Genomic DNA, 72089 nt, shown 5'->3' with positions numbered 1-72089 from the left:
ATTTATAAAATATTGTTATAATTAACCTATAAGCAATTAATAACAATCTAAAATCTTCAGGTAAAAACTCATAATGGGTTATGGATATATTATAAAATGTAAATCACACTTTTATGCACATGTCATTGTAAAATCAATACATTCATCGTTCTGCTTAGAATCTAAAATTATTTCAAGCAATACATGAATGAATAATAAATCATACATTTAAAGCTGGTTAATAGTTATGTTGAATTTATATGCTACGAACCTTAAAAATCTCTTCTGAACCCCTCACCTTCAATAATCTCAATGTTGGAATTAGTATAGGGGACTAGTAAATAGGGACCCAAAATAGGAGATCTATACTCTAGGATAGATCTAAATAAAGCGCAATAAAAAAACTTAAGTGAATCCAAATCCTTCAAATCAGATGAATGGCGTTTTACAAAGCCTTAAACACGAAGTGATTTTTTACTATACATTCTATATGTTCCTGACATATATGAATTAAATTCATTATTGTTTGTACAATAAGTAAAATTAATATGTTCACGAGACCTATAGAAGTACATCGAGTAGCATTTATTAATGTTTAAACTCATTCCCCAAGCCTGGCACCAATTATATAAGGTAAAATTTCCTCTTGAACATTTAAACAGTAACCAATTGAAGAAATGCAAGAATAAATTTTAGATCAGCAAAAAATAAGAAGTGGCATTTGCTTAAAACTATTGATACTCCGTTTATGAATAAAATAAATAGGATAGGTGATAAATGGCCACCTTGAGGAGTACCCGATGAAACCGGTATTAAACTATATAAGAATCCAAGTACTGGGGTAAATTGAGACCTATTTGTCAAGTATGAATTAAGCCAGGACAATAGAGGATCACCAAAACCTAATTGATATAAAGCAATAGAGGGTAATTTATGATCCACGCGATCAAAGTCCTTCCCAAAGTCCGTATATATTACATCAACATGGTTGTTATTTTTAAAAGACTCTAGTATAAAGTGTAGTGTAAGGTTGCATGAATGGGTTGATCTACCAGGCCTGAAACCGCGTTGGCTATTATCCAAAATGTTATTAATTTGATTAATTATGTGCTTAAGAACTAGTTTCTCCAGCAATTTACCAATCTGTACAAGGCCTGAGATTGGTCGATAATATTTTAAATCTGGATTATTACCTTTTTAAAAACCAGGGTGATTGAGCTGATTTTTCATACGAATGGGAATACAGCTTCCTCGAGTGATTTGTTGAATAACAAGAAGACAGGATGGGCAATAGAATCTGATAAACTGGAGAGAAAATATTCAGAAATACCATAGGATCCGGGAGAATTGGTTTTATATAAAGATCGTAAACTATCTGATACTTCATCAAGTGAAATAAAGCAGTGTAAGGAGAGAATATTGTCAAATTTTCTAATGGAAGAGGCAAGGGTCTAATGGAGGAATAACCAAGGGTCTATATACTGAGGAAAAACATGAAGAGAATAGGTCAGCAATATAGGTCCCTACCATTATTTGCAGTTTTATCGTTTGGGAAAATAGAATTAGGTATATCACAAAAGCTGGTATGAAGGCCCCTGCAAACCCTCTTAATTTTTCATCAAAACGACCTTAGCGATTGACAACAATTAAAGTACTTCTAGTGGTTCAATTTAAAAAATGTTTTAATTGGTCAACAGTAGACTAATTTTCATCGGTCGGAGCATATTTTTTATATTTTAGATATTTTTGAATATATAAAAATTTAAAAATTTATAAAATATAAAATATTTATTCTCGTCAAGAATTTGCTAAAATTGAAAAAGTACTCCGACCGATGCAAAGTAAACTTGTTTACCAACTTCTTTACATTTTTTAAATCGAATCACCAGAAGTACCTCAATTTTTGTCAGTGCGACGACTATTTCACGTCCATAAATTGGTTTTCAATATTTTGATCTACACTTTGAATGATTTATGCATGTGCCTGCGTGCGACCATAAACCAGATAAGAAATAACTATGTATTGTAAATTGATGCGGGTCGTGGGTGATAGTAGGGGAGTATACACACACTAATTATCATTTCCTACACACACAAAGACAATCATTAACGCAGGAACAAAATAATTGCCTAAACACAACTCCTTAAAAATGACACATTTGCAGGGACCTTAATAAAAACCCATTTCCAGAAGTTTACTTTCTTTTTATTTCGTCTTCAGAATGGCGTATAAATTCCAAATATATGGATTTAGATTATGACTTATATCGTGCTCTCAATTTAGAGAAGTTTTCGTAATTAGATTTGGTTCTATTTCTCATGTAAATGGAATGAGCTTTAATTTTTTGGCAGGCTAGGTTTTGAGATCCTTATTAAACCAGCAAGGACATTTTTAGTTATTATTAACTATTTTTTGGGGTACAAAACTAGATAGAGCTTTTAATAATGCGTCTTGGAAAAAGTTAGCAGCTTCTTCAACATCAAGATTATTGATAGAATTAAGCCAATTGAAATAAACTATATATAAATATATATACTATAACAAATATCATTGTTAAGATTGGGTGCGAAGGTTAACCAGCTTACAATTTATTAAGAGTACGAGATGATATGGGTCAATATAAGGATCGATTACTGCATTACAAAATAGATAGTACTATGTAACTAATAAACGTTTTGGTATCGTGTTTTTATTTGAAATTTACAAGAAAGTGCAGCATTTGTTGACTGTTGTAGACGAGTCTCGGGGTTCGACCAAGTCGTGCCCGGGCGAGCATCGGCCAAGTCCTCGGGGCCCCCTCGCGGGACCCAGGGGATAAACGGCCATCGTAGCAAATACTTGTACGCCCCAGACCTATCGCGGTAGAATCCGCTCCGATCGCGGCAGGCTGGGCAGTCCCGGTGAAAATCCGGCGCGTGGGAAGCACGCTGCGAGCGGTGCGACCCACGCCGCGCCTAGCCCCGACAGCCGACCTCTCAGGTATTCAAAGACCTAGGCGGCGAGTTGACGGGACGCGGCGCGGCCGGGTCGCCCACGGACGACCAGCCCGGTCAAACGAGCGGGGTAAGCCCGCGACGAGCGCCTCGGGTACGGCGTCCGACGAACGCATTAGCGGGGCCGGCGACGGCGGCGTGGAGTGGTGGACCTCGCCCGACGAAGACGGTCCCACGCTGTCTCAGCGTACAACAGGTAGCAAATAAGGCGGCTGATGCGGGCTAAGTCGGAGATGCGGCCGAGGAATTGGCCGTACTCCGATTACAATAGCACCGGCAACCGGCCGCCGAAAAGCGAACTCGGAGGCGGTCCGCTACATCCATCCGATAGAATCCGCAAGCTCGCCGAACGACTGTAGGCCGAGCACGGGAAGACTGTTACCCCGAGGAGAAAATATCGCGTGGTTGGCGTCGATTGCCCGAGCTAGCGTTGAGCGCAATTGGTCCCCCGAGGATCCGCGAACTTTGTTCGTTGCCAAACCACTATTTGCCGTCGTAAGACTGAGACCGTAAGGAAGCCCGCCCTAAACCACATTTGCGGCGGGCGGGCAGAAGGCATCTTAGCATCGAGCGGAGGAAGCGGCGCGGCGCCGGCGGGCCTGACCGTCAGCGAAACCTTACCGGCTAAAGAAACTGCTGGGACGGTGGAGCGGGCTGCCGGGGCAGACGGCGCACCCGCGGAACCCTGAACGATGTGCATATCGTGCGCTACCCGGAACTCTGTGGGCGGCGGAGTGCGGGCTGGGTCTCGGGGCGCGGACCGGGGTCCGGCTCGGGGCACCGGAGACTCCCGCCGCGATAGCACCAACGGCGCGAGCCGTTGCGAAAAACCGATACAGCTATCGCGGAGGGACGGGCCCCGGGGTCGGCCGAGTCCGGGCTTCGTGCCACGCGTCGGGGGCTGCCGGCTCGGCCGCACGCGGACGATGGAGGCGCACGAGAAGATCCATCGGAGGACCTACCCGACCGCAAGCACGGGGAGCGCCGGCGGCGCTCCTACGGCGGACCGGTCGGGGAGACCCGAAGATGCGCTGGGTGCCGTCCACGCCCGCGCCAAGACGGACAACGTTTATAACTTGCCGGTCAATCTGGCGCGGATCGAGGCCGGTGACACAGGATCTTAACGGAGCAAGCCTACAGGCTCCAAGTCCCAGGGACTATAACTGTGGTATTTTCCGGGGCAGGCCGCACAGGGGCATGTGCCCGACAAATGAGTCGGGGTTGCCCATGACCTCCGGAAAATTCCACACCGCTCTCACCTTCTAAAGCGGCGTGACCCAGCTAGACTTAGAAGCGAATACTAGGTTAGCGAAAGGCCTCGGAGTAAGAACGGAAGGCGGGTGGGCGCCCACGTGATTAGCTCGTCCCCGGTGGTATGGAACCTTGGACGGGCGAAAGAGGGCCGCGGCATCGAGACCGCGTCCGACGAGCTCCGCGTGATAGCGGGGCTGGGTGGAGACGCGGGACCGAACAGGTCCCCCGTCTTCCCTCGGGTGATCCCCCGTTCCAATCGACGCCAGCGGAGGGCGCATCTCCGAACCGACTCGCCCGGTGATATGGCGAGAACTCGGAGCCCTGGTCGCGCGCCGTTTAATGCAGACTACTAATCTTATGACACACGATGGTACAGAATAAAGACACCCCGTCGGGCCGTGGGAATTCGGATTGCGGGGTCCCGCCACCAACGTGTATAAGACTTAGTTCTTTAGAGGCGGAGCCGAGCAGCCCGTCGACAGATAACCCCCTCTCTGGCCGAGACGCTGGTGTCACTCCGGTCGATGCCACCGTGTCAGACCCACCGCCACGCAAAAAGAAAGGCTGGTGGAAGAGAGGGCGGAAAAGACCAGGACGAGTCCGACCTCAAAAAGAAAGGGTCGGCCCTGGTACAGGTCACTTGGTGCTCGAACAAAATAATATAACAGGCAGCCCCGAGGATCGGCTAGCTCGAACCGAGAATGGCGAAACGCAAGGAACGGCTATGTCAGTTGACTGCATAATTAACACGGACACTAGCAGGCTTGCGGCCCAAGGGAAAGACGAGACGCTAATTAAAATAGCTCAGATAAATGCGGCGAGATCGAAAATCGTAATGCACGAGATTGAGCAACTATTGGTAAGCAAGTCTATTGATATCTGTTTAATGCAAGAGCCCGCAACCGATGGAAAGGGGGTCTACCTGCTGGACAGGCACCCCTTTAAGGTGAAAGCTAGCGGCAGCGAACCTAAGTCCGCGGTCGTTCTAGTGAACCAAGCCATAAGCGTCTTGGGCCAAAGACAGTTAAGTACCTCGCATAATGCTGTGGCCACGATCGCTAGGGACGATGTCCAGCTCACGCTGATATCTTCTTATTTCCAGTTCTCGGTCCCCACCCGCGAGTGCGTCGACGCCCTGAACTCCATCATGGACGGACTAAGTGGCGATGTGCTGGTGGGTGTGGACGTGAACTCGAGGTCCACAGTATGGTATGACGACAGGCCGGACACTCGAGGTGACATCGTGGTCGACTTCATAAGTCAGAGGAACTTGAAAGTCCACAATCAGCCGGGCGTACCGACGTTCAGAAACCGCGGGTCGGCGTACCTGGACGTAACTCTGTCGTCTAACAACGTCAGAAATGTGGACTGGTCCGCCACTCACGACCTGACGTCAAGCGACCACGCGTTGATCTGCTTTAATATCATTGCACAGAATAGCGCCCGAGGGCCTCCTAGAGAGAACGCACAAGGCTTTAGCTGCAGTCGGACGGACTGGAAAAAGTTCGGTAAGACCTTAGCCGACAGGAGAGACGCTAGGATAAGGGAACTCGAGTGCCCGGACGTCGAGAGTAGTACGATAGCGCTCTCAGACATACTGAGGGAAGCGTGTGAAACACACATGGCAAAAAGACAGGAGACCAAGCGTAGACCTCCTCCATGGTGGAACGGAACGTTGGGCCGAGAATTGAGCACCCTCGGCCGTTGGAAGGTGAAACTCAGAAATGCCAGCAACGCATTCGAACGACGGGCTGCGCGCACCAAGTTCAAGAGGCTGAAAAAGGCCCACAAGAGAAATTGCTTCAGGGCCAGACGCAAAGCCTGGCACGACTTCGTAACGGAGACGGGGAACGAGAAACCTTGGGGCCCCGTCTTCAAGTGGCTTAAGACAGGTGGTACCAGACCCTCTGAGAACCTTCCAACAGCCGTCCGCAAAAGCGATGGCACGTTCACCACGTCTCTAAGGGAAACCGGGGAGAGGCTGATGGATACCCTGGTTCCCTGTGACAGCTACGATAACGAAGGTCCTGAGCAGATAGCGGCCAGGACGGAGACGGGAGTGAGGGTCGGCTCCTTCAGTAAATGGTCTGAAAACCCCGGGAACATCGAACCCTGCGACGTTGAGGAGGTCAAAAGGGCCATATGGCGGATGGCACCTAAGAAGGCCCCGGGCATGGACGGTATAACGGCCGAAATCCTGAGGCAAGCCTGGCCGGTGCTCGGGCAAAATATAACTGCGATATTTAACAACTGCCTCAGGGCGAAAAGATTCCCGAGCACATGGAAGGCGGCCAGGCTCGTGGTGATCAAGAAATCACCCGATAAAGACCCAGCGGAGGCTAAATCTTACCGTCCTATAAGCCTCCTACTCGTACTCTCCAAAGCACTCGAACATGTGATAGTAGACAGGATAAGACGCGAAACCAACGCGCGCATGTCGAAAAGACAGTTCGGGTTCACGAAAAACCTCTCAACGGTCGATGCTATCCAACTCGTCCTCGACTGGTCAAAGGCGAGAACGGAGAAGTACGTCCACGCGATCTTCCTGGACATCTCGCGCGCGTTTGACTGCCTCTGGTGGCCGCAATTAATAAAGGACATGGAGGCTGCCGGCTGCAGCGACGGCCTCGTAGAGCTCACGAAAAGTTACCTCGACGGTCGCCAATCAGAAATGAAAATCGGCGACCAAGTCATACGGAAAACCCTTACCAAGGGATGCCCGCAGGGAAGCGAATACGGCCCTGACCTCTGGAAATACGCTGTAAATCCACTCCTGTCAGAGGTGCTGCCCATAGGTACAGAACTTGTCGCGTATGCAGATGATCTAGCACTGCTGATCTCGGGCAAAAATAGGGCCGAACTGACCACGAGGGCAAACGCACTTCTCGAGAGAGCGTCGCTGTGGGCGAAGCAGCGCAAACTTACGTTCTCAGCGGCCAAGTCGCAAACATTGTGGTTGAAGGGATCGCTTTCCAAACCACTGGTCCTCCTTCTCGGGGCCGACAGAATAAAGCCAACTAAGTCAGCGAAATACCTCGGTGTTACGTTTGACGAAGGCGCAAAGTTCAGCGACCACCTGGCGGAAAAAGCGAAAAGCACGAAAGCCCTGTTCGGTCGCCTGCACGGAGTCGCTAAGACCACCTGGGGATTGAAATCCGGAGCACCGCTCCTGATTTACAAAACAGTCTTCATACCGAAAATGAGTTACGCGGCCTCGGTGTGTCGCTGGCACACCATCGGGGCAGAGCAAACTCCGCCCAGAGACTACCGCTGCGGGCGATAACAGGGGCTTACAACACGACGTCAACGGTGGCGCTGCAGGTACTAGCGGGAGTTCCCCCCCTGGACCTGGAAATGGCCAAAACCGAGAAGGACAGGATCCTGGTGAGAAACGGCGCTATGACGGCCGTAGAGGCTGGCCACAACCTGTTAAATTATACGAGTGAAACTATTGACCTCTGGCAGCAACGATGGGTCGCTATAGACAAAGGAAGGTGGACTTACGCCTGGTTCCCAAGCATCCGTCATCGGTTGGAGCGCACCTGGCGCGTCGCGGACTATTACACGTTGCAATTGATGACGGGTCACGGGGACTTTAACGCAAAACTCCACATGTTCAACCTGAGAGGCGATGCAGCTTGTAGTTGCGGGTCCCCGAACCAGACCGCCGAGCATCTGCTGTTTGAATGCCCTCTTGCTGACCAGGAAAGAAATAAACTCGAGCTCACGGTGCGAGCGGCCGGTGTGGACTGGCCGTGTGAGCCCGAGTTCATGACCAGATCTGAGGTCTTGTTCCAGGCAGTGAAACAGTTTGCACACGCAACACTGAGCCGCTCTGAGGAAGGACGTGCCCGTTAGACGCGACTCGGCGTTAAAGTAAGATTCCGACGCGGGGCTTCTGGCACTACAGTAGCCAGAGGCCAGAGGGAAGAGGGATACCTCTCTAATCCACACGGGGAACACCCGTCCGAGTGACATATCAGCGCAGCGAAAAGCGACGTGAAAAAATGTTGCGACACACCGGTGGAGGATACTAAGTGGGGGATATGACGGAAGGGCTGGACCAAAGCAACCGCGGGCAGGCACCTCGAACTCACCTGCCCGCGGACCACCAGCCACATGCCGGCATATCCCCCGCCCAACTCCGACCGAGAGTTCACGGGCCCGGCCAACTCGTGGACGAACACGTGCAGGATGAAAGTCCGGCTGGACACTCATCCACCGACAAGCATCAAACCCGAGCATTCGGTACGGACACGGCACCCGGCAAAAGAAAACCGTACCACTCATAAAAGGTCGCGCTGCGGCAGCGTAAACAACTGTCCCGACACCGATGCTAGTGGGAAAAGAGTCGTTGTGAGTACTCTGGATAACGGATCCTCAAATCTCATTTCGCGGGTCGTTGGGAGAGCCCAACTTAGAACCCGACTTAGCTAACGCCCGAACGGTATCAGTGCCCAACGAGCTTTGTGGCGAGCGTCCGGCCGACGCGCGCGGGTACCTCGCGTGCTCGCGCTCGCCGGCCGCGCGACCGCGACTTATGTGGATGGCCTCGCGAAGACTGTGGGAGTAGCGCTTTAGTAGAAGGGGAGCTATTTGACTGGGTCGAATCCAGCGCTCGCCGACGCGGTTATACGAAACCCACCGATCTATCTCGAACGAGAGCAGCCGGCGGGGGACCATCAGCCTGGCGCCAGGGCGCCCTGACGTAACCCGTCGGAGGGATGTTTCCGCGTCACCCAAAGGCGTGAAGGAGCCGCCCTCGCGACATATGGCTAAAGGTGTAAAAACCCCCGAGGGAATGGTCTTATAACTCCCCGTCACACAGTGGTTAGTAATGTTGTAGACGAGTGTTTAATATTTTGGAAAAAAGCTCATTTACCTACTTATGAACCATCTAATATTAGGAAAAAACTCTTGATAGATGTAAAATAAGTGATAGAGACGCTGTTAATTTGTTAACTGCGTGTGTAGAAGCCTTGTCATTAGATCTCAGTGTTGTTTATGTTATAAATCGAACATCGATTAAAAATTCCCATGAAAAAATATCGGAAAATATTAATTCTAAATTCACGAAAAAAATTTAAATTATGTCGTGATCCACTAGGAGGGTTCCCAGGAATTGTGAAAGTGGCAAGATTTGAAATGAGGGGTGACGCGGTACGCAGCGGCCATCAGTACAAAGTACAGGTACCGCAGGGACCAGTCTACACTTTTCGTCAACCGCCACTACGGGCTACAGCGTGACAACGCCAACTCCCCCACCGCACCACAAAGGCACAAGGTGGGACGGGAAGGCGAGTCGCGTAGAACGAGTACCGGCCGTCGTGAACTCGCCATTGTAAAACCACCAGTTTTGACATCCATCCACGCGCCGTGCGTACCTACCACGACCACCGCAATATATATATATCTTTTGTGGTAGATATACTTCCGTTCGTTGTTTTTTTTTTTATATATATATATACGTGTGTGTATCTCGTACGACGATAAAATAAACGCAAACTACCATCGCATTACTTGTGTTTGTTAAAGTAACGAGTGTGCCATCTAATACACACAACCAGCGACCGGCTCACCGCGGATCACCCGATACCACCGTCGTAGCCGCGTCAGGGGGTTGGTATGAGAAGAGAGTTTTGAGTGGAAACGTTTGTAAAAGGTTACTGCTTCTTCATGGACTGTTTTAATTTTTAGATCGGTATGTAAAGTTAGATTTGAAATATAAGAAGGAGAATTTGTAATTTTACGAAGGATGTTATTTTGGAAGGTTTGAATTTTATTAGTGTTTGATTTTCTGACATTGCCCCAGAGTTGAAGACCATAGGTCCACATAGGCTTAAATAAGGATTTATAAATTAAGATTTTAGTATTTAACGGAGTGTGTTTGTTTTTGGTAATTAGAAATTTGAGGATGTGGAGTCGTGCATTTAAGGCAAGCCTTTTAACCCTAGAATGGTAATATACGTAAATTTTACGCATACGTCATATTTATAAGGTGGTAACACTGTGTATACTGATTATATCGTTTCGTGAATCTAGATATGCTTTTATCAGTTAGTTGTGCATATTTGTTAATATAGTCGGCGACACGAAAACTGGCGGGTGGCCGCCGTCGTACCCCGAACCTCACCCAGCCAGAAGACAATGGTTCTCATTTTAGTGCAACCACCTGTTGCGCCCAACAGCGCTATAACGTGAACAATACGAATACTACCCAGGCATTACTTACCAACATTTTGGTCCCTTTTTTTCGAGTTTGCATTCTACACATTCGACTGTTCGTATTATTTTGTATAGAGTAATAAGAGGGGGAAGGTAAGTATGGTTATGTACATTTTATGCCGCTGTATTCTTTATTGTGTATACTGTGTTTCCAGCGTGTACACGTTTTTTGTAAAACGTTCGTTAAAATCGTTTAAAAACCTAGTTGTTTTTTATTAATTTGTAATTTGTTTTTTTGTTATTTGCGTACATTAACATGTCTTTTAAAGACAGCGACGTGCATAGCCAAAGTAAAAAAATTATATATAGTGTTTATTCGTTTTTAAAAAAGTTATCGGAAAAAGAAGATTTAGACGGTAATTTTTTTAAAAAAACTCAAGACGTGACTGCTGAGGCTTGCGGGATTTCAAAGCGGACAATTCAGCGCATTTGTTTAGAAGCTCGAAAAACTGAAGAAATTGAAGAAGCGCCTGGTCCTTCCTTCGTGTCACCGAGAAAATCTTACAAGCGAGCAAAATATGTATCAGAAGTGGATGATTTCGATGGTGATATAGTAAGGAGAACTGTACACGAATTTTATGACAAGGGTGAGTACCCCACAGCACAACTTATACTTAATTCTGTCAAGAAGAAAAACGATTATCCAGGAAGTCTTAGATCAATGCAAAGACTTCTGAAAAATCTAAAATTTTCATATAAAAAATGCAGTGATGGCCGTAAGTTTTTAATGGAGCGCAATGATATAGTTTCTCTTAGGTGCACATTCTTACGAAAAATGTACACATTGCGAGTGAACAATGATACTCGACCTATTGTATACCTGGACGAAACATGGGTCAATCAAAACCACTCGCGGACCATTGCATGGCAAAATGAAACAAACTCAATAGGTCTTAAAATACCGACAGGTAAAGGAGGGCGACTTATTGTTGTTCACGCAGGATGTTCTAAATACGGGTTCATACAAAATTCGAAATTGGTTTTCCGTAGTAATACCGGTAATTCCACAGATTACCACAACCAAATTAACTCGGATGTATTCAAATCTTGGTTCATCACAATGTTAAATAACCTTGAAGAACCGTCTATCATTGTGATGGATAATGCATCATACCATTCGACACTAGTTGATAATTTTCCTAAGTGTAATGCTAGAAAATCAGATGTTCAGGATTGGCTGACCAAAAAAAAATATTACATTTTCTCCATTAGAGACGCTAGCGGAACTTAAACAAAGGGTCAAATTACTAATTCCGATCGAAAAAAAATATGAATTAGACGAATTGGCATTGAAAATGGGTCATGAGGTGATTCGACTACCACCATATCACTGCCAATACAATCCCATAGAACTGATATGGGCTCAAGTAAAAAATAAGGTAGCGACAAAAAATAATACATTTAAAATGGTTGACATAGAAAAGCTAACACATGAAGCGTTAGATTCAATTACGCAAAATGATTGGGAAAAATGTGTGAAACATGCCGAATCAATACAAGACAAGGACTACGATAAAGAAATTTTAAGAGACAGTTTGTTAGAACCTATTATATTGACTATATTACCAGACGACAGCGATTGGGACTCTAGCGATAATGACGAAGAGTGTATTGAATAGCCTTGTATAATAAATTGTATTTAATTATTAACAATTGATCTGTACGTGTATTTTAGTTTTTTTGTAAATTGTATATGTATATATATGTAATTTTACTAATAATTTAAGTAAAGTATGTGTTTATTTTTGTATATTAAGTTGAACATTATAAGAAAAATTAAGAAAAATAAAAATGCGTAATATTATTATTTTCAACAAATAATAAAAAAAATTTATATGAATACGAAATATTTGAAAAAGCGCGGCAAAAAGTTTAATGACCACTATTGCGAAAAACCCGCTAGGATCGTTGCGATCACCCGCCAGTTTTCGTGTCGCCGACTATAGTTGTATTGTTATTTTGTACCTCCACAACTGTGTATGATAACGTCTACTAAAAACCAGTACGTAAGTTTTACGCATCATTAGTAATACATGTAAATAATACTACGTAAAATATACGCATGTTTACCTATATGCACTAAAGAGTATACGTATATTTTACGCATAGTTACCAATACAGTATTGTTTTAAATTCAATAACTCGTAAACAATTTATTATTATTACAATGGCTGATAGTTCAACGATTCTTCGTATTTTGAGAGAACTATCTGAAGATGAGAGTGGTGAAGAAAGTGGTATGGAAGTTGAAGATGTTGTAGATGATAGTGATGAGGATCCAGACTATGTTCCTAATAAACATAATTTTCAAACAGAAGAAGAGATAAGTGAAGTAATTAGAGAGATAGAAACCCGTCCAATACCTCCATTAAAATCTAGAAAGAGAAAAATTAACTCTACATCTAAAACAGATAGTAATAATGGAGAAAATGAGAGAGAAACTGATCAAAATAAACATATAATAACCATTTCAAATACCTCGGAAATTGTGGGTAAAAATGGATTTGTGTGGAAAACTGAGTGCAATTATTCTAGCGGAAAAGTTCCACAAAAAAATATTGTTCATATCCGACCTGGGCCTTCATATTTAGCAAAATCTGCATATACTCCTAAAGAGTGTTTCAAACTTTTTTTCACAGACGAATTAATTAATTTAGTACTTATTTATACTAACCAAGAAATACAACGCCAAAGGGAAAACTATAAAAATAAAAATAGTGCAAATCTTAGTGATTTAACATTGTCTGAACTCAATGCTCTGTTTGGTCTTTTGATTTTAGCTGCAGCATTAAAAAATAATCATTTGACTACGAATTTACTTTTTGACAGTTCGTTTTGTGGCAATAGATATCGTGCAACCATGTCGGAGAAAAGATTTTGTTTTCTAATTAATTGCCTTAGATTCGATGATCGAACAACTCGTTTGCATCGTAAAAATGAGACAAAATTAGCACCGATTTCAGTTGTATGGGATATTTTAATGATCAACTGTAAAAATAATTACAAGCCTAGTAGTTACGTCACAATTGATGAACAGTTGGTTGGATTTAGAGGACGATGTCCTTTCAGAATGTATATCCCTTCAAAACCCACAAGATACGGAATTAAAATTGTTATGATGTGCGACAATGCAACAAAGTATGTCATTGATTCGATTCCGTACATGGGTAAAGGAACTGTACCAAACGGACAAGTTGCAGCTGACTTCTATGTTAAAAATTTAGTTAAATCTATTAAAGGTTCTAATCGTAACCTTACAATGGACAATTGGTTTTGCAATGTACCACATATTCAATCACTTTTACATGACGATAAACCTACGGTTATAGGAACAATTAAAAAAAACAAAAGAGAACTTCCAACTCAGTTCACTGATATTAAATTTCAAAATAGAACTTCCGATACATCGTTTTTTCTATTTCATGAAGATTTTACGGTTGTTTCTTACAAACCAAATCAAAGTAAACTTGTGACATTAATTTCATCGGCACATCATGATTCATCGATTGATCCAATTACAAAAAAACCCGAGATAGTGTTGAACTATAATGCTACCAAAGGTGGGGTGGATTCATTTGACCAGATGACTAACAATATGAACTGCAGCCGCAAAACCAAACGTTGGCCTTTATGTTTTTTTTTATAATATGTTAAATATAGCTAATGTCAATGCGTATGTTATTTACATTCATAACTTTTACAATAAAAATAAAAACGATGAAAAGCCAATGTCTAGGTTACAATTTATGCTATCTTTACACAAAGAACTAACTAATGAATGGCAACGACATAGATTTAGTTTTCCAAAAATCAGTAGAGAACTTAGAACTAACATCCAAGACGCGTTAGAAGAAAAGCAAGTACCAATCAACGACAAACCCCAACACGGTCCTCGAAAGTATTGCGATTATTGTTCTTATAAAAAAAGAAGACTCACAACCACATACTGCATTGAATGCCAGAGACCAATTTGTGGAGAGCATCAAAAAAAAAAGTGTCTAGACTGTTAATAAAAAGATCTTTTTTATAGTTATTACGTTAACGGGAAGTTTTTATTTTTATTATTTTGTCATTATGAATTTGTATATATGTACTATTATGTTAAGTTCTACAAATAAGTACAAAACAAAGTTTTTTTTTTTTTTATTTGTTTTATTTTGTTTGAAAAATATGTTTATATTTGTTAATGTGATGTTAAATGAATACATTGAATAAAAAAAGTATGTACAAGATTTAGCAAGTGTTAAATTCTTAAAATATGGTAATTATATATAACTGAAAACAAATATGCGTAAATTTTACGCATCATTACCTATAGTAACATGTAAATAATCGTTACTATACTAGGGTTAATTTTAATATGTTGTGACCGATTTATATTTAGCCGATTGAAATGAAGGGATTTGAATATTGTCTAGAGATACCATAGGACAAGGAGGAAGACGAAGAGTGAAAGTAGTATGAAGTGATTTGGATTGGTTACCTTTGATACGCCATTTTTTATACCAATCAGCCATGAGGTCGAGGTGGTGTTGAAGATTAAGGGAAGAGATTGTTGATATCTTGTTCCAATCGCCCAATATTGCATGGTAAATTAACACGTTTTTTAAACTTTTTATCAATTAATTATTGAACTAATTAATAAAAATATCAAAAATCGGGCTTCTTACGTTTCTAGAAAAAATTCACCTCTACAATTTTTGTAATAGGTATTTATACTGTAAAACGCTTCAATGTATTCCTGGAATTACGAAACCATGTTTTTATGCCATATTTTGTCTACTAGTGTGCCCACTTAAGTGACATACTATTTTTAAAAAACATTAGAAGCATATAAATCTTATAATAAAAGGATAGTAGACGTAGCATCAAAAAAAATTATAAACCATTTGTGGTATTTAAATTTAGAGTGTATAACATTATCAATATTTGACGATCGTGTTAACAACCATACAAAACGCAAAATGGCTGAGAAAATTATATTGAAATAGATAAAGACACATCTCAGATTGCAATTAAAAAGTTCTGTGGTCACCTGTGGTATTTGTCAGCAGCATTATGTGGATTTGCTTTTTTTGATGAGGCTATTTCGATCGATACGAAAAAAGTATATCGGAAATGTTATCAACTACACAACGTATAATAATATCTCCGAAAAATGCTAACGAGCTATTAGAAAAAGAAATCGAGGATTTTGTATGTGTAAAAACTAATAATCTATTTAAGCGACACAGATTTTTTAAAACTAGATCCTGTTGTCAACGATGTCGCAGAAAGAGGTGTAAAATTAATAGAGGAATATAATGACAAAATAACTAAGGACGAATCCCAAAAACAGTATTTACTGCAAGTTGTTAGCGACTACCGCAAAAAATTCCATGACCACAAAAAAGAAACGCTTATTCCATCATTATAAATTGAGTTGTATAATTATATTTTAAAACGTATTTCATATAATTAATTATAGTCCAAAATAATTATTTATTACCTATAATTAAATTAAATTAAATTCAATTCAACTTGGTTAAGTGAGTTTTTTCTATAATGAATTAGGTTTAATTAATTATGTTGTATTCAGATGTGATCGTAATAGTGATACTAGCAATTGTTATAGAGGTGGTGGTGCTCTCATTGCCATTCGTAACGATGTTGTTTGTGAGTTATTACCTACCACAGCCTATAATGTTGAGCATTTATTTGTTAAATTCCATGTACAAAATGTCACCTTTGTTGTCTGTTCCGTCTATATCCCTCCTCATAGCCCAGTTCTCGTCTATGAGTCATTTATGTCAGCTGTCCAAGCTACTATCTCTCTCAATCCAGGTTGTGTATTCATAATCTGTGGTGACTTCAACCTTCCAGATACCTCATGGTCAAACGACGATTATGGTCTAATCTATTGTTCATCGTCAGGCCCAAGAGTGCAATGTGTTCCCGAAATATTTGCTTTCAATAATTTTTTCCAGCTCAATGGGGTTTTGAATCATTTTGGGGGAATTCTTGATCTGGTGTTTTCCAACAACTGCAGTGTTTTGGTAGAAAATTCTGAAGTTGTAACTGTTCCTTGTGATCCTTATCACCCTGCGCTTGTAATCAAATTTCCCTTCGGCCGGGACCATCCACTTCTTGACAACTCCCATAAATACTTTAATTTCCGTCGTGCATGCTATCCGGACATATGTTCTTTCCTTTGGTCCTTCAACTGGCTTGAAACTATTGTGTCTCTCGATGTGGATCAAGCAACCAATGCATTGTATGATGCTCTGCATTTCTGTTTTGAATTTTATTCCCTAGGTCTTATAGTCCTTCTAAATTTCCACTGTGGTTTTCTAAAGACCTCAAATCTATAGTTATTTCTAAAAAACGGGTGCACGATAAGTATAAAGTTTCCCGTTGTCCCAGAGATTATAACGAGTTTTCTAATCTCCGGGCACGCTATAAATATGAATACAAAAATTGCTATAAATCGTTCATAGCTCAAACTGAGTGTAAGCTAAAAACCAATCCTCGGTCTTTTTGGGACTTTGTCCGGAAAAATAAATCCAGTGATGGGATTCCATATACAGTTCATTTTGACAATAAGATTGGTTCTGGCCCTGAATCAGTTTCTAGCCTCTTCTCTTCTTATTTTAGCACCGTTTATGCCACTCCCTCTTTCAGCCAAACTCCTGTTATTTCCTTTTCTCATTTTAACCTTCCAAGTAACTGTTCCTTTACCACTAATGATGTCGAACAGTGTTTGTCTATGCTAAAAACTTCTAAGTCGGCTGGTCCTGATGGTCTGCCTGGGACGTTTCTATATAACATAAGATCCGCTCTCTGCTTACCTTTATGGTTGATATTTCGTCGCTCCCTTGACACGGGAACCTTCCCATCTATGTTCAAGATTAGCTCAGTCACGCCTGTATTTAACCCATAAGCGCCCAGCGTGAACATACGGCAACGTCTATGGACTCTATTTATAACTTTTTTTACGTGTATTCTATCGTTATCGGAATCGTAACAATTATCGATGTAATAACATGTCTAGTTTGCGATTAAACAATTACAATTAGTTTATCGTGCGTTGTTTTCATGGGAACACACTTTTGCTTTCACGAATATTAGAATCGATGAAAAAATGGATATTCGCTTCGAGTAAGTAGATTTTAGTATACTTAGATTTTTTTTTAGTTACGGTTTATTGATTATATACTAATAAGACATTCTAAGAACAATTTCTTAATAGTTTGAAAATATTTTAATTATATTGGAAATAGTTATGGTCATCTAAGTCTTGGTGTTGCCATATGGCAACGCTAGGCGTTTCAATACATAAATCGTTATTATTATTTTTTTCATTTTCATAGGCCTGGTCTTTCACTTTCTGAAGCATTAGATATTTTATTAAACAATGATGAGATAGAAGGTGATATTTTCATCGAGCCACCTAATCCTAGTGTCGATACTGATGAAGATTCAGGTGATGAAGACGGGAGTGGGTAAGATATAATGTGCTATAATTAGACGTTTTCATATTTTATTTACAAAATCCCGTATTTTTTATAGTTTAGTTGATAATCTATCATCTCGACAATTGACAGCAAACGCTGAAATTCGACTAGGAAATAAAGAAAGAGTAGGCGATTTTTGTAACGAACTAGTTCAACCTATAGACATTTCTTCTACTTCAATTTCGACTCATAGATCACCGTCTGTTGAAACATTGGTGTTAACACTTGAAAAACACCGAAAATGGTTAGAGGCTAGGAAAAAATCCAAACAAATATCTCGTTGGGAAAAGGGAGCAGATTTTGACATCGAAAGACCCGCTTCATTTCCCGAACCAGATTACTCTAGGTATAAAAGTATGTCCGCTATCGAAATTTTTGAAAAATTTATTGATACCGAAATTGTTGAACATTTAGTTGTAGAAACTAGACGGTATGCGTTATTTTTAAACTGCCCAGATCCAAACATAACAGAAGAAGAAATTCGTGTTTTTATTGCCATATTATATGTTAGTGGATATAATAATTTGCCTACGAAACGACATTATTGGGATTCAAAAAGTGACATGAAAAATGTTGCTGTATCTGAATCAATGCGACAAATTGATTTTTACAGATTTGTAGATTATTGCATCTTGCTAATAACATTGATATCAATCAAAACGATAAAGCGTGGAAAATACGCCCAGTTATAGAGATGCTAAAAAAAAAATGTATTGAAAATTTTATTCCTGAACAACATCTTGCCTACGATGAGAGTATGGTCAAATATTTTGGGAGACATAGTTGCAAACAGTTCATTCGTGGGAAACCGATTAGATTTGGATACAAGGTATGGTGTCTGAACACAAAAGATGGGTATTTAGTTAATTTTGAACTTTATCAAGGCAAAAGCCCTAAAGCTAACACTGTGTATGAACAATTATTTGGTAAAGCTGCAAGTCTATTATTAGTTCTTATAGATGAAATTTCGGCTGAAAAGAGGCAATTAAATTATTCTTTATACATGGATAATTTATTTTCTGGTAAAAATCTCCATTCTTTTTTAAAATATTGTGTATATTCAGCAATAGGAACTATCCGTGAAAATAGAATTCCTAAAGACTGTCCTTTACAAAATAAAAAATTATTTACGAAAAAAGAACGCGGATACTTTGAAACAGCAATGGATAAAAATGATGGTCTTTTGTATGTTCGGTGGATGGACAACGCTGTGGTTACAATGATATCGACTTCATGTGGTACAAAAGAAATGTCATGTTAAAAGATTTTCTCAACAAAAAAAAACAAATATTTTGGTTCAAAGACCAAACTTAATTGCAAAGTACAACACATACATGGGAGGTACCGATCAAATGGATCAAAATCTTGGATGTTATCGCATTGGAGTTCGTGGAAAAAAATGGTATTGGCCTCTAGTGACATGGATGTTTGATGTGGCAATGCAAAACAGTTGGATTTTATATAATAAAACAGGGAGACCAAAAATATCTCAACTTGAATTTAGAAGAGAAATAGTAAATGTTTATTTAGAAAAATACAAGAATACTCCCACAGGATCAGGACGCATATCGAAATCAATTTGTTCGTCAGACTCTCGTGTATCAGATACATTACGGTTTGACAAAACTGATCACTTGGTACAACATACAGAAGACTGTACGAACAATGTGTTCAAAATGTTCTGTTGGGTTATGCATTAATTGTTTCAAACCTTTTCATTCCCAATAATTTATATTTATAAAATATTTAAGATTTATTATTTTTTTTTGTATATAAGTGCTATAAGGATATTTTTTTTATATTTACTCAATATTTATTTCCTAACTAGTAAAAAAAAATTTTAAATATACAGATAATGCTTATATATATATATATTATATATTTACAATTTTATACGAATTATTTTTCAAAGATAGAAAAAAAAAAAGTTACAAAGTAGGTAGGATAAGTGCCCAGCGTTGCCATATGGCAACAGCAAATATCTCAAAAACTGTGAATTAAAAAAAAAAAAAAAATTATTTTTATATTAATATGAGTGTATTTTTAAAAGTTCTCAATAATAATATATTAAAATTTAAAAAAAAAAAATTCGGGCGCTAATGGGTTAAGACTGGTGATAAAACTGATGTCCACAATAATTGTAATTATTATAGGCCTATTACTATTCAAAATCATATTGCCAAAATCTTTGAGCTGCTTGTTCTGAAGAGTATTCAGCCATCAGTGAATTCTATCTTAGTTGATGAACAATACGGTTTTAGACCTAGCCGTTCTGCTACTACGAATCTGTTAGTTTTTCATAATTTTATATTGGATGCCATTGAAAACCGAACTCAGGTGGACATTATTTTTACAGACTTCTCGAAAGCGTTCGATCGTGTAGACCATAAAATACTAATTTAAGTTCTATATAAAGCTGGATTTGGGGAGCCCATTCTTTCTTGGTTCAAATCTTATTTATCTGATAGGGTCCAATATGTAAAAGTCTTAGGTTGTAAATCTGAAGCAGTCTGTGTACCTTCAGGTGTCCCTCAAGGGGGGCACTTATCCCCCTTGTTGTTTTCTCTACTGGTTAATGGTCTAAATCAGGTTATCCCAGATTCTATGTTCCTTATGTTTGCTGACGATTTGAAAATCTTCCGGATAATTGAGTTAGAAACTGATTGTGTAACCCTCCAGAAAGAGCTAGATGCTCTTGTTTTGTGGTTCAATTCTATGGGACTAAGCTTCAATGTAGGTAAATGCCAATCTATGTCTTTTGCCCGTAGTAGAAATATTATTCACTACACGTACTTGATAAACGGGTCAAGCATTAATATTGTTACTATGAAGAAGGACTTGGGTATTTTTTTATGTCCAAATCTTGATTTTCATTACCATATTGAGGCTGTGTGCTGTCGTGCATTAAAGATGCTCGGCTTTGTCATACGCACTTCTAAAGAATTTAGGCTCTCTAGTTCTCTCAAAGCTTTATATTGCTCCCTTGTACGGCCTCTTTTAGAATATTCTTCCATTTTGTGGGACCCTTTTACGGCAGCAGACTCTTCTTGCATTGAGAGGGTCCAGAGGCGTTTTTGTTCTTCGGCGTCATTTATTTTGCGAATTCCACATCCACCACATGGTTATTGGCCAGTGATAAATAAACTTGGACTCTTGTCCCTGGCAGATAGAAGAATTGATGCTAACTTGGTATTTTTGCATAAGCTGATTGATGGACGTGTGGATGCTCCCTCTCTCCTTTCTCTAATTAATTTTAAAGTTCCCTCTCACTTAATAAGGTCTAATTCTCCCCTTGTTGTTCCTTTCCACAGCACCAACTATGGTAGAAATAATCCAATCCATCGTATGATGCGCATTTGTAATGAGCACCTATGCTTCTCTTAGTAAGTTCTATTTTATTGTTGTTTTTTTTTTTTTTTTAATACTTACTCTGTTATTACTTATTACTGTTTTTACCTTTGTTTAATTACTGTTTTATTTTTATTTGTATATAATCGCCGTGGTATTGTTTGGCGTTTACCTATTTATTGTTATAATATTAATTTTCATTACTACAAATTGTGTTGTACTATTGGGCTCTTAGCCCGTTCATACATAAATAAATAAATAAATAAATAAATAAATTATTTGTCTTTGTTGTTATTTCAAATACAAAATCTATAAAATATATACTGTTTTGATACTTACATTCGAATACACGTAAAAATGTAATATTTAAAAATTAGTACAAAATTATTGCAAATATCATTTCCTATAATTAATGTTCTTACAATTTTATTGTAGAATTTGTATTTCTAGAGTTATGATTGGTTATATTTAAAAAAACTGAACATTTTTGTAATTAACTATTTTTAAAACTTTAGAGCTTTTGTGGCACGGGTTAAATTTAATCAATTTGTCTGAAACTTTGTTTGTATGATTTTTTTAAGTAATGGAATGGATTTAGAGGGGGTAATTTAAAAAAAAAAACATCGAAAATTAAGGACCACCCTAAATTGTATATATTATTTATGTTCATTTGTTTTAGAGTTACACCAAAAACCAAAATCGATTTTGTGGAAAACCTATTTTGCGTAAAAATATATAATCGGCATAGTTTTTTTGTTAATCAGTATATTTTTTATAATTATTATGTCGAAAAAAAGAGTGTATGAAAGTGGTTCCTAACTAAGCACAAGGCAAAAAAACAGAGAACCGCCAGTTTGGATTTGATGAGAGGTTCAATGACTAAATTTCTTCGAAAAACATCAAATACTACTTCAGGTAAATATGGGTTAAAAATCAAAATAAGTTTCTTTAAACATATTTTTCCAAAGAGTTGTAATAACTATATATACAGTGTGAATAGATATACGATATACCAAGGTAGGGCGTTTTGTTTATGATTCTAACAGTATTTTATACTACTGGAGGATGTGTATAATACATTTTATGTTAACTATTAATTTGTTTTATATACATCTGTATATTGTTATATAAAGTCGCTATGAGGACGAGCTAGGTCAGAAAGGCCGATTTTTAAGTATAAAGGTTGGCTGGCCTGCTTTGTAAGGCACACACTAGTGTTACACAAGAGCAGACATTCAGTAGTCAGTATGAGTATGCCGTATGCGCCACTCGGTGACAAGTGATATTATGTTATGTATTATGTTGTAATAGTAATTAAATAAAGAGTTAAATTACAGAATACTCGAGTTGATGAGAAGTGCGTCTTGGTACTGTTGTTTTTAATATAAGGAAAGTAGAATTATTATCATTATTTATTTTTAAAATGTTTTTTATTGCTGTAATATATTTGACAACTATTCAATAACATTTTAATTGTTTTTTTTTTGCAGTGCCATGCATTATTACTGAAAACAACACCAATAATTAATATCCTATGAAACCCACTCCTAAATTCCTAAATTATTAACGGCATATGATCGAAAAGTATGAAGAATGATATAATTTCTATTGAATGTTACATCAAAACAATGGAAATAATAATGAACTTATTGAATGAAATAATGTTGTTCTAGAGCTTATAAACTAATATTACAAGGTTATAAAATTACAACGTTATTAGTTATTACTAATATTACAAGGTTACAAGGTTATTACTAATATTACAATAAATTAATAATTAAAACTTACACAATAATAAATAAATAAATAAAATAATTTTCATAGCTAAAAAAAAAATATACAGATTAAATGTAATGCCCACGGCAGCAGTCATTAAAAACGAGGACTACCTAGTACCTACCACTCGCAACCCATCACAGATCACGTGACAATAATTATTTGACCAACTGTACACGACTTTATTATAAAGATCTAACTACTGGGCTCATAACCATTTGAAGTACACAGATATACAAAAGTTTAAGGTAAAGAATAATAAGATCAAATATGTATAATACCTATTATAAGTCATAAGTCATGATACGATGTACAATAGTGTTACGATGTGTAATATAAATCAACGACTAACTTTGTACACCACGGGCTACACTACACTCGATACATATCCGCTATAGTATTATAAAAATGTAATCTCAGCGTCTGCTGTACTATATATACAGTATTACAGTGTAAATAACTATAAAATCATTTAATTAGTAATATTACTATTAACATACGTTAATTAATACTTACAGCTAAATGTTTCCTTAAATTTGAAGTTGACCTGGTATCTGCGGATAAAGTTTTTGGACCAACAGAATGTAAACATTTTACATAATAATTTATGTAAGAAAAATTTATCCTCAATTATTTTTAGTACTTTGAAATGTTTGTTGTATGTATTCCAAGGATGTACTGCAAGGACTCGCATTGTGTTTCATCCACCTTCTTATTAGATTTAGAAGTGTTAGTTGTAGTCATAGCGACATCGCGCCAGTTAACAATTCAACAAATAAAAACAAAATGTTGAAAATGTGACTGCATAGACAACTGAGCACATGTGTGAATGCCGAATGGTAAATCGGTAAATAATAAAATAACATTATGTAAAACGAGCCGACCCCGCGAGCGTCCGCCTACGTGGCAGTAAACGTTTTCGGAATACGGGTAAACAAGGACCTAACATCATGTTAGTTTACGGGCTAGTTTTAGGTTCAGACTTCAGATCATAGGTAAACGTAAACCAAATCAGCTGATCGATTTTCGCTTCTATATTGTTCTATGTTAATAGTTTGGAGTTTCAAATAATTCACATCACAATAAATCACATCACATCACACTAATATAGGCTTCAATGAAAATAAACAATTATATTTCGCGTTTATTTTAGGAAACTATGTCAGGAATAAAATTTCAAAATTTCAATGATATTACTCATGGCTATATTTAGTCATATTACTTTTGATTTCTGACTGAGAAAAAAGATAATAAATATTATAAATTTATTGAAAAAAAATCGACTAAGTATTTAAATAAAAGTATTTGATTTTCAAATACAAATACGTCCAAGACCGTATTTAAAATACTTTATTCGAAAAGTATTTAAAAAGTATTCTAAATACAATAAAAGTATTTAAATATAACTCAATATAATTCAAATACTTTACAAGACTGACAAAAGTATATTACGTGGCAAGGGCAGGAAGTTAGCAATTTCAGTCGCGGGCGACATATGTAGCGAGCTGCATTCGTGGCCCGCATTTCACTTAAGACTGAAATTACATCCCGGACGAGCCACACATACTATTTTTTGTCACGCCTCTGCATTCATCGATCGCGACAGGCCGGCAAACGTAATGCATTATGCAGGAACATTCTATGCAACTACCAGACTATTCTACAAAAACAATTTCAAGAAAGAAAATTGTTTACTCGTCATGCAGAGAGGTTATATAATATAAGATGTAGCCCACGATGTAGATAACCTAAAGTTCATGTTTTGTGAGGACCGTGGTATGCTGTTGCCCCAATAACTTATTCGAGAGGGGGTAATATTTTTTTTATCCCCAATGATTTTTTGACAGCGTAGGTACAGCATACAATTTATAATATAAATTTATCTAGTTAAGTCTCAACACAAATTAATGTGACTTTCTGGTAAGGTTTTCTTTTAACTTTTCTCTGGTAGACAGTCGAACATTTTTTTAATTTTCTCAATTTTAAGAGTTTTGTTCAAGTTTTAAAAATAATATATTGTGGATCTGTGTTCAACTTGACCGAGAGAGAAAACTATTTATCGACAATATTTAAAAATAAAAATGTTTAAAGCTCAAAAAGAGTCAATATATATTGAATATCCTGTAGGAAATATCTTGTAAGGAAAATGCTCATATATTATATAAAAATGTTACGCCAGTTTATTGGGAAGCCAGATTAACACTGGGAGCGCTGTTAACGACTATCGTACCGATTGGTAGGCGGGTTCTCCCCTACGTGGAGTCGGGAGATATGTATTTTCCCGACATTTCGCATATATTTTCCTTTAAGTGAAGTAATAGTGAAATAGTACTTACCAACGCATACTGTTGGCTATAAATGCGTATAAAGTTTCAATACCAAAATTAATTTATTATAAAAAGTAAAATAACCAATATAAAACTATATGAAACTATACAAATGAAAAATATTAAAAATAAATTAAATTCACTTGAATAATACCAATCACAACACCAGACGGTACCTATCATCTTAATATATTGAACCAGTCAAAATAATATTGTTAGTCATATTTCAATATTCGTTTTCAGTTATGTCAGCCCGCCAGAAACCATCTAGCGGTTGTTTTCGTACATTTTTAAAGCAAAAGTCACACGGTCGTCAGACTTCCTGTTCAACGGAGGGTCGTCAGAATGTGTACTTTGCGCCGGGCCAAGCAGAAGAAGGGCCACAGAACCGAGCTGTACTTCATACGAAACTCCGGCAGTTCTTCGCGCTCAACGCAACCGACGTGATGGCTTGACAATACTTGTACTACGAAATACCGACGCATTACACTAGGTAGATTCCACGTAATAAAGAAAATATACTTATAAGAAATGTCAAAAATGGTTGCCGCGACGGAATCAGATGACAAACGTTAAGTTGGCTCGGATAGTCGGATAGAAAACCGACTGGACCTGGGCCGTTTCCACTTAAGATTGCTTCTTCTGAACCGAAGAGGCCCGCAGTACTTTCAAGACATAAGGACAGTGGACAGGGTCGTTCACGAAACATTCACGGTGGCTGCCGTTGCACACGGTATATTAGAAGACGACCGATCGTGGTGGGATTGCGTGACGGATTCAGCGACGTTGGATACACTGCGGCAACTGCAGTATCTGCTCGTCACTATGCTGGTATTTTGTGAGCTGGCGCTTGGCGTTGTACGAGGTGAACGATGCAAACCTGATGGAGGATTTCCAAGACTTTCAAGATTCGACCACGTGAGTGCCACGTGTCTAGCAGCCATCGAGGATCTACTCACGGGAAATCGCCGGGCGACTACGGTTTGCCCCTCGCCGACCCTCCGTCTACTGGAACTGCTGCAAGACAACGCGCTGTTAAAGGCAATAGACGTGACGCAAGGTGGGCCCCACAAGTGGACGCCTTGAACGCCGAAATGCAAACGGTGTACGACTGCGTGATGGTGACCATCAACGACCAACGCGAGGTGTCAAAAACTTTCTTCGGTACCGGAAAAAATACGTTGTACGGATGCCAGATATAACTGGTAATGAAACGAACTCCAAAATTAAAGCAAGTGTCAGACATAACAGATCACTTTTCCATGGTATTGGAAATAGAAGTTATCAAAGCAAAGAGTATTTCAAATTGTAATGTTAAAATTATCGATTATAATGATCTAAACAAGTTATTTAAAAAATTATAGTGGGCGGATATTTTTAGTCGCAATGATTTTGATAATTGTATGAATATTTTCCTTAACAAAGTTGGTAATTTTTTCAAAATGTCAACAACAAAAATTGTGAACGCTTAAAATAAGAGGATTAGAGAATGAATGACAACTGGTCTTCTTTGCTCGGTACACATTTAACAATAATTAGCTTTAAAAGTAAAAAAATACCCTGATAATGTTAGACTTGCTACATATTGTAACAATTAATATAAAAATAAATTAACAACTACTATGCGAGCTGCAAAAATTAATTATTATAAGAAAAAATTTAAGGAGGTATCGTTTAGTACAAAACTCACATGGAAGGTAATTAAAGAGGTTTTAGGTAAGAATAATAAGAAGAATGATGATATTAAAGTTATTAAATTAGACGATAAGACTAATGATGTTAATAATGAGCCACTCAATATTGTAAATATATTTAACAATTTCTTTTTAAATATTGGTAACAGTCTAGCTTGCAATATTGAGGAGTCAAATTTAAGTATGAGGAGAATTTGACTTCTATATGTTTTAACAACCTATTTAATGAAATTATTGGATCGTATCGATAAATTAGAGAAATAGAAATAAAAAATTAGAAGGCGAAGTCCTGTCCTTACAGAAGTACCGGCCAACTTTTGACCTGATACTGATTGGGGAAGCCGCCACTGAACTCCTAGACTCCAGACAGAAACCGAAATCAGCCATAAAAAGACTAGGACAGCCAGAAATCGTTTGGGACCGCAATCCTAGAAAATTGTTGGTCCTCAATCTAATAAGTGATAAGTTTAAGGCTCATATGGTTGATTTAAAAGAATGTAAAAATGCGATCAGCCACATGATGAAGGATAAAAGAGTGAATCGGAATTATTTGCACGAAGTTGTGGATGATTTATTTGAAACAAAAACCAAAATTATGGAATAAAATAATGGGCAAGAAGTACTGAATACTCAATTATCTCTGTAAAATAATGAATGATTTTTAAAAATAAATTTAAATCATTGGGCTGAATACCTAGAATATTGGAATTTTAGTGTAGAAAAATAAATTAATTTACGTGGCCCAGGGATTTTTTTTTTTGTAATTGTGTATGATTTAACCATTTTTTTTTTTTTAATAATCATTTAACAGATTTTAGTATTGTGAATCATATCTTTATCTTTATTAACCCTTTGACGAGTGAATTATAAATGGCAAAGAGACTTTACGTATTAATATTATAATGTGTTAACTAAGTAATAGGGTTTAAACCTTGCAATGGCCTCTATAGACTCCATGGCAAGGGTGCCCAATTTATTTTGGAAGCGGGCTATAATTGCAATTACATTTAGCTGGCGGGCCGTGTTATGAACAAGACTTTCTTACACTTATAATTTATCTAAAATTCTATTTTCAATAGATACTTAATTAGATAAGACAGATAGGTATTTAAATTAAACAACATTTTAAATTTCACGTTTTAATTTTCATTTTTAATAATATTAAAAAAAAAAACATCAATGAGACCTATAAAGAGACTTATTAGCTAATAATTTTTCAATATCTGGTGATAAATCTTATGTTGATAACAACATCAATTCTGAGATATGAGGCGCAGTTAATGAACTACGATATTTATTTTTGACATAGCTTAGAGTAGAAAAAGCTTTTTCGCAAATATATGTTGATCCAAATCTGCTTGAAATCTGCAAGGCAAGATTACACGTTGCAGGAAAGTCTTCTTTTGGTACTAATTTCCAAAATTTTAATAAATTTTCTGAAGACTGCAGCTGTGGTTGTGATGATACAGTTTCGGTAAATATCTGCTTAATATTCTGGCTTAAAATTAACAAGTAAAAACACAGAATAAACGCAATTATTACAAAATAATTTAATATTTATCAAGTTATACGTATTAATATTACGACCGTAGCAAAAGGCGGGTGCGGAGCGACTGATTTTGGTCGCTATTCGTACAATACTTCGAATAACAATTTATTATCTTAACTCACCGATATACGACGACTACGTCGACGGACGGTCACGATAATCTATAAACATAAAAATAATACCGATTAACATCACGACAAATGCGGGTTCGGGTAAAACGCATCCGGTCGTCACCGGAAAACCCGATAACATTGCTGTGTGGAATGGTCCTAGAGCTAATTTGATACACACGCGTATATAAAATAAAATATACAACAAAATTTAAACTTAAAAGAAATATTAATAATAATTTAAAATGGCATAGACTATAGAGTATAGATGTTGGCGGGCAAATCCAAAAGCGTTGACGGGCCTGGGTTTGGGCACCCTTGCTCTATGGAGTCCATAGACCCTTCACAATCTAAAAAACTATAATCCCACCCATATAAGGTAGCAATTTGGCTAACATATCATAATTAGCATACGAGGCGACATCTCTTCGAACGGCTACACCTCAAGGACACATGGGTCCACGCGTTGATCATTATCAAAGGAGCCGACATCGTATATAGGGACGCTAAAGACATCGTTGCCGACAATGTTGCAGCACCATCACATCCGTGCAGAATGTCCGCATCAAGAAACACCGCATTATTGTAAGTAAATAAATACATAAATACAGTCGTTGCCAGATAAATTGAGACGGCGGCGGTGGCGCGATAACGGAAAACCTTCTCCGTACTTGAATATTATTACCGATCAATAAACCAACAATTGTCACAAAAATTATTTTACGATATTAATTTAAAATCAAATATTCTGATAAAAAATCTTTTATTTAAGAACAAAAAGTAGAAATTGTAAAATAATATAACTTAATTAATAATAATATAATAAATACAATTTTTGCACCGAGCCGGGTTTGAACTGGTGACTACGCGCGTTGTAGCCAACTGTCACACAGACCTTTGCACCACACTGCCAGCCACTAGTTTGGGCTACACTTACTAGAAAGCACCGCAACGACCATGTTGCGATGTTTGTTGTCTATCAATAAATTTTCTATATTATTATTGAAGAGCCAATCAATTTTTTCAACAAATTTTGAAGTGCCTGGAAATGGTAAAAGTAAATTGCATTCGTCATATTCTTTCATAATTATAAAATTGTTTTTCATTATCATTAATTGGTTTTTATCCTTTGTAGCCAGTTTGTTTACACAGACTGAAAGGCTTAACTGTGAATAAGCCCGACCAGCTATGTATAACTTTTATGTTCATGTCACTTAATAAATAGTCCAGTTAACGAATAGGTACATAGAGTGCGTGAGCAGGTAACTAAGCGATTCCTTTGGAAACTTGTTCAGGGGGCTTAGGGTGTTAACATGTCAAAAGTTCTGATACCTAGGTGGTGAGCCGGAAAGGGAAGGGGGAGAAAAGATACTCGTTTTGGGTTTTTCGATTATGGGGACCTATCGACTCCGCCAATGTAGCATTGATTCCGCCAGTATCGACTCCACCAGTTCAGGTGGTCTAAAAATAACCTATCGATTCCGCCACCTGCCAATTTTTACCTAAACATGGCAACTACTGTTGTCAACCTGTTTTCTGTTATAATAATAATAGTAAATCTAAAAATATTTCAACTATATATTAAAATATTAAAAATAAATAAATAATCAGTATAATAATTAATACAATACAATCGTTTTATACTATAAGACTAGCTCTCCGAGCGTCGCTGGGGGAGACTCCCAGACCCCCGGTGTCGGTTATGAGTGTTATGATAAGAAAAGTGGATAAGTGATAAGGATGTTGGATTAATGATAAGAATGGTGGATTTGTGATAAGGATAGTGGATTAGTTAACCGGAGAGCTGTAAGTTTTTTACTGCCTTCAAAAACGCCAAATCAAGTAATAGAATTCAAATATTTCGGATAATCATATAGCCACCTCGATTTATTTGGGGTCTAGCGGGTCAGTCACCTACCTCGACGTTGGACTTATATGTCTCGGCAACAGGTATGCAACGTTCAAAACGTGAAAACGTGAAACGTGAAAAAAATTGTAAAACATTTCGGGGGTCCATGAAAATCATATAGCCGCCGTCTTTTTATGGGTGTCTAGCAGGTCAGTCACCTCGAATGACGTTCGCCGTAGTAATAAGGGTAGGCTATCCGACTTCGTCGGATAGCGGACAATGTGCGACGGCCGGTTCCCGTCGTCAGGTATGCAATCCGACTGCGTCGAATCGCGGACAACGTTCATTACTGTCACCGAAAACGGAAAATTAAGTAATAAATTACGTGAAAAAAAATTCAAAACATTTCGGGCTTCTATGCAAATCATATAGTAACCGTCTTTTTAGGGTGTCTAGCAAGTCAGTCACCTCAGTGGTGCGGGTAGGCAATCCGACTTCATCAGATAGCGGACAATGTGCGACGGCTGGGGAACTTCGTCAGGTATGCAATCCGACTGCGTCGAATCGCGGACAACGTTCATTACTGTCACCGAAAACGGAGAAATTAATTACGTGAAAAAAAATTAAAAACATTTCGGGCTTCTATGAAAATCATATAGCCACCGTCTTTTAAGGGTGTCTAGCAGGTCAGTCACCTCAGTGGTCCGAGTAGGCAATCCGACTTCGTCGGATAGCAGACAATATGCGACGGCCGGGTCACGTCGTCAGGTATGCAATCCGACTGCGTCGGATATCGGACAGCTTTCTTTACTGTGAAAAAAAAATGTAGTCAGTCACTTCGAATGACGTTCGCCGTAGTAATAAGTAATTGTTGTCGTTATAAGTAATAGTCGGTATTTTGGCGGTATTTTGTCGAAGGCGGGAATTTTTGAAAATCATGTTTGCGTGTGTATCAATTAATGTCGATATAATGTCAATTAATCAATTTGTTACCTGCATGGGTTACCTGCGTTGACAATTAACTGCGCCGACGTCCCACAAACCGTTCTTAAACATCCGACTGCCGTCCGACGGACAACACGTGAGTATATTTTGTATGATTAATTTAATTTGTTTTTTTTTAAAACGTTCACCGCAGATCGCAGGTATTTATCAATCAGTATAATGTAACACATGCTTTCCGTCAGAAAATTAAAATATTTAATGTTTAAACTTAGATTTTTTGTAAGCACCTGTCCACGCTTTCCGGCAAAGTTGTTAAATATCTACACTGTGTCTACGTTGTACAGGTCGGGGAGAAAAAACAAATATATTGCGCTGACATACTGTAAATGTTGCATCTTTTTTCTTTTTAGAATGAATTATATAAAGATAAACTTTAATGCGGCGGTGCAAACCATAAACATGAGCACCGCCGGCCGAGACCACCGTTGCCGCGCGCCACCCGCCGGCTGAGACCGCCGTCGCCGCACGCCATCGCCATCCACCGCCGCGAAAGACACCCCCCAAACGCCGTAAGTACATAGATGATAGGGACATTTAAAAGTTTACTATTAATTAACACCTACATCGTGTTTCAGGATGTTATAGATGTAATAACTACGGGCACAATGTCCGGCAATGCCTCGGTGAGTGTATATCGCATTTTCATAATAAAATAAAAATAAAATTAATAATGTTTGTTATATTTATAGCCCCCCAAACACCTAGGAGAGCACCAGCCACACAACGTGGTGGGGGGGTTGAGTTCCGTTAGGATAAGGCCGCCGCGGAGTCTGAGTGCAAGGTCGACACGCACTCAGACTCCCGGTCCCCAACCTATCGGAACATCAACCCCGATGGCATCAACCGTAAGTAATATTTTTAATCCTAATAGTGCTAAATAAATACAAAATTGTAAGATATGAATGCACACATGTGGTATTGGAGAGACCACAGTTAGTTGTGAATTTGAGAATACCTTTTAATGCCATGTTTAATTTGTTTATATAAATTGTAGACGTTGTATGAATCGATGGCTGGTGGCACGTGTGAATCGGCGTTGCGGCAGTTGGAGGCGCTGATCATATCAACACCGTAAGTTGTCAATTGGATAATTTTTTTGTAATGCCATTATCCTAACAATATTTTTTCCTATAATATTTTTCAGATCTCATGAATAAAAACTTTTTTTTTTTCACATGTCTTATTTTTATTTCTTACCTTAATATAATAATCATGGTTAACACATTAGTTAATAGTAGTAATATTAGAGTATAATAATATGAGTAGCCTATGTGTTAGATGTACAATTTCTAGGGTCTGATGTGATATGTTTACTTGTGTAATTATGTATTTGAATAGTTTGTGCCATTGGTAGATGTGTATCACAAAAATAGGCAGTGTAATACAAAGAACACCAACCAATACTGATGTATCATTATAATACGGTGACGATACAAATAAAACTTTAGGCTATTAAATATAAGTCATGAGTCGCCTTGCAATATTATTTTTATTCTTACATAGACGTTACAAATTATTTACAAATTACCAGTAATTCTAAGTGATGAGAGGTAAAATAGCTTATAGTATTGAATTGTGTCAAATAGTAATGTAATAGGTAGGTAATAATAATAATAAGGTAGGTAGTAAAATATTGATGATACAATTAAAACGTTACCTATCACAGTAAAAACAATACAAACATAACAATACAGTCTACTTGAAACTAACTGATATTTGGACTATTATTTAAAATAATTCATAGTGATTTAAATCACAAAGTTCTTGACATAGGCGTTTAAAGGTATTATATTATACAAACATTGTAATGAAAATTGGTGGTCAAATACCAATAAAATATTGAATATAATTAACTATACATTACAAAGTAAAAACATATGTAAAAAGTTACTTAATAGCATAGTATAACAAATATAAATACAATCACTGTATAGGATTGTGAATGAAATTTCAACTATAATAATATTATATTAACAGATATTTAGATTAATATAAAAAGTTATTGCAAATTGTGTTTAAAATTTAATATTATATAAGTAAAAGTAAAAATTATATAAGTAAAAGTAAAAACAAATTTAAAAAGTTACTCATACAGACATAAATATCAAATCCATTGTATGATATTAATACTAACAAAACATATAAAAAGGTCAAATAATTTAAACTAACGTTAGAAAGTTACATAATATTATTTAAATGTTTTTTTTACATTTCATTACATTGACCATGTATTTTGAAGTAGGTATAAATAAATAATTATTGACAAATGTATTTGTGACTGTACAATATTATAAAATCCTAACAAACCGTTTGACATTAGTTACGAATACACCTTTGAGTATTCGCATCCAGAGAGACCACGTGGAGGTTGTCAAACTTTCTCTCCACATCACCTAGACTTGAACATCTGGTGTGACGCTAGACTTGATCATTGAGCGTCACCTAGACTTGATCATTGAGCGTCACCTAGACTTGATCATCGAGTGTCACCTAGACTTGGATCATTGAGCGTCACCTAGACTTGATAATCTAGCGTCACTTAGACTTGATAATCTAGCATCACTTAGATTTGAACATCGAGTGTCACCTAGACTTGATCATCGAGCGTCACCTAGACTTGATAATCTAGCGTCACCTAGACTTGATAATCTAGCATCACTCAGATTTGAACATCGAGCGTCACCTAGACTTGATCATCGAGCGTCACCTAGACTTGATAATCTAGCGTCACCTAGACTTGATAATCTATCATCACTTAGACTTGAACATCAAGTGTCACCTAGACTTGGATCATTGAGCGTCACCTAGACTTGATCATCGAGTGTCACCTAGACTTTATCATTGAGCGTCACCTAGACTTGATCATTGAGCGTCACCCAACCTTGATTATCGAGCGTCCGCTAGACTTACACTTACCATTGTCAACACATAATGCATTACAGAACTTCCCTGTACACAATGTTCTTGGTGACGAATCGCCCGCTATCATCGGCGTACATGCCAACTCTCACGGACTGTGCGTTTCTCATCCTCGAAAACGCTACAGCTGCCCGTGCGTGAACACATGCGACGTCAGTAGCAAACCTACCCTGTCGAACGTCTGACCCTGCGACTTGTTGATAGTCTTGGCGAACGACAATCTCACCGGGAATTGAAGGCGCCGCAGTAAGATGGGCAGGTCGTCCTCACCACTGGACGTGAGCGGTATCTTGGGCACGACGATGTCGTCGTCCTGTGCTTCACCGCCCAAAATCCTAGCCTTGAAATTGTGACGCCGCAGTTCATTGACCACCAACCTCGTACCGTTGCACAGTCGTCTCCTCGGATCGAGATTTCTGAGCAACATCACGATGTACCCCACCTTCAACGTCAGCCGGTACGGCGGCAGGCCGTCCGGTTCCAAGCTGTTGAGGAACTCGGTGGGAAAATTGGCCACTTCGTCGGGATCGTCCGCCATCATGGTGTCGACGGCGGTGTAGCTCATCTGAGCACCGTCGACGCGCTCCAGCACGTCTCTGTTGACACCTCTACAGTCTTCGTTGGTGGGACACACAACGATTCTCCGAGCGAATTCGTCGACGTTGGCCAACGACATTTGCTGCGGGTACACGAAATCGATCAAATCATCAACGTCGCATACCATTTGCCGCGGGATTTGCACGGTGTTCGGAACGCCGTCGACCGCGGGCAGTCGGCCGTTGCCGAGCTCAAGCAACCAAGTCGCAAAGTCCGCGTCGTGGTCCGCGCGCATGTTCTGGACCAGATTGAAGCGCTCCATGACGCGCCAAAGACCGTTTTCCTTGATCGACGACATGACGATCTCGGCTCTCGTCCCTCTCCGGACCACGGGCAATATCTGCCTGAAGTCGCCGGCGAACAGCATGGTTTTACCGCCGAACGGTAATTCCGATGCCATGACGTCCCTGAGCAGGCGGTCCACCACCGTCAGTTGCAGTCCCGGCGACATTGGGGCTTCGTCCCAGACGATGAGCGCCGCGTTGCGTATCTTCTGCGCTCGCTCGGACTGCATGGTGACGCTGGACGTCGAGTCTTCGGTCAGCGTGCCGAAAGGCAGTCCGAACGTCGAGTGTACGGTCATGCCGCCGTCCATGAGCGACGCGGCGATACCGGTGAACGCCACGCACAACACCTCCCGCTGCGGAGGTCGGTGCCGAAGCGCCCATATCAGACATCCGTACAGCGTCGTTTTTCCGGTACCCCCGGGTCCGTCGACGAAGAAAGTTTTCGCCACCTCGCGTTGGTCGTCGACGGCCGCCATCACGCGGTCGTACACCGTTCGCTGTTCGGCGTTCAAGGCGTCTACTTGTGGGGCCCACCGTGCCGCCGCGTCTATTGCCCGGAACAGCGCGTCGTCCTGCAGCGGTTCCAGTAGACGGGGGTCGGCGAGGGGCAGACCGTAGTCGCCCGGCGATTTCCGGTGTACACGAAGTAGATCCTCGATGGCCGCCAGACACGCGGCCCTCGCGCGGTCGACGTCTTGGAGACGGCGGTTGAAGTCCTCCATCATGTTTGCTTTGTTAGCCTCGTACAACGCCAGCGGGTTTGAGGGCTCGCAGAACACCAGTATAGTGACGAACAGATACCGCAGCTGCTGCGGTGTGTCCAACGTCGCCGATTCCGTCAAGCAATCCCGACGTGAATCTTCGTTTCATTACCAGTTATATCTGGCATCCGTACAACGTATTTTTTCCGGTACCGAAGAAAGTTTTTGACACCTCGCGTTGGTCGTTGATGGTCACCATCACGCAGTCGTACACCGTTTGCATTTCGGCGTTCAAGGCGTCCACTTGTGGGGCCCACCTTGCGTCACGTCTATTGCCTTTAACAGCGCGTTGTCTTGCAGCAGTTCCAGTAGACGGAGGGTCGGCGAGGGGCAAACCGTAGTCGCCCGGCGATTTCCCGTGAGTAGATCCTCGATGGCTGCTAGACACGTGGCACTCACGTGGTCGAATCTTGAAAGTCTTGGAAATCCTCCATCAGGTTTGCATCGTTCGCCTCGTACAACGCCAAGCGCCAGCTCACAAAATACCAGCATAGTGACGAGCAGATACTGCAGTTGCCGCAGTGTATCCAACGTCGCTGAATCCGTCACGCAATCCCACCACGATCGGTCGTCTTCTAATATACCGTGTGCAACGGCAGCCACCGTGAATGTTTCGTGAACGACCCTGTCCACTGTCCTTATGTCTTGAAAGTACTGCGGGCCTCTTCGGTTCAGAAGAAGCAATCTTAAGTGGAAACGGCCCAGGTCCAGTCGGTTTTCTATCCGACTATCCGAGCCAACTTAACGTTTGTCATCTGATTCCGTCGCGGCAACCATTTTTGACATTTCTTATAAGTATATTTTCTTTATTACGTGGAATCTACCTAGTGTAATGCGTCGGTATTTCGTAGTACAAGTATTGTCAAGCCATCACGTCGGTTGCGTTGAGCGCGAAGAACTGCCGGAGTTTCGTATGAAGTACAGCTCGGTTCTGTGGCCCTTCTTCTGCTTGGCCCGGCGCAAAGTACACATTCTGACGACCCTCCGTTGAACAGGAAGTCTGACGACCGTGTGACTTTTGCCGTGCAATTTGTACGAAAACAACCGCCAGATGCCTTCTGGTGGGCTGACATATCTTGAGTTTACGTAACTGAAAATTAATATTGAAAAGATAACTAACAATGGCTCTATAGATGATACCGTCTGGTGTTGTGATTGGTATTATTATTATTATATAATTCAAGTAAATGTAATTTATTTTTTGTTCTGTAGACACATAGCATTGCATTACAATGTGCATATGACGAAGAATCCCTACAACCGTTGAACGGTGTTTAAACGTTTGCCATACAATAAATGTGACTGATATATTATGATGTTTTGATAAATAAATGTCGTGAAATCAAATTGTTAATGTCAACTCGAGTAGCTAAATATAATCATAGTATATATAAAATAATACAATAATTAATTTTAATGTTAAAAATAAATTAATAATCAATATTTTGAGTCGGTTTGAAAATAGTTTTTTTTTTCATTACACTTATTGGCTGTTTTTCGAGGTTTTTATGGTCAATATCATATTTTAAAATGTCCGTTAAAGATTCGTTTATGTATATTTTTGCATTACACTTTTTACTAACACATTTCCACTTATTCGCAAATGAATATTTCACAGTTTGTTATAAAAATTTTTTCATTTTGTTAAATAACTAAGTAATTTTCTTGTTCACCAGCTACGATATCGAAATTCATTATTACGAAGTATAGTGACACGGGGATAGATCGAGACTAACCAGATTAGTGTTGGCCAATAATATTAGTAGTTAGATTATCATCAATTAGCGATAACATTTTTATACAGGTATTTCATATAATATTTATAATATAGCTATGTAAGTAAAATAAAACTAACATTTTTGTTCAGGAAGATTATTTTTTCCCTGGCGGAATCGATAGGTTGATTTTAGACTACCTGCACTGGTGGAATCGATAAACCTTATCCCCAAGTATAAAAAGGTCTGGCGGGATCGATGAAACCCCTTCGCTTATATCTCGAAAACAGTGCATCGGAGGGAAATTTTTTTTATAACAAAATAAAGCTCATGAAATTATCTAAATCTTTTAAGTTCTACGTTTTTTTCAAATTCACAACCGTTTTTGAGATACACCTTCGAAAAAAGTAGGATATTACAAAAAAAATCATTTTACCTCACTATAATCGTCAAACAATCCATCATATTGTATAAGGTTTAAAGGTATAGGTTTTATATATTATATATTCATAAAAGAAAAATATACGTAGAAAATAAGTTGTAGATATTTCAATTCCCTTTCAGAATATATACACATTAGGGTGTTCCTTAATTTTCAAATTTAATAACTTTTTTGGCTCACCCCCTAAAAACGTGTGTATGCATATAAAAATGAATTACGAAAAATATTGAGGCAATCAAACTAGGTTAACCCGTGCCGAATTGAACCTGAAGTTTGAATTAATTCAAGTTTTAAATATTTATGAGAATTCCTTATATTTTTTTAAATATTTCGCAAACCATTGAGTAAATCGAAATTATTTATATAACATGTTTTAAATAAAACAAAATTGTCTATAAATTATCTCTTAACAAGATTTTAATAGCTTCTACTGTTCTTGAGATATATTGACTTAAATATATAGAAATACCGTATTCTGAAAATGTTTACTGTTAAATCTAAAAATATTGTAAATAATGAAAATTTTCATTAGATATTATTGTGGCTGACAATTTTATAAATAACTTTATCGTATCGTATGTTTATCGTTTAGATTAACCTAGATAGAGCTTATCTTAATCTCCAACAAAAGTCTAGTCACTTATTTAGTACGAATCGAATAGTCGTGTTATGCGTATCGTGTGTTTAGTTTTGTGTTCATGACAAATAACTGGCGAAATTTATCGAAAAAAAGAAAATGAGTTTATTTCGATTTTGGATAGTCTTTTTGATATTGCGCATTCGGATGCATTAAATATAATAAAAATTAATGAGGATAAACAATTTTTAATAAACCAACGTCTTCCCGGGCGACCTGGATGTCTGAGTGGTGTTGATAAAAAAGAAACAATTAAAGAAAATCGTAGAGAAATCCGAAAATCTATGGAATTAAACAAACAAACTCGTTGTTGTGAGCAAATGCAAATTGCATCTACTTCGGTATTTAATTCTATGCAGTTGAATGAAGATGTGGAGAATGAGACCGATAGTTCAGACAATTATGAAATATCTGACACGGAAACAAGTGTTGCACAGGGAGAAACTCAATTGTCACCATTGAAAAAAAAAAGGCGAGGAAAAATAAATTTTATTTCACAAAAATTAGCTGGAGCTTTGGATAGGTGCAAATTAAGTGTTCGTGACTCAGTATACGTTTTACAAGCAACATTAGAGGCATTAGGATTCAACAACGATGATTATATAATTAATTCAACTTCTATTCATAGAGCACGAGAATTGTACCGTTGTGAACGTGCTAAAATGATAAAATCACTGTTTCAAGAATCTCGCCCAAGTTATGTTATAGTTCACTGGGATGGAAAATTATTACCTAATATTCACGTCAAAAATACGACAGTTGAACGACTTCCAATTATTGTAACTAGTAAAAATATTGAACAAATCATCGGAATTCCAATACTTCAGAGGTCAACCGGTGAAGAACAAGCCACCGCTGTATACAATGCGTTAAATGATTGGGGTTTATTGGATGTTGTGCAAGGTTTATGTTGTGATACTACTTCATCCAATATAGGCCGTTTGAATGGAGCATGTATTCTTATTGAACAAAAATTAGACAAAGATTTACTCTACCTCCCTTGCAGACACCACATATACGAGTTGGTGTTAAGAAGTGTTTTTGAAACTAAAATACCACAAGTAACTACAAGCCCATCTATTCCATTATTCAAAAATTTCCAAAAAAAATGGATTGATATTGATTCTAGTAGTTTTATAAGTGGATTAAAAGATCAATATTGTAGTAGTGCCATAGAAAATATCAGAGAAGATATTCTTAATTTTGTACGAAGTCAATTAGAAATTAAAAATTCACGCGATGATTACAATGAGTTTTTAGAATTGGTACTAATATTTATTGGTGGAAATTTTGAAAAAAAAATTAAAATTCATCCACCGGGTGCAATACATCAAGCTCGATGGATGGCTCGAGCAATCTATTGTTTGAAAATATTTATATTTAGGCATCAGTATCATATTTCTGCCACTGAGAAAAAAGCGATTGGGGAAGTTTGTATTTTCATCGTTAAATTTTATGTCAAAGCGTGGTTTACTTGTACATTGCCAATAAAAGCTCCAAACCTAGATTTACAATTTATTAAATCTTTAAAATCCTACGAAATAGTTGATAGTCAAATCTCCACAGCCGCTATCAAAAAATTATGTAATCACTTGTGGTATTTAACTGAAGAAGCTGCTGCTCTATCGTTTTTCGACGAATCGATACCTTTTGAAACAAAAAAATTAATGGTAAAAGCTCTTAAGAAAAAATCATCCATTAACTCGACTAAACGGCTTACACTTCAACCATATCAGATTGATGAAAAATTTAATGGTGAGTATATTATTTAAAATAATAATAATATAAATTAAATAATAATACAATTTATTTTTACATTTTACAGAAATGAATATTGATAAATTTATTTCAGAAAATAGCCTAAAACTATTCACCAGATTTGGTATCGATACAAGTTTTTTACAATACGATCCAAAATCGTGGGATAACCATATCAGTTTTGTTAATGGTAAAGAATTAATAAAATCTCTAAAAATGGTCAATGATACAGCTGAAAGGGGCGTGAAATTAATGGTGGACTTTAATGAAGCGTTAACAGTCAACGAAGAGCAAAAGCAATATGTACTACAATGTGTTCAAGAACACAGACAAATGTTTCCAAATTGTAAAAAGGAAACATTAAAAAAATTATATTAATTTAAATCATTAATTATATACTTCAATAAATAAAAATATTTCATAATACATTAACTCTGATGACTATTTAGTATTTACCATTAATAATAATATGTTTATATAGTTTTAACAATAGAAATTTTCAGAATACGGTATTTCTATCTATTTAAGTCAATATATCTCAAGAACAGTAGAAGCTATTAAAAACTTGTTAAGAAATAATTTAAAGACAAGTTTGTTTTATTTAAAACATGTTATATAAATAATTTCGATTTACTCAACGGTTTGCGAAATATTTAAAAAAGTATAAAGAATTCTCATAAATATTCAAAACTTGATTCAAACTTTAGGTTCAATTCGGCACGGGTTAACCTAGTTTGATTGCCTCAATATTTTTTGTAATTCATTTTTATATGCATACACACGTTTTTAAGGGGTGAGCCCAAAAAAATTTTGCAATTTTTTTTTCATCATCTATAGCTAAGGAACACCCTAATACACATATGTTAATTACTAATCTTCTACCTGCCTAAATTTACAGCTATGTTACGCACTTGTAAGACGGAGACAACACGTGCGGGTATCATGTCCTCTTAATGCTTCAATATTATGTTCTACGAGTCCTTCAGCTGTTGATGTAAAAAGTACGCCAATTAACTAATCCTATTATTTTAGGTAAATTGAGTCTCAACTTATATAATTGAATACAACTGACATCAATACATATAATATTGTTATTATGTGTTTTTAAATTTAATAATTTGAGAATATTTCTGGTTAGTATACTCATCGTCCAATTAACTTTATTCATCAATTAAAACCTGTATAAGTACCTAAGGATCTTCATATAATATAATGATGATTTGACTCCAGTGAAACCAGTCATATACAGTAGATTTTCCATAATAACCGATATAATCAGGTTATTTAAGAACATTTAACTTTCAACATCAGTTAGAAGCGCTGTAAGTACCTACGTTTCTTATTAAAGAAATAATGGCGATTTGTCTCACTCGCTTTGATATCAACTCGAATAAAGGGCAAAGCTTTTGCCAGCTGTGTAGCCAGATAGCTCACAGGACGTTGTCTCACACACGATATGGACGCATGGCGAGTCTAGCAAATTATTTACATTTTACAACAATCATCTGCATGTGAGCCATAAAATAAAGGTAAAAGCATAAACAGCCGCGATATCAGCCAATACAGATACAGAACGTACCTACGCAAGATTATCGTTCATTATTACACCAATAAACACAAACAAACATATTCTTAATACAGTGTAAAACAAACAAAACGATCAACATACATAGTGTCTGTTCACATTTCCAATAGTAATAAATTACTACAAAATCATACAATAATCATTTACTTATCTGTGTTTTGACATTTTATAATTTTTTATTTTTTATTTTTCTGCGTAAAATATTTTCAACAAAAAATACCGTATTGGGAAAATTATCACACGGAAAAAATATCTCACTAGAATACTAGAATGAGCATCCCATGGCACGATCGTAAAATAAAAAGATCACGACACGTCAGTGGACAAATAGAAAATGATTATGTGGAGCGGACTATAAGGAACGTTTCATGGTAGATGCGTCGACAACACTAGCGCCGAGAGCGGTTTAAAACGCAGACAACATGGGAAAGTGCAAGCGTTGATTTCTTAGATCAGCGGTTCCCAACCGGGGGTACGCGTACCCCTAGGGGTACTCACGATCATCTCAAGGGGTACGCGACAAAAAATTAAGTAATGGCGGAAAAATATTGAATTTGGTTAATTTAAAACTATTCATTTCAATCTCGGTGGTCACGGGGGTCACCGGCCAGTTTTCGTTGCCCGGACTATACATAAAATACTATCTTATAATATTATTATACTATTATACTATTATAGAATACAGATTATATAATATTATTATATGGTAGGTTGCGGTGATGTTGGTGTGTATTGAACTTCGGCCGGTCCGTTATCGACCGTTATCGCACATTCGTACACACGGGTAAAACTTTACCCGTTAATTTTATATTATATTAATATATTGGAATCAGTATGTCGATTGCTTTCAAACTGTGATTGTTGTATGAAAACTTTTCTTTCGTTATTTTCCATTTTTTTCAAATTATTGTCGGTGGTTGCTTAATATTTTGTAATTTATTTTAAATAAGTACATTGTGATAAATATGGATCAATGGTTAAAAACTGGTGCAATAAAAAAACTAGACCAAGTTGGAGAAAATATTCATTTAACAAGTACCTACTTCTCTAGACTTAGCTAAAGATTTGTTACAACATACAGAAAATGCACAGTCTTCAGTTCTTCAAAAAGGTAAAAAGAGAAAATACACTGATGAATATGTAAAATATGGATTTTCATATGTAGGAGATTTTGACTATCCTAAACCTAAGTGTATTGTGTGTGGTGAAATATTTTCGAATAGCTGCATGAAACCTTCTCTGCTCTTAAGACATTTAGAAACAAAACATGCTGATTATAAAATTGGAAATCTTTAGAAACTAGCGCTCTAGTGAGGAACTCACGTACCATTTATTTGTGATATATTTGATGTTTAATAATACATGAAGCATAGGAACTAGAGATCAGCCCGGTCCCGGGTCAACCCGGACCGGACCGGATCCGGGTTAGGTCCGGTCTGGGTCAAAATATTTTATATTCTTGGTTTAAGTGTTCGGTTCGGGGCACAGTCATATTATAATGGGTTAGGTTTGGTTATATGTTTTTTTAATATAACTGTTTTTTAATATAACTGGGTATGGTCCAGTCCGGTCTTTTTTATATTATAATGGATATTTTTTGGTCTGGGTTAATCAATTTATATACTTGGAAAAATGGTATTATTTGTCAATTTATTTATAATGATTTATAAATAGCATTTGTTTGTATTTCTTAAAATATGGCCATTCGCTCGTCATGCCCTTATCGGTTATTAAATAATAATAATAATAATAATATTATTATGTTAAATATGTTCCATCAATACGGGAAATTTTAAAAATAAACGTTGTTTCTTGTTTACTGTCGAATGTCGAATATAGTACCAGTGTCTAATAGGTACTTAGTAGTCACAGTCACTAGTCAGTACGATACTACGATGCGTGGATAACACTGTGCCACCAACATAAAGGTAAGCAGTAAGCATAATAACCATTTTGAGTACCACTAACTATTAAGTATTAGTTATAAATGTTATAAATTGTTAGGAATAATAAATTAAATATTAATTACACACATAACACATTGATAATAAATAACTTATCAGTTGTCAACCAAAGTTTACGGATTACTAAAATATAATGTTATAATAGGTAGTTATAAACTTATAAATTAAGTTTGTATTTGTAACTGTAAAATATGGTGTACCTATTCAGTACTGGTATTAATATAGAATTATAATTTATAAATCATATCAGAAAAACTAGAATCTTACTTCTTAATTCTTAGGTGATCAAAAATCAACAATCTTATACAATAAACTATAAACTATATAGTAATACCTAATATAACTTATATTGTTATATAAATATATACTTCTTAATTCTTAATTATTTATAAGATTATAAATTTATAATACTTTTCAATTAGCAGCATGCACATCTAAAACAAAATGTTTAACTTTTTTTATTTATTACTTATTAATTTAGGTAGGTACTTATTACTTAATATTGTAAATTGTTTCAGAATTAAATTTTAATTTATCTCATAATTTTAAGTGTGAGATTTTGAAAATCTATAGTTTTAATATAGTTTAAATATTATTATATGATTGTTATCAAAATAATGTAAATTAATTTTTAAGGTAGTACACATTTTTCAAAACAAATAATATAATGAATTTAAATTGTGAAGATTATAATCTTTGTAGTTACTATAATATATTATGAATTTATGACTACCTATTGACTAGCCTTGGCTTGAAAAATACAAAATTAAATATAGAATTTATAGTATTTAGCTTATTTTTATTTACATTGTAAGAACTAAGAAGTAAGAACCGCCCCAAAACAGTAGACCATAAGTAATAATGGACTGCGCCTAGCTAATGTATGTTATGACTAAAGACCGGATTTAATTGCATTAAAAACACTCAAAAATTGCATAATAAAATTGTATAATTGCACCAAAAATCACATAAAAATTGCAAAATAAATTGCACTATAAAAATGCAAGTTGTACCTTTTTATATATTTATAAATATTAATATTACATTTTTGAATTAAAAAATTGATGATTAAATACATTTCCAAATTATTTTCATTAAAATTAAATCTTCTATTACTTAAATTATGTTTGTACAACAAAAAACTACGTTCTACGTCAACACTCGTTATTGGTGCATATTTAAAACAATTTAATAAAGTAGGCGTTATATTTAAATTAACATTTGCTTTACATGACATGACTTCATAGTAACACTTTAGAGTTTTATACCCTTCATTTTTTTCAATTATGTACATAATTTTTTCCTTAATTTCTTTCCCATTTGGACCAGGAATATTTGTTAAAATATCTTCAATTTTTCTAAAAATATCCATACTTTTCAGTAGTTCACAATTAGATTCTTCCAAATTTTTTAAATTCATGGATAACTCAGATAAGTGTAATTTTATGAATGCTAAACCACATTTGACTGCATTATCTTGTACAATCTGTTTCAGCTTTTCGACACTTCATCTGTTAAACTTTCAATCATGTTTTTAAACTTTTCAAAATTATTTGCGATAAACAACATAGATAATACACCTTTATACTTCTAAGAAATATTGATTTGTACATTTGATTACGTGAAGTATACAAAATTGCAAAAATTGCAAAAACATTAAAAATTGCAATAAATTGCAACATAAAATTAAACAGAAAGACAATAATTAATACAAATCGTTTACATATTTGATCAAATTTGATTTATCTTAACTACAAAAAAAGTTGCAATATCAATTAAATCCGGTCTTTAGTTATGACTCTTAAATAAGTTGATAAGATTTTCCTCAATCTTCAGAATACTAAAAATATTTAAAAATTGTTGAGTAACATTGTTTATATAATTAATATGAATGTTCACTTTTTAGTTGATTGTCAATGTAAAGTTCAAGATATTTTATAGAACTAACTTTATTCAAAATAAATTTCTTATTTATAAGTTATAACAATATTATATTCAGTATTATCCAAAGTTAAATTATTAAAGTGTAAATAGCAGGAGTTTTCAATATTTAATTGTAATGAGTTATTATCTAACCAATGCTATATATTATTTTAATTAATTTTCAGTTAAGATTCAATTTTTAAAAATGGGAGATAAGTCTGAATCTAATTCTGAATGTGAAGCAGATATAATTCCTCAAGTTGAAACAAAAATAACAGTAAAAAAAAAATTATTGAGTGGTGAATGTATTTTAATTGACAAAAAAGGTACAAGTGCCGTATGGGAATTATTTAAAAATGTGGTATATAATAATGATGAAAATATATTCACGGGTTTTGTAGCTTGTATTAAATGTAAGCAACCATTTAAGTACAGTCATAGTAGTGGCACATCAACATTGAGCAGACATAAATGTGTAATTGTTAATACCAAGGACGATGCTCAAACCAGTTTGGATTCTTTTGTGTCTAAAAAATTAAAAACAATTCCCGATAAATTAAAAACCGAATGCATAGAAAAATCAGTGAAGTTTTGTAGTGTGGACATTAGACCATTGTCTATAATAGATGGATCTGGTTTTAAAGAACTTGGACAATTTTTAATAAAAGTTGGTCGTCAATATGGTGATATAGATATAAATGATTTAATGCCACATCCAACTACTGTGTCAAAAAATACAATAAAAATGGCTGAAAATCATAGAAATACACTTTTTGAAAATATTGTACCGTATATAAAAGACAATTGCTGTTCTATGACTACGGATATGTGGTCTGATAAATATAAAAAACGACACTACATAACTATTACTGTTCATTATATTGATATAAATTGGATTTTGCAAAAAAATGTACTACATACTGGTCAATGGCCAATATCAGAGAAAAAAACGGCTGAAAATATTAAGAATTCAATCGGTACTTTTTTAACAAGCTTTGAATGTACAAAGTCTCTGAATGCTAATGAATTAATGAAAAAAATCACATTTGTCACTGACCAAGGACCAAACATGACAAGTTCAAGTGGATTAGGCGCATACAACAGATTAAATTGTTGTGCTCATATGCTTAATACCGTATTAAGACATGTTTTTGATAATAAGTTTTTAGATGCTGAAGATGAAAACAATAGGAAATTGTTGGAACCCGTTACCAAACTTTTATCAGGAGCTAAAAGCTTTGTGAAATTCATGAAAACTTCTGGAGAAGTAAATAAATTATCAAAAGGTTTAATTCAAGAAGTGGAAACAAGATGGAACACAAGGTTGGCAATGCTACTATCAATACATGAGCAATGGGATGAAATTCTTAATGAGTATGGTGAAGATTTTTGGCGACTTCAAAATATAGATATTGAATTACTCAAACAAATTACTGAATTTCTCAAACCATTTAAGACTGCTTCTGATGAATTGGAAGGAGATATTTATCCTACTATACACAAAGTTCTTTTATACAAAGTTGTTCTTGAAAAACATATTAACAAGTATTGTGACTTGGAAGAAGATATATATGATTCATCTGGAGAATTAAATTCAACATCCATAGTCAAAAAACTAGGAATCCGCGCTAGAGAAATATTTAATAAAAAATTCATTATAAACAGGACACATGAAATGGCATGTTTTCTTTGGCCAAATTTTAAAAAATTGAAAATGGTGTCTGACGAGAATGAAAAGAAAAGGATTCTAAACAATATCAAGTTAGAGCTTCTGAAAATTGAAATAGCACAAGCACAAAATGACCAAAATGTAGAAAGTGAATCAATCGAAGATACTGCAGCTCTGAATATATCACAGTTTTCTGAATGGGAAGATGATGCACCAAAACCAAAACAGTCATATGAGCAAGAAATGGATAATTATTTAACATGTTTTGTAGGTAAAAATGTAGATACTGACATACTCAATTTTTGGAAAAGTCAAAATGAGAAATTTCCATTACTCTCTCAGTTAGCTCGCCAAACTCTCTGTATACCAGCATCTAGTGCAAGTAGTGAACGAGTTTTCAGTGTTTCAGGGAGAATAATTGAAGAACGTAGAAGTCGTCTAAAAGGAGAAACAGTCGACTCACTTGTATTTCTACATGACTTCTTTAAAAACATAACAGTACCTACTACCTAACAAGTAACATATTTTATAATATTATTTGTTTTTAAAAATAAAAATTAATAAAGCCACTAGGAGTTTCTAGTGAGTAGGTACTGAGTAGTATTTATTTTGTTAATTGTTAATTTATAAAATAATATAAACTGTTGGTATTCTTAATTAATTTCATGATTTTTTTTATTTAATTCTTAATTCTTTTACCTACTGGCTACTACCTACCTATCAATCAAAAAAAAAAAACTAAATAACTATAAACATGAAATCATATTAATGAAGTTAACAATTCAACAATTAATAATAGTGATTGTACAATTGTAATAGTGTTTAAATTATTGTAAATAGTTATTTATAGGCTCAAGTAGTAATATTTTAACTTTTAAAACTAGGTATATAATATGTGCATTGTGCAATATGCACTGAGTAGACATTAGATAATATAGCTACACGATACAGCTATATAGGTAAAATAAATATCACTGCTGGCAGTAATATGAAAGTAAAACTCAACAAGTGTCATAGTTGAACAAAAAAAAAAAGGTAAAAAATAATTATTAAAATATATACCTAATTTATTTATTATTTATTTATTTATGTATATTAAAGGGGTTTAAACCCTTAAGCAAAAATACAAATAATTTTGAGTATAGTTTCAGCTTAATTTGATGATTAGGTACTAGGTAGTTAATAATTGAAATTATTTAAGTGACATTTTATTTAGTTTCTAATAAATTTAGTTTATATGGATGATCCGGTTTAGGTACTCAATAAGCATATTTGTCCTGGTCCGGGGTTTTATTAAAAACTTATGATCCCGGGTTGGGCGGTTTGGTTTAAAAAAAAAAAATAAAAATCCGAGCTGGGCTGGTCCGGGCTTATAAAAAGTTTGTAAGCATGGTTCAAAATTGGTCTGGGTTGAAAAATATATTTTTGGAATTGGTCTGATCCGGTTTAACAAATTGTCTTAAATATTTGGTCTGGGCCGATCCGATTTTTATAGGACCGGGCTGTACTCTAATAGGAACCATCTTCAAAAATCAGTAAGTACTGAATAAACCATCATTTTTATACTCTTTTTAAACTCTATTTAATTTTTAAATAAATGCCCACTAAGAAAATATTTGGGTTTTTTCTTGTAATATTTACATTTTATAAGTCAAATTTTAAATAAATATAAATATACTAGCCGAGCCGTCACAGCTTCACCCGTGATTGGTTATTTGGTTTGCCTTCGGACGATATGTATAATTTTTTATTAAAATTCTATAGTTTAATATGATCGGCAAGTAAATATAAAAAACAGTTAATGAAAACGTGTTGAAATGTTTCTAGCGGTATTAATGATGAATATATTTTTATAGCTAAAGCCATGCACTTCGTTGCTCTTAAAAAATCACAAATCTTAAAAAAATTATGTTTGTTCAACTCCTTTTGGGTGTAACATTTTGCAGTAAGTGCATCTCAGTATTGAGATGTGATAAATATCGACCATTAACGTTAAGATACCACATTATAATATTATATAACACAGTGATAAAATAAATAACACCTTATAGTAGTACTAAGGCACTATAAAGGGGAGTATTCTCATCCGCCATTTTGGTTCCAGTTCATTTTATCTTTATCATTATTCACTATTCAGTTAACACCAGTTAGTATCATGGGCGTAACTAGGATTTAATAGCTACAGGGGCTAGAGTCCTAGAAAACCCAAGTCCAAGATAATTTGTGGGGGGCTTTTCCCCCCACACTCCCCCTCTGAGCCTCCCTAGCATTTAGTAATCACAAGAGTCCTCTAAAATCAAAATTTAAAATAAACCATAGAATCAAAGTATAACCTAGTCAATAAAAACAAATTTACATTATAATTTATAACTGTATACGCCTATATTTTGATGAAAATAGTTTTAAAATATCATCATCGTTTATTACATTAGATAGTTCTCTTTCTATATTAAGTATAGCCAGATCACTAAATCTGTTTTGGGTCATAGTTGACCTAATGTATGAGTTAATTCTCCTCATACAAGAAAAAGATCGCTCACACGTAGCTGAGCTTATGGGTATAGCAAATGCAGTCTTTAATAATAAATAAACATTTGGATAAACTTCTTGTTGTACAACTGATTTTAACAGTTGAGATTGTGTTTTTTCTTCAACATTCATACCGCTTATGGATTTGTCTGAATTTTGAGCATTTATCAAACACCTTTTTGCTACTTTTAGTTCACACTTTAATGCATCTTCATCTATATTAAATACAGACTAGAACAAAAATCAAAAGAACTATGTTTAGGTCAAAGTATTATTTAAATGTAAAAATATAAAAAATACTCAACCGATTATATGTCAAATTATTTTAATATTAGTTGGCTGCTATTTAATTACCTTATAACTATTAATAAAATAGGAGTTCTAAAAAACTTTCAACTGACTGGGCTAATTCTAAGCTTTGTGTTGAAAATAACTATGTTGTATATAACTAATATGTCTATACAAAAATACGCTAATACGGGTAGGTACCTATTTAAAGATAACAAATATAATAAGTGGGTTTTGGTCTTCGGGACATACAATACAATCCTATAAATACTTTGTAGTTTGTGTAAAACTTTTAACTGATAAACAATCATAATAAGTCTCATACCCGCGTCGTACATTCAATAATTAATGTACCATATTTAGCCATATGTGAACAATACTTTACTCATTAGTATTTATTGACTCAATACAATACGTCAAGACAATTTCTTCCGCTATAACTATAGGTAACCAATTACTTATAAATTTGTTTTTGGTACATCCACAATAAAACAATATCAATATGTATAAAATATTTATTAATTATGACTATTATGAGTTATGACATATGAGTTATTTTAAACATTTTTTTTCTTATTTTTTCGGATTTGGGTTTTAGCTACAGGCTCAATTTGAGGCTAAAATGTAAAACCTTCTAGGGGGGCTAAATACAACTGCAGGGGGGGCTAAGTCCCTTCTAGCCCCCCCCCCCTAGTTACGCCGATGGTTAGTATTCTTGTCTATGGTTAGCACTATCAGGTTGCAGCGTTCGGAATTTATGTATTTTAACTTTTAAGTTTCAATTTCATTTTTCATAATATGTCCATACCTATTCGGTATTCTTTTAATTTTTTATAGTGGTTGATTTCTTGACCTTTGTAGTAGCAGCGAGTTATATCGTTACTTATATTTAGACGATTGAAAGTTTGAAACTACCCAGTTGCTGACTGTCAAAATAAACGGTATTGTTTTTTAAAATGTATTTCAATAATTATTAAAAAACAATATTACTACTTATCAATCTTTAATACAGGATAATAACTACAATAATTGGTGTTACAAATTTAATCTTAAAATGTCTCAGAGATACTCCAAAAGTGATAGAAACAAAAAATTTTCTCCTGATAAAAAAGAAAAGGTAATATAAAAGTAATTATTATTTATTCACTTATTTGTTATTTTTGAAATTAATTACATGCTAATTTTTAAATATAATTTAAGGATTCTAAAAATACTCAAATCAATAATCAGCTCATCAACAATGACATTGAATTGGATTTACTAGCTGAAAAACAAGCAATAGAACAAAAGCTTGAAAAATGGCATACCATTTTCAAATTGTACTCTTTTTTGCCTCCAGTTTCTGATTACTTGGATGAATACAATATCAAATAATTAAATAATTTCTGCATTAATGCTGGGTTGCATAAACAATTTATTAAATTTAACGGTTCACTAAAAATTTAATGGACCAATAATGGGCCACAAAATCTTTTTTCAAGGGACCATTAGTTCACTATTGATTCATTAAATGTTTTGTGCAACCTAGCATTTTAAAAATAATGATTTTTTTTCAGTTTCAATAAAGTACCTTTAGATTAATTACCTAATAATGTTCAATAAACTAGTATTAATTAATAATAATATTCACCCAATATTATATTGTGTCACTTAAGAAGCAACACCACCAATCTTAGTTTTATCTAACTTTACAGGAGAGCAAAAAAATTGGTTTTTATGTACTTGAAGGTACATTTTATGATTATTTTAACATTTTTAGTTAAATTAAGTAGTTTTTTTTGTTATTCGAACTGCAAAACAACACAAAAACATTGTTGCTTCTTAAGCGAAAAATTGTACTGTATTAGTATAATTGTATAATTGTGTATAATTGTATAATTTGTAAAGGGCTTGTCCTGTGAATTTATACTAGGTACCTATATTTATTTATTTAATTATTATTTTATATTCTGTCAAATTATGTATTAATGACTTATTTTATTTTAATATACATTTAATATTATTCAATATGTACAAAACATTATATTTTAGTTTTTATATTTACCACTTTTGTGGACTTGTGGTATTTAAATTCAATAAATAATTTAACATACTTGCATGACAGTGGCATAAACAGAAATTTTCAATGAGGATATTTAAAAAAATATATAAGTATAATATACTTTTTATGTATATTACATATTATTATGTAATATACATAAAAATATTTTTTAAACTTCATTAATTTTTATTCATCAATACAAATTATATTAAAAAAATACCGGTGGTGTGTGTACCACCTTGCTTGCATAATCGCAAAACTTATTCTAAGTAAAATATTTTAAACATCAATTAATAAATTTGTAATTTTAAACACATTTATCAAAAAGTAAACAAAATTTTATGACAAAAACAATCGACAACAGTAATAACAAAACAAACTATAGTCTTCAGTGTTGAAAAGTTATAAATGTATTTATTAAAAAGTTACACAATCCAAATATAATTTTATAACAAATAACAGATTTTGACAACAGTGTTGAAATGTTTAATGTGTATTTATTAAAAAGTAACACAATCTACACATCACTTTATAACAAATCAAAAAAATAAAATAGTAATAATGTATGGGTAGAGTCCTCTTAACACTTTCTTCTTTCGGCAGTCGCAGTTCCATAAGCAATTTTACGTTTATTGATGTTTTCAGAATAATTCTTTAAACAGTAAGAACGAACAGTAAAAAAATGTTTAATATTTTTTTGCTTTACATAACAGCAATCAGGAAACAAAATTTGAATATCTTCTATTAGACGTTGTATGAACTCAGTATTTTCATTTCTTAAAATGAAATTTTTGTGGGCTGAAAGGCCACCTCCGTTTGCACCGTTTGTGTAGAGCTTTGCTTTTCTAATAAACTCAGTTTCTGGTAAATTTTTATTGGAAAGGAATTTAATGCATGTTGTACAAATGTGTTTTGTGACAGCGTTTGTTGTGCTTCCAGCAATATAATAGATACAGTTTATATCATGATGTGACATTATCTGACTGAGATCTTCAAAAGAAAAATAATGAATTTTAATTTCAGAAACTTCAGATATTGAGACATTGTTGGGTACAACAATAAGAGACTTTGTTTCTAATGTAGACTTTCTTTTCTCTTTACAGAAATGTAATAAAAATTGATCAGAGTCACTCATATAACTGCTTTTTTTAACTTCAGACACAAATTGTGATACAGAAATTAATTTAATTGCTCGCAATGCTTTTAGTGCAGTGGGCATTGACCCTTCGGCGAATTTGGGAGAAAATATTTTCAGTAGCATCTTGACTAAACCGGTGTCCTAATACAAAATCAAAACCGTTTTTGAATAAAAATTCAGCAACATCACAAAATGTTAAAGTGGCAAGAACAAAACCATAGTTTAATTGTTTCCAATCATCTCGAAATACAGTATTTTGAAAAAGATCAATATTATTGAATGTAAAAATATATATTTTGCATCACAATTTCGTGAAGTAATTTAAGTTTTCCTAACTTTTGATGATTAAAGAGAGAACCAATTATGAATAACCATAATAAAGTGAGCAGTTGTTAATGCCTCGCGTGGTAAAATTCCCATTTCTACTCCAGTTTTTAATGCACTGGAAGTTTTGGGAGAAAAGAACCGTACAGCAGCACCAACATTCATTTTTTCAAAATTAGTGGGCTCAATGTCTTCTCTCCGGAGATGATGTAAAAAGCGTTTTTCAAATCCATGAAATATTTCATAATGCCATAAAGTTTTGACATATGACCCATCTACTATAGTAGTCTATAGTAGTAGGAAGTTGCTTGTATTCGACAAACGCTTCGGGTTTAATAAATTGTTTGCCTGAACATTGCAGCTTTAATATTATATTATCATCAGTAGAAATAGTTAACAGCTCTTCTCCTTCAGATGCAATAATTTTATTTTTAATTTCGGAAAGTGGATATTTACAACATTTCATAGATTTTCTAAGAAATTGTAGATAATTTTCATATTTAAACGCACTAAAATTATCTAAATGTCCATGTGAGTTAGCAAAAAATGGTAGGTGTATCAAACTGTGGACGTTGTAATTGATAAACTGAGGGCCGTAAATTGATGAATAGTTTTGAACAAATTTTTTTAAAAGTGTTAAAGCTAAATAATTATATTTTTGACATAGGTCATTTGAGCATAGTATTCGAATAGACACTAATAAAAGTAAAAAGTGTTCATACATATCTTTTTTTAAATTTGATTTTAATACAATTACCCCAGTGTATAAAAGAAATTCACGAAATTCCGTTGCTTTCCAATACTCAAGATCATCTAATGACCTTGGTAGACGTGCAAACTCAGATGGTACAAATTTTCTTATATTTAAAAGAGATAGAGAAATTATATCTTTTTTCTCCTCTAAAATTCTCATTGGTTTTTTACCTTTTACCCAAAACTCTAGAAGCCGTTTCATGACTCCTTGGCACACACAATGCATATAATCAAGAACTACATTGGTTGTTATGTCTAAAGGAAGCTCTATCAGAGGACTAAATCCATCCTTATGGTATTCTATACTCGATTTTGATCGAAATGAATCATTAGTACGCAATGGCGCACACAAATTTAAAAAACAAACTTTATTGTCAATAAAATCACCTTCTACTTCACAGGAATTACAACCAAAATACCCATTATAATTTTTAACTTTTAATAAAAATGCTTTTGCAGGGGCGTTTGCTACTATGTCAATAATTTCAAAATGTATTATTTTATTTTCAATTTTAATTCGATGAGTTATAAGATTTTAAATCTCGTTTAAAAATGGTCTAAAATATTCATTAACATTACCCGGTTTGCGTTTAAAACTATGGTAAATACCTACTGGAAAAATTTTATTTACAAAATAAGGTAAATTTACAAATGACAATAAAATTGGCCAAAATTGAGTTTTTGAACTTTTTGCAAGTGGTAAACCGTCAATATTGAAGCTCAACTTAATTGTTATATTATGAGGAATACATTTTATTTGTTTAATTAAATGTGGTTTAATCATGTTAACAATACCTAAATCTAGATATGAACCGTTTTCAATTTCAACAATCAAATGATTAGCTTTATGTTGGCCTAGAATAGTTCTAACATCTTTTGGAAGTTTTAAGCCCGTACTATATAAAATGGATAACATTTCATTGGCACATCTGTGTGATACATTGAAATCTACAATCCACTTACAAAAACGTTTTACTATATCTTGATTTGAGACTTCAAAATCTTTAGAAACTACTAATGATTCTTCATTTAACATGGTTTGAATATTGTTTGAAGCATCCTAAAAACATTAAATGTATAAATGGAAAAATGAATATAAATTACTTACTTACATTATTACTTATATGGTTTGGAATTTGATATGCTATTAGAGGGAACATTGCCTCTTCTGGTTCATTGTTTAATGATTCTAAATTAATTTGTTCGTTGAATTGTTGCTTATTATTTTACTCATTGGAAAGCTTTCTAACCGGTATTGTATTCACTAATGTTATTTTGATCATATAAAAAACAAAATTATTATATTATATTATAATTATGTTGGAATCAATTAATTTTGAAAATAAAATTACATATCGTTACTTACACAGTGCTATTTCAGTTTTGATTCTCCTCTGAAATTGGCGGTTAGAAATGCTTCCAATATGTTTGACTCTCCTACAAGATATTGATGAACATAAAAAATAATCACACTTATCAATATAAATTATAATATGTACTATGCTTGTACGCTTGTATTTAAAAAAAAAAAAATATTTAAAGGAAATAATAAAAGAGAATTAACTATAGCTATTTTTTATTTATTATAATAATTATAATAACAATGTAAAATTTAGTACAATAATAACATTTCCAAGTTATCAAAAGATACTGATGGTAGAAATGATAATACTTTTCAATTGTACTTATAGGTATTACCTTTAACAAATATAAGGTATATTAAATTTAAGGTTTATGTAATTAAAAAAAAAATAAGAAAAAAAATGCAAGTTCCACTTATGACTATATATATAACTATAACTTTTTTAATTTATGAGTATCTTGAATGACATTATTTATTTTCTCTATCATATCTTGTCTTAGAAGTTCTGAACCAACTTTGGACATCTAACTCAAATTGCGCATCTGAATTTTGAGGATAATGATTTTTGATAACACCTGATATAAAATATGTTAGCATTGTTTCAACTTTGTATTTTGTGTAAGCAGTGGCGCCGAACTAAGAATTTTTTTGTGAAGCGAAATCTAGAATTTTTTATACACCCACCCACCCACAGACCCACCCACTTAAACTTTTCAGCCATCTAATATAATATGAAAATACTACACACAATTTCCTATGTTAAGATTATTTTATTTGAGTTTTTACATGATTACACATGGATTATAAAGTTATTATTATTATTATTTTTATAAAATATTATATAAAACTAATTACTAAGCATTTTCAAGATTACAATTAGTGCATTATGTAATATAATAATATAATACAATGTTTTACTAATATAATATAAATAATTATACAATTAAGTAAGCAGCTTAGCAAGAACTGAACTATTGGAAGCAAAGTATTTGATCACACATTCTGTGTCAATTTGTATATCTAATTCACATGCCATTATCATAAGTGCTTCCAATCGATCTTCTGACATAGTGCTTCTTAAACGGTTTTTCACTAATTTTAATTTTGAAAACGCTCGTTCAGGTGAAGCACTAGATACTGGTAGGGTAACAGCAATACTCAGTGCTGTGTACATGGTTGGGAATATTTCTTTTAATCCTGATGAATGGACAACTTTAAAAATAGTATTGATAGTTCCACTATTTTTTTTACTATTTTGATCTATTTTATTATATTGAATATTATCACCATCATCATCATCATCATCGCCATCAGTATCAAATTGTATCCAAGAATCCTTGTTGGTGTCATCAAATTTTACTGGTAGATTCATTATTTTTTCAAAATCAAAGTATGATTTGGAGAACTGAATATATTCGTGTTTTAAAGATTCCTCATCAACAAATTTACCGTATACTTCCGAAAACCCTTTGAACGCATCTTTCGGTATAATATTGGTCTCAGCCACTTCTCTTAACCGTTTATGTGAAAATAGACTTAAGTCTTTAAAAAATGGCATTGTTTCTTCATTGAACCTTGTAGTTATTTGAGTAGTGGTAATATCGAGAATCGTATAGAAAGTATTGACTTTAAAATTTTCTATTTGGTCAATTATACGTTGATCGGAAGAGATTTCCCCAGGCATTTTTTTAGTACGACGAATTCTATTGACAGGCAATGGTGTAAAAGAAAATTCTTTATTTTTTGATTGTATGAAATTATCTTTTTCTTGTATAAGATTTTTAAATTCATTATCACTTCTGAATGTCTTGATAGTATTAAGAGTTTGTTGAACATGGCTAATAGCAGAACATAAATCAATATCAACACTTTGCAGACATTTACTAAGAGTACTAGTTTTATCAAATATTTTTTTGAAGATAAGTGCTGTTAATAAAAATCGTTCTTGCAATAAGTAATCAAGTAAGCTTCCAGCTTTAACACTTGAAACTCTATCTGTCATAGGGTCATCTTTAATATCAAACAATGTGTCAATAATAGCATCATAAGTATCAAGAACAGTTTGAAGAGAAGACGAATGAGATGACCATCGAGTGGTTTCAACTCGCTTGAGTCTTCGAAGTAGTTTATTTGGATACCTTGTTTTCTGATTAGTACTATAAACATGTACACGCTTCTTACTACTTCCTATAAAATCATATAAAGTTTCTAAATATCCAAATAAATCTCGAGCCTCTATGCAACAGCTAACAGCATCAACAACAACTAGATTAAACCGATGAGCCCAGCACCAAACGTACACTGCACACGGATTTTCTTTTTTAACAAGAGATTGAAGTCCATTATAGGAACCTTTCATGGACGCTGCACCATCATATGATTGACCAACAAGGTTTGTTCTCCAATCTAAACTCATTTCTAAACAAATTGTATCCAACATTGTTAATAAATGTTTTCCAGTAGTCAGGACAGTCTCACGTAGAGCAACAAGTCTTTCACAAACAGTGCCATTTTCTTTGTTGATATAGCGAATGACTAAAGATAGTTGTTCTTTTCGTGATACATCGAATGTCGTGTCTAATGAAATACTAAAAAATACAGCAGTTAAGATTTCTTTTTTAATTACATCATGTATATTTCTATAAATGGCTTCAATTAGTTGGTTCTGTCTCTGCCAAGATATAAAATTGTAAGTTTTTCTTCCTTTTAACTCAACACTTGTAACATAAGAAGATAGAACAGGCGAATATTTTGAAAGAAGTAAAACCAAATCTTTATAATTACCTCGAATATTTTCTTGCCATCCTTCTCTATGACCTCGAAAAGGTAAAGAGTGTCTGCCTAGATACATTGTTAAATCAATTAAGTGTTTAACAATTTCTTTATTAAAAGCAATATTAGCAATGGAGGATTCTTTCATAGAATGTATAAGAGGATATTCAACTTGCCTATATGCTGCTTTTATCGAAGCCATAATATGAGCTTCTGAAGTTTCATGCATTATTATACTAGTGGTACCTTTGTTCCAGTTAGAAAACCCATGTCTTGTCCAGTTTGGCTTATTATTACGGGCGAACAATGCACAGTACAAACAATATATTTTTTTATTTTTAATAGAGTAAGATAGCCATTTTCTTTGTAATACTTCACCAGTAGACCGTTTATTCCAGTACCAGGATTCATGAAAAGATCTGCCATTATGGTCCCTGGGAAATTGTTTGTCAGGCAATTCAGTAGGCAATGGTTGAGCAGCACCCATCTTCAAAAAATAGCTTATCAATCCTGGATCAATATTTTCAATTTGACTCAAAATAGCAGGATCGTTGCTAAGATCATTAAGTTCTTTATATGCTAAAAACAATTGTAAATTAACTTCTGTCTACTACTCATTTCATTATATTAATTTTACCTGATGGGACCAAAGTTACAACTTGACTGGATGATGCACCATTAATTTCAATTGCAGTAGAACTCTCAATATCCGGGTTCTTCGATTCTAGTTCTATTATATATATAAAAAAAAAAATGATCATTTAACTAATTACAAGAAAACTAATCGCTTAATGCTTATTACCTAAGTTAAAAATTTTAAATTACATACCATCATCATCATTTTGTTGTCCAATCAAACAATTATTTAATAACGCTGGAACGTTGTTTTGTGTTTCCTTTCTATTATTTGTTAAGGCAGGATAGTCTGTGTAAAATGTATTAAAATAAATTATTTATTTATTTAATCAATAATTTAAAAAGCATAACAAAACTACTTTTAAAAAAAAAAAAAATATTATACTGAACAATATTATAAGTCATTAGTTTTACTAATTAGTAGGATTGAATAAATATGATTTCATAAATACCTGTATCAGAAGTTGGTCTTGATTTTTTAAAAAATGATGAAACACTTTGTGATGTAAGACTCAATTTAACTTTTTTACAAGACGCCAAGTGCCGCGACCAATTTGTGTTATTTAAATTAGCACGTCTTTTGCCACATATGCACTTACGATTTTCTATTTCCATTTTCGAAATCGAATTTTGTGTAACGACAAAACTGACAACGAAATACGAATGACGAATCACACCACAAAACACGATAAAAATAAAATAAATATGATAACCTCTGCTGGTAGAAGAAAAACATGGGATTACCACTGACAACTATTTATAGAATCTAGTGATAATTTACCAATTATACCCAATAAATATTATATGATACTATATGATAATAATGACACAGTAATATCACGATTAAAGATAGTACAATCGTGGGTAAATATATGATAAATATTATAATAAATAACGGAGCATGCGATATCGGGTGTGGACTGTGCGTGGACTTCTAATTTCTTTTTCATGCCATCAGGCATCAATTATGTTTAGAACACAGAACACCTGATGTAACTTTGTTTATCCACTAACCACTACTCCCCAGAACTTACCTATACCCACCTACCCACCCACCCATTAAGAAGTGAAGCGATCGCTTCACATGATATATGAGTTCGGCGCCACTGTGTGTAAGCACTAAGCTTACAGATAACTCACTTCTCAGAACTACAATAATTTTTAAATCTTGAACTTTATATTTTTTTATATCTTTTTCAAAAGCTCTACCTGTCCATGAACATTCAATAGCAAATTTATTTGTAAATAATTTGTTCAAGATGCGTCTAATATTGGTTTTTGCATCTACACCGCCAACTACACTTAGCATATGTTTCTAAAAATAGAAGTTAGCTTAAATACACCCCCCTAAATGTCATCGATGAAATTTTTTTTATACGTATACCAAATAGCTGGGTATGAGGTAGATGACGATAAACCCACGTATAATCGTATAAACTAAAAACTCTATAATAACCATGTTGATAAGAAATGACACAGTACTAATTAGTAGGCACCTAAGTTAAGATAGATTTGTAATATAATAATCATGATTGTCCTTTATCAACTGACTAGATCGTAAACTTTATCTTTTATTGTTATACTAATCGTATCGTGTATACAATTTAAAGCAAAATATATTATACCATACTCGTCTGTCGTCAGTCGATGTTTGTCTACTTTCGTATAAACGTACCTACGGTAAATTTTATTTCGTTTTATTTCTGTGCTCGTTTCTGTTTCGTTTTTTGTTTTATAATAATCAAATATGAAGAGCACTTGACAATTTTTTTAAACCTAAACCAAAAAAAACAATTTACTGGTGCGTTTTTAAATCAACATGAAAGTCAAGAACATAATCAACCAGTGTGCAGTACTTAAATAATTGATGCATCAAATGTTGTGAGTACTAGTATTATTGACATTGGAACTGTTTCAAATCAATTATTTCAAAATAAATCTTCGACTTCCAATAACAATATTTTTAAAAGTAATGTTTTAAATTAATTATTTATTCCAACTAAGTTTTATACTTTTCCTAGTCGAGAATTTAATAAAAAGAAACTAAAATTTCAATATAATTGGTTTGAAAAATGGGAATGGTTGGCGTATTCTAAAGAAATAGATGGCGCCTTTTGTAAATACTGTGTTTTGTTTGGTAAAGATTATGTTGGCAAAGGTTCGAATCAAAAAGTTGGATCTTTAATTAGCAAACCATTCATAAAATGGAAAGATTCAATCGAAAAATTTACATCACATTCAAATACCGATTATCATCGATTTTGTACCTTAACTGCAGATAATTTTCGTAAAGTAGATACAGGAGAAATGTGTGATGTTGCTACACAGTTGAATTCATATAGACAGCAACAATGTGAAGAAAATAGAGTGGCATTAATTCCAATAATAGAAACAATTATTTTTTGTGGTGAACAAGAACTAAGAGGTAATGATGACAGTGGACCATTAAATTTGTCAAAACCACCAAAAAAAGATGGTAAATTTCGTGCTTAACTTGATTTTCGAGCAAATTTTGGCAATGAAAATTTAAAAATCATTTAATAAATAGTAATAAAAACTCTACTTATCTAAGCCCATCTATTCAAAATGAAATAATAGACATTTGTGGCCAACTTATTCGAAAAAATATTGTAACTAAAATAAATAAAGCCGGTTGCTTTTCAATTCTTTGTGACGAAACTTTAGATGTATCTGGTACCGAGCAACTATCTATGTGTGTCCGTTATGTACATCAAAATAATCAGCTCCGTAAAGACTTTTTATGTTTTTTACCAGTATATGATCTCACTGGAGAAAATTTAACTCGAATAATTTTAGAAGAATGTGAAAAATTGGGTTTGGATTTAAATAAACTTATCGGGCAAGGCTATGTGGTGCAGGCAACATGAGTGGACAGTTTAATGGTGTACAATCAAGAATACGACAATTATATCCAAAAGCTGTCTTTGTTCATTGTGCATCGCATCGATTAAATCTTGCTTTATCTTCGGCTTTATCTACAAAAAATATTAGAAATTGTCTTGGTGTGATGAAAGATATTATTAATTTATTCAGGAATAATGCTTTAGCGGGAGAAACTCTTAAAAATTATATTTTAGAACTTATTCCAGAAACCAAAAAACACGTTTAGTCGGCTTATGTGAAACACGTTTTATTGAACGACACGAAGCAGTTAATGTTTTTGTAGAACTTTTTGAACCGATTATAGTTAGTTTGCAAAATATTCAAGAAACAGATCGTGCAATTTCAGCAAAGGCTTGTTCACTTTTGGCAGCTGTAGAAATAAGTTGTTTTATAATTGCATTACTTGTCTGTGAAAATCTTTTAAGTTTCACTCTACCATTGTCACATTATTTGCAAAGCCCTAAACGTGACCTTTCATCTGCTGTTGATTATGCTAAACATATTATAAAGAGGCTGAAACATGTGAGACAAAATCCAAATGAATCGTTTACACAAATATTTCAAGAGGCTAGCAAATTATCTAAAATGTATTTTGATACTGAAATTAAAATTCCGCGTACTACGAATAAACAAAATTATAGGGACAATTATTCATGTAATTCACCAGAAGAGTATTATAAAATATCTGTATTTTTACCGTGTTTAGATGGTTTATTTTACATCTCGAAAATAGGTTTGAACAGAATTGTGATATTTTATCGTCAATAGAAATATTGTTGCCAAAATTCGCTTTAGAAAAAAACGTCGAAAAACTAAAATATCTCAACATTTATTTTGAAGATAAAATTAGTGAAAAATATATAGCAAGTGAGTATTTACTTTGGTGTGAAAAGTGGAAAAATAATGAAGAAACCCCAACAGATATTATGGCTATTTTAGACTCGTGTGATTCGACTTTTTACCCAAATATAAACTATTTGTTACGAGTTTTGGCAACCCTCCCAGTATCTACAACTGAAATTGAACGATCATTTTCAACTTTAAAAAGAGTAAAAACACTACTTCGAAACCAAATTGGAAATGACCGTTTAACAGGGCTGACTCTTTTATCAGTTCATTGGGAAATATCAGTTTCACCAAAAGAAGTGTTGAATATAATGGCAAAATCAAAAAGAAAATTATTATTATAAATTTTATTATATCTATGTTATATTTATACCTACATTATTTTTATTTATACGATACTTTTTTTACAATATGTACATAACATAGCTAGCATAATATAGTAACTAGTAAGTCATTACGAATTTAATTTTTGATTGATTAATAATAGAATGGTTAAAATTAGTTATTATTATTATTTTTTTTTTTTTTTTATGTTTGACCCCCTCCGAAATAAAATCCTGGCTACGTCCCTGCCCACAGACAGGGGTCAACCACAACCACCCTCCACACACACCCCTTGACAACACCGACAACGGCCGGATCACCACCGCCGTTGGCGGTTTGGGGGGGGGGGGAGTATGACGCGGTCCCGCGTAATAGCTGTTTGAATTCAAATAGCCTTTTACGCGGAAAGCCGCGCCGTGCTTCTCAAAACAAACCGCCACGACGACGGACGACACCGGGGCGCGACACCCGCGCCAGGAACCGTCGGCCGGCCGTTTGGTGAACCGGATTGCAAGACTGATCAGTTTTCGACGACCCACACGAGACGGAACACATACACGTCCCCGGCCCATCGTCTTTCTTTTTTTTCTTTTTTCCTCTTTTCTCTTCCGTAACGGGACCCGACAGGGCTAATAACCAACCTTGTTTTATCAGTTCAATAAAGTCAACCATCACATTCGAAAGTTGTTTTTTTTTTGTATTCATTTGGTCACCTGACACCTCACCACACCATCCACGCGGCTTCCCACAGGTCCGCATCAAAATAACATTTCACGAAACCAACAAGCATTTCTAGCGGAATTATTGTTCCATAATAATCTGTATATTCACATAACAAAACAATTATAATATAATAAATAATTATCTGTTAATGGGCCCCCAGGAAAATATTATATGCAATAATCATAGGCGCAATTTAGGGGGGGGAGGATTGGATGGCTTAGTGGCTTAGCCCCTACAATATAAAAATTAGCAGGTCCAAACATTTGTATTTTAATAGAAGTATTAAATACTACATTAATTATCTAACCTAAATAGTACAGTATTGTAAACTTTTTTTAAAGAAATTATTTAACTAAAGCGTTTAAACAACGATTCATTATTTGTATGTTATCCATAGTAGATATCGGATCACCCACCGAACATAAAATAGGTTTATTAATAGTATTACAAGTTGATAATTAATTATAATATACGTAATATATGGTTATTTATTTTTGATGTTAATATGAACAGTTATTGTTGTTTTAATATTATAATAAATACCTAAATAATATATTATTTTCTTCTCCTTAGCCATTATTCTAAGCACCCCCCCCCCCCCCAACCCGAAACTCCCTGGCTGAAATTACTCAAAAAATATGAATAGGTTATATAGGTATGCTCAGTGGCAGTGGCGTATTTAGCGTTTTTTTTTCAGCAGCAATAAACTAAACTTATATTTTTATAGTCATTATAACGTCCGTCAAGTTGGCACCGGCACAATACGCTAGGACTATACATCTGATATTAAAAAATTGCTAGGAATTTGCTAGATTTTGCTAGGTCATTTTCAGAATTTGCTAGTATTTCGTTTAAGTGTAAATCAAAATTCAAATATGCCGGTGCCAACTTGACGCAGCACCGGCACATTGTCCGATCGGCTCGAAAGTGGTACCGAAATATTGCTTGTCATTTGCTAGATTTTGCTAGGTAGTTTTTGGAATTTGCTAGACTTTGGTTTTTCCAGTAACCCGGAAAATGGAAAATGGCTCAGCACCGGCACATTGTCCGATCGGTTCGAAAGTGGTACCGAAATATTGCTAGTCATTTGCTAGATTTTGCTAGGGTAAAATTTAGGCTAGATTTAGGTAGTTTTTGGAATTTATTTATTTATTTATTTATTTATATTTATATTTACGGGTCTAGCCCTTTTGAAAAACAAAGTTTGATATATACAGATTTACAATAAAATTAATAAAGATATACATAGGTATGGTATAAGCATTAACAGAGGCGGGAGGCGTCAACATTGGCAAGAGACATTAATCTTGTGATAGGTTCGTTTGCTAAATAATTTGAGGTGTAAGAAGGAATGTAGAAAGGAGCATTATTTCGAGAAATACGTTGAGGTACTCTAAAATTGATTAGGCTTAAAAGGTAAGGCGAATCTATGTTACCTGATATCAATCCATTTAGAAACTTAAACCCTAGAGTAATTCTCCGATTAGAAAGGGTGTCAATATTGAGGAATTTGGAAACAGGGACGTAATCGTGAGGCTGATGATGTATATTTAGAATAAACCCAGCGAAACTAAGAAATTTTCTTTGTACCATTTCAAGTTGTCGAGAGTTGTCTGCGGTATGTGGATTCCAAAGAACAGCACCATACTCTAAAATTGGACGGACAAGTGAACAAAAAAGAATTTTTAAGGATAGTCCTAGCTTAAAGTCGTGAGCCAATCTCTTTAAGAACCCAAGCATTTTGTAAGCTTTACAGCATATCATAGTGATATGCGGTCCCGGATCAAGAGAACGGTTGAACTTAAAACCTAAGTCAACTATCATTTCAACACGGGAGATTACCGAATTATTTAGACTGTAGGACCAATTAATTACAACATGTTTTCTAGTGAATGACATAATATGACACTTATCAAGATTCAGAGTTAAACCTAGTTCTTGAGACCATTTGTAAAAATTGTTTAAATCAGCTTGAAGTTTAAGGCAATCATCAGGAGAATTTATTTGCATAAATAGCTTCATATCATCAGCAAAACAGAGTAGCTTACAATGATTTAAAACTTTGTTAGCACTATTTACAAATACAGAGAAGAGAATTGGGGACAGATGACCACCTTGCGGAACCCCTGAAGAAGATTTCAATACCTTAGAAGTAGTACCAAATACTTTTACTACAAAATATCTATCAGAGAGATAAGAAGAGAACCAAGTTATGAGAGGTTCACCAAATCCTGAATCTCTAAGCACACGAATTAATAGTTCATGACTCACTGAATCAAATGCTTTTTTAAAGTCAGTATAAATGACATCAACCTGACTATGGTTTTTAAACGCATCATAAATTAATAAGGTAAAAACAAGATTACATGTAAGTGTAGAACGACCCGGGCGGAAACCATGTTGCTCTTCCATCAAAATTCCATTAACCTTTGGTTGAATGTATTTTAAAGTTATAGATTCAAATAGTTTTGAGATATGTGACTGAATTGAAATTGGTCTATAATTCAAAGCACAAGATAAATTACCTGATTTCGGAATTGGTGTAACATTACTCATCTTCAATATTGAGGGAAAAATACCTTCATCCAGTGAACGCCGAAAAAGAGAGAATAGTGGAAATGCAATTATTGACCTTATTTGATATAAAAATTCACCACAAATTCCATCAGGACCCACTGACCAATTACCTTTGAGAGCTGACAGACCATTAAGAACATCATCCAAAGAAAAATAAACATTATTGGGCAAGTCAAATTCTGAAATATTTGGTAGATCGTTCGTAGTATTAATATTATTCGTTGTGTACACCGAAGAAAACATATCAATTATTTCAGTTTTATTAGACGAAATATAACCATTGTGAAAAATTTCCATAGGCGTACCATTACTTGCACGATTTTTTTTAACATATTTCCAAAAGTCACTAGGGTTATTTGTTAATGAAGATTCTACATGTTTGTTATATTCATTAAAACACTTTTTGGACATATATTTGAAACGAGCACGTAGCAACGAAAAATTAGTATAGTTTTGACCATTAGGATTAGATTTATACTCAACATGTGCTTTTTTCTTTTGTATGTTGATACGTTTTAATTCTGAATTAAACCATGGTGGGTAGGTGGTACTCCAAAAGTTACTTTTGGGTACAAAATTTAATATACTTAAATGTAAGGCATCGAATAAGGTATTGAAAGCTGTCTCAAGATCGAGGGTAGATAGAGTAGTATTCCAATCATAACTTCCAATAAACGAGGTTACGTTAGAGTAATTAGTTTTACGAAAATTATAAAAAGAGTGATGGTTATCTAAAGAGTTTGTATGAATAAGGAAGAGTTAAGTTCAACGGAGGGTGGAATTTGCTAGACTTTGGTTTTTCCAGTAACCCGGAAAATGGAAAATGGCTAAGCACCGGCACATTGTCCGATCGGCTCGAAAGTGGTACCGAAATATTGCTAGTCATTTGCTAGATTTTGCTAGGTAGTTTTTGGAATTTGCTAGACTTTGGTTTTTCCAGTAACCCGGAAAATGGAAAATGGCTCAGCACCGGCACATCGTAGGAGTTACCTATTACTTATTGTTACTTATTGTTACTTTGTTACCTATTACTTATTAGCTTAAACTTTTAATTTTTAAATGTATAGACGTTATATTTTATAATTTATTTAATAAATTAACTATTTACTATTATAGTATTATACATTTATACTATTTTATGTGTATTTCAGTTATTTGTTTTTTTTTTTGTCCACTTATTTAATTAAAAAATAAAAGAATTGTAAAATTATTAATATTTATTATTTATTAATTTGTTATTATTTATCGTAGCGGAAATCTAATATGTTTTTATATGCCACATGATTTAAATGTTACATCGATTTATATATCGGGTATCGGTTTTTGAAAAATATATCGGGTTTTTAAGTATTTTTATATCGGTTCATGGAAATAAAATATCGGACCGGCTATCGGCTATCGGTTTTATATCGGCAAAATACATCGGAATATCGGATATCAGAAAAAAGTGCTATCAGCCCAGCTCTAAGTCAAATAGATTTTAATAATTTTTTTCTCAATAAAAACAATACTTATGAGATAATAGATAAAAATAAATACGTTTAACTCTACTCAACAAATTTGAAGTCTTGTATTATGTCTCGTAGGTGTTATTAGTTATTAAGTTTTTTAGTGTTTTATTAAATAGGTAAATACTACTTACGTGTATGAAATTATTATATTTTTTGTGGGTTACCTCATATAATAAGCAGTCACTATTTGGAAACAACATATTACAATTGAAGGGTCCAATGCAACAACCAGTTAACTCCATTTTTAAGCGAAATCGTTTTATTCATTGATATGATAAAGAATACAATTATTCACAAATGGGTGTAACAAACATACTTCTCCGTCAATTAATGAATTTAATATGAGTAAAAATGGAGTTGTCTGATTGTGAATTTAAGCGCAACAAATAGATAACTCCGGAGTTGTCTGGTTGTTGCATTAAAATCATTAAATACCGAATCCATACATTTTTGTGCAATAAGCAGGTAACTCCGGAGTTATCTTGTTATTGCATAAAATACATGGTCACACTGTAATATTCACACATGGGTTATTATCTAATATCTTATTATCAATTTATTAATTATTTCGTACGTTACTACTGAACTACGTTAGTACTTAGTACGTTACTTGTTCGTAATAAAACAAATTTAATATCTATTCAACGTTGTAACTTTTTATTTAAATAGTTGATTTTATGTATGTATAAACTATAAAATATATCATTAGTTTTGTGTGTTGTGTTGTTTTTACGATGGACGATCGAAATATTGAAGATGCTCTCGACGAATCGTTTGAAATGTCTGACGATGATTTTTTGGACCCAGATTATTGTGTAGAACAGAAAAATAATGACGATTCGCTTGATGGTATAGATATTTTATGGAGTGAACCAGATGATTCTATAATTGAAGAAAATAATATTGATTTTGCTGAGGAAAGAAACATTGATCTCGAAATTAATGCAAATAATGAAAACTTAGCAAGCAATAATAATACTGAAAATAATAATATTCTTCAGCTTGAACATGATAATGTCGATGAAGAGTTGCAGCCCACGATATCGAAGGGGAAAAAACGAAAATTAAATCCATCATTATGGAAGAGAAATTTGTCAAAAATTCAACGTGCCAAAGGAGAAGAGGGTGTAAGCTTAAGAAACAAAATAATAAAAAAAAGAGTTACCGGACCAGAATGCAAATGCAAGTGAAAATGTTTTGATAATTTTACAAACGAAGAAAGATCATTGATTTTAGATAATTTTAATAAAATAGCTGATAAACAAAAACAAGATACTTATATTGGAGGTTTAATAACAACTCGATGTATAACTAGACGTAGACCTAAAGATGGAAGTGGGAAACAAAAATCGTTTTCAAGTGAATACAAAATTCGTATCAGTTTAAACGAGGTAAGAGTATGTAAAAAAGCTTTCTGTTCTCTTTTTGGCGTGGGCAAGTTTGTTGTTGAACGTATTTGTAACAATCTTAATAACAATATCCCTAGTCCTACAGATGGACGTGGGAAACATTTATCTCGCCCGAATAGAATATCTGACCCGATTTTGTTTCAAATAAATACACACATACAGAGTATTCCTAAATATACATCCCATTATAGTAGGCATGATAATAATGAGAAAAGATATTTGGCTGCAGATTTAAATATCAATAAATTATATCATATGTACTAAGAAAAATATGAGACTGAGTTGTATGTAAAACTAAAAAATGGAGAAAAAATAAAACCAATAGTCAAATATCCATTTTTTGCTAAACATTTCAATGAAAATTTTAATTTGGGTCGCCTAAGTCTGATACATGCCAGACATATCATTTGAAGAGGATATAGAAATAAAATCTACTCTAGTCAGTGAAAAAGAAGCACATTTAATGAAGGCTGAGTTATTCTATACCGACCTTAGAGAGTTATCTAAAATTGCTAGGGCAAATATTGATATTGAAGTCTTATCATTTGACTTTCAGCAAAACATGCCCCTTCCCCACATCCCATGTGGGGATGTCTTTTATAAAAGGCAGTTGTGGTGTTACAATTTTTGTGTATACTCAGCAAAAACTCGTTTTGCGCACTTCTTTATGTATGATGAATGTAGTGCAAAGAAAGGCCAAAACGAGGTAATAAGCTTCTTGCACTATTATTTTAGAAATATATTGGATAAACATATAAAAACCCTCTATCTTTTTGCTGATGATTGCAGCTCGCAAAATAAAAATAATGCACTTGTACAATATATTTATTCTATAGTTCAAACAAACACATTTGGATTCAAAACTGTTGTTCAGCGATATCCAGAACCGGGGCATAGTTTCCTCCCATGTGACCGGTGTTTCGGTCTGATAGAGCAAAAGAAAAGAAAAATCGAAAGGGTTTTTATACCTGAAACTTATAAAAATATGGTCAAAGAAACTTGTGCAGACAAATTTCATGTTATTGATGTGGTTCCAGATAATATGTTGTACAACTTTTCAGAGTATCTTAAGCCTTTTTTCAAAAAAAATTTCATCAGCTCAACTAAAACAAAATTTACATTAATAGCATACCGTACAATGGAATATAATGAAAATGGTTTATTTTGTAGTGTCGTAGCAAATACCAATACAAGGGAAAAGTTTATTATTCATAAGTCTAATCTGCAAAACATCTTCACTGCCGAACACCAACAACTGCCATCACTTTACCAGTCAAGTATTAAAATAAAAGCTGCAAAACTACAGGATGTTAGAGCCTTAGCAGCAAAGTATGTCCCTCCAGAATACTTATGGTTTTATGAGCAACTAGAATCATTAAGTACCAATAACAACGAATCTGATGAAGAAATATAAATCAATAATTAATTAATACATTAAGAATGGTAACATATTATTTAATATTTAAATATTTTAAAACATTCATTAATTTATTCCAAATCATTTTGTTTCAGAAAAATGACAAGAAGTCATAATTTATTTAATATTTTCAATATTTTTTTTAATACATAAAGAAAGGTAATATATCATGTTATATTTAAATAGTTTAAAACATTGATTTATTTATTCCAGATCATTTTTGTTTCAGAATAATGACAAGAAGTCCTAATTTATTCAATATTTTTTTTAATACATAAAGAAAGGTAATATATCATGTTATATTTAAATAGTTTAAAACATTGATTTATTTATTCCATATCATTTTTGTTTCAGAATAATGACAAGAAGTCCTAATTTATTCAATATTTTGAATATATTTTTTAGTACATAAAGAAAGGTAACATATCTTATCATACTAAAACATTAAAAAAAAAAATCATTATTTTATTTCATAGGTATAATTTTTTGTTTCAGAATAATGACAAGAAGTCATAATTTATTCAATATTTTCAATATTTTTTTTAATACATAAAGAAAGGTAATATATCATGTTATATTTAAATAGTTTAAAACATTCATTTATTTATTCCAGATCATTTTTGTTTCAGAATAATGACAAGAAGTCCTAATTTATACAATTTGGAATGTATTTT

The 72089-nt window shown here is 34.6% G+C and overlaps 5 protein-coding genes across 5 annotated transcripts; 3 read left to right on the top strand and 2 right to left on the bottom strand.

Annotated features, from left to right (window-relative positions):
* The first annotated feature begins 12619 nt into the window (after nucleotides 1-12619).
* On the top strand, nucleotides 12620-14098 carry LOC132951414 (piggyBac transposable element-derived protein 4-like). The gene has a single exon (XM_061023221.1). It carries the CDS (start codon nucleotides 12620-12622, stop codon nucleotides 14096-14098), a length of 1479 nt encoding a protein of 492 aa, XP_060879204.1.
* A 3474-nt stretch (nucleotides 14099-17572) lies between these two features.
* On the top strand, nucleotides 17573-19206 carry LOC132951405 (piggyBac transposable element-derived protein 3-like). Its single transcript, XM_061023217.1, has 5 exons — nucleotides 17573-17589; nucleotides 17802-17933; nucleotides 18001-18451; nucleotides 18559-18967; nucleotides 19010-19206. The coding sequence occupies exons 1-5, from the start codon at nucleotides 17573-17575 to the stop codon at nucleotides 19204-19206; spliced, it is 1206 nt and encodes a 401-aa protein (XP_060879200.1).
* Nucleotides 19207-34643: 15437 nt separating this feature from the next.
* Nucleotides 34644-35570, bottom strand: LOC132951386 (ATP-dependent DNA helicase PIF1-like). Its single transcript, XM_061023200.1, has one exon. It carries the CDS (start codon nucleotides 35568-35570, stop codon nucleotides 34644-34646), a length of 927 nt encoding a protein of 308 aa, XP_060879183.1.
* A 5058-nt stretch (nucleotides 35571-40628) lies between these two features.
* Nucleotides 40629-41097, top strand: LOC132934476 (uncharacterized). The gene is made up of 2 exons (XM_061000776.1): nucleotides 40629-40716; nucleotides 40787-41097. Exons 1-2 carry the CDS (start codon nucleotides 40629-40631, stop codon nucleotides 41095-41097), a joined length of 399 nt encoding a protein of 132 aa, XP_060856759.1.
* A 16142-nt stretch (nucleotides 41098-57239) lies between these two features.
* On the bottom strand, nucleotides 57240-60319 carry LOC132951371 (zinc finger MYM-type protein 1-like). The gene is made up of 6 exons (XM_061023187.1): nucleotides 60157-60319; nucleotides 59898-59993; nucleotides 59706-59798; nucleotides 58094-59647; nucleotides 57584-58030; nucleotides 57240-57493 (listed from the first exon to the last, which is right to left on the bottom strand). Exons 1-6 carry the CDS (start codon nucleotides 60317-60319, stop codon nucleotides 57240-57242), a joined length of 2607 nt encoding a protein of 868 aa, XP_060879170.1.
* Nucleotides 60320-72089: the final 11770 nt, after the last annotated feature.

Source organism: Metopolophium dirhodum, chromosome 1 (assembly GCF_019925205.1).
Source record: "Metopolophium dirhodum isolate CAU chromosome 1, ASM1992520v1, whole genome shotgun sequence".
NCBI lineage: Eukaryota > Metazoa > Arthropoda > Insecta > Hemiptera > Aphididae > Metopolophium > Metopolophium dirhodum.
Note: the sequence above shows the minus strand (reverse complement) of the source record. Positions and strands in the feature narration are given on the sequence as shown.

Coding starts and splice junctions, on each gene's coding strand:
- LOC132951414 (XM_061023221.1), top strand. CDS start 12,620: ATGGCTGATAGTTCAACGATTCTTCGTATTTTGAGAGAACTATCTGAA.
- LOC132951405 (XM_061023217.1), top strand. Junction 17,934..18,000: donor GGTGATGAAGACGGGAGTGG/GTAAGATATAAT, acceptor TATTTTTTATAG/TTTAGTTGATAATCTATCAT. Junction 18,968..19,009: donor CATGGATAATTTATTTTCTG/GTAAAAATCTCC, acceptor GTGTATATTCAG/CAATAGGAACTATCCGTGAA.
- LOC132951386 (XM_061023200.1), bottom strand. CDS start 35,570: ATGTCGCCGGGACTGCAACTGACGGTGGTGGACCGCCTGCTCAGGGAC.
- LOC132934476 (XM_061000776.1), top strand. CDS start 40,629: ATGGTAAAAGCTCTTAAGAAAAAATCATCCATTAACTCGACTAAACGG. Junction 40,717..40,786: donor GATTGATGAAAAATTTAATG/GTGAGTATATTA, acceptor TACATTTTACAG/AAATGAATATTGATAAATTT.
- LOC132951371 (XM_061023187.1), bottom strand. CDS start 60,319: ATGGAAATAGAAAATCGTAAGTGCATATGTGGCAAAAGACGTGCTAAT. Junction 59,648..59,705: donor TGTAACTTTGGTCCCATCAG/GTAAAATTAATA, acceptor AATTGTTTTTAG/CATATAAAGAACTTAATGAT. Junction 57,494..57,583: donor CGATGATGATGATGATGATG/GTGATAATATTC, acceptor TCCATTCATCAG/GATTAAAAGAAATATTCCCA.